Source organism: Ranitomeya imitator, chromosome 4 (assembly GCF_032444005.1).
Source record: "Ranitomeya imitator isolate aRanImi1 chromosome 4, aRanImi1.pri, whole genome shotgun sequence".
In the NCBI taxonomy this organism is placed as follows: domain Eukaryota; kingdom Metazoa; phylum Chordata; class Amphibia; order Anura; family Dendrobatidae; genus Ranitomeya; species Ranitomeya imitator.
Genome location: NC_091285.1, coordinates 158,184,464 through 158,256,552, shown reverse-complemented (window position 1 = coordinate 158,256,552; position 72,089 = coordinate 158,184,464).

Genomic DNA, 72,089 nt, shown 5'->3' with positions numbered 1-72,089 from the left:
CGCACAGCATCACCAGGTCTGTAAGAGACCTAGAGCCACCCGGCTCAGTGCATTCAGCTCCAGAATCAGACAGTGTAGGAAGAGCTGCTGCAAGGATAGGGTCATATTTGGGGATTTACTTGTTAGTGTGGGTCTATCATTGCTGAGTCCACATATCCAGCTAAACCAACAGTCCTTCTAAGGACTAATTATGGGGTCTGTAGATTGCAGTGCTATGTAAGCAAGGGAGTGTGTGGTTTTTTTGCTCCTTAAACATCATCAGCTTGTTGACAATGCAGACTATGGCCAGATCATTTTAATACAACAGTGTGAAAATCCAGCAATTTTAAACGGATTTGCCCGTCCCAGGCATCACATCTGAGTGCGCAGAAAATTGAGGCATTTTTTGTGGTACTGTAGTATTCTTTTGAGTGTCTTATAAGATTTTTTACAGCATTTTGCTGACCCAAAAAATATTTAGCTGCTCAAAAAAAATTTAGCTGCCCCTCGCTGAGAATAAACGTCTCAGCGAGGAAAGGCAAGTTTAGGACCTGGTATAAGAGAGATGCCGTAAAGTGGCTACCAGGTACACAAAAAATTGGCCAATTTTATGCGCTAAACGCTCTTATTTTTCATAATTCTAGTGCAGTAATGCAGTTCAGTTTTCATGTTTCATGTTTGCATGTTTTAGCGCTGCAGTGTGCTGCCTTATTTACTTGGCTATATATGAGTTGGCGACTCTAGGTTCAGTACCTGTTCACACTTAGTCTATGTTTGGATGTGACGGTCAGTCTTTTGAAATGTATTCTTTAGCCTTTTGACTGAGCACTCCGCCTCCTAGTCACAGGTGTTTTAATTACAGCAAGTTTAGGACCTGGTATAAGAGAGATGCCGTAAAGTGGCTACCAGGTACACATAAAATTGGCAATTTTTATGCGCTAAACACTCTAATTTTTCATATTTCTAGTGCAGTAATGCAGTTCAGTTTTCGTGTTTCATGTTTGCATGTTTTAGCGCTGCAGTGTGCTGCCTTATTTACTTGGCTATATATGAGTTGGCGACTCTAGGTTCAGCACCTGTTCACACTTAGTCTATGTTTGGATGTGACGGTCAGTCTTTTGAAATGTATTCTTTAGCCTTTTCACTGAGCACTCCGCCTCCTAGTCACAGGTGTTTTAATTACAGCAGGTCCATTACGCCTCCATAGAGAGAGAGAATTTTATTCTAAGAAGAGGTTTCACAGGTACCCATTCAGATGGAGACGTTTATTCTCAGCGAGGAAAGGCAAGTTTAGGACCTGGTATAAGAGAGATGCCGTAAAGTGTCTACCAGGTACACATAAAATTGGCCATTTTTATGCGCTAAACGCTCTCATTTTTCATATTTCTAGTGCAGTAATGCAGTTCAGTTTTTGCGTGTTTCATGTTTGCATGTTTTAGCGCTGCAGTGTGCTGCCTTATTTACTTTGTGATGAAATTATCACCTGTGCAATACTAAGGAAATCCTGAACACATGACCTGTTGTGGGGTCTTGAGGACTGGAGTTGAGAAACACTGCCCTAGTTCAATAGACTACTTTGGGGTAAAAAATTAAAAATATAGGCCAAATATTAAACAGTCTGGTATCTCCGTCAAACGCCAAATCATTCTGTGAGCTACAAATTGTGTCATTTCAGGGCTGCATTGCCCTTTTTTTTGCTTTGTCTTACCCTAGTTCAATAGACTACTTTCGGGTAAAAAAATTTCAAAATACAGGCCACGTATTGAACAGTCTAGTATCTTCGTCAGACGTCTGATGTGCTACAAATTGTGGCATTTCAGGGCTACATTGCCCCTCATTTGTTGTGTCTTACCTAGTTATTACCAACATTTTGAACAAATTTTACCTACGTTCCAGAGAATTAAAACTCTGTAGTTTGCTCCAAATTCAGCCATTTGTAGTGAACGGGGAAAAGGATGGGGAAGTGGACATGATGCTGATGGTGCATGCAGAGGCCGAGGCCATGGGCAAGCTGAAAGTGGGCCACAACAAACACCCACATTGTCTTGCTCGACCTTCCTGTCCCAATTACTAGGGGACCGCAGCACACCACTATTGAACCCAGAGCAGTGTCAAAAAGGTTGTTGGTTGGATAGCAAAAAATGATTCCAGTTACTTTGCCACCACAACCCACCATGTTTTGCACACGGTCAAGTCTGAGCAGCCGTGAGTCTGGTCCGCATATTACTCCCCCTGATCCTCCTTCCTCCCACCGTGCCGAGTGCCCGGAAACAACAGACCCCACACTTGGACACTCCGATGAGCTGTTCACTTTTCCATTTACAGATTTAGGACTCTCGGCTGGTTAACTTGAAGCATGGAAAGATTAGAGTCACATGCAGCTCAAATATTTGAGCAGCCATGGTCACACGAAGGCAAAGGTGGGAAAGTGTAACAAGAGGTGGACAATGATGAGACACAATTGCCAGAAAGTCCGGAAGAGGACCAGGGTGCAGATGTGGAAGATTAGGTGGTGGATGATAGAGTGACTGACCCAACCTGGCAGGAGGACATGCAGATCGAGGACAGCAGCACACATGGGGAAGGTGGCATAGCACCTCAACAGGCAGGTAGAAGCAGTGTGGTGGCCAGAGACAGAAGGCATGCATCCGTTTCCCCTAACACCAATATGACGGATGTTGCCATTCAAACTGTTTGGTCTTCCAAATTATGGTTGTTTTTTATAGACTCTGCTGGTAACCCCAAACAGGCCATTCGCCTGCATCAGCAGGGGTAGCAAAACTACCAGCCCGACCACCACCAGCATGATCAGGCACATGGCAGCAAAGCACTCGAATTTGTGAGCCGAACCCCAGGCTCCAGGAACAGTGTCTGCGGGTGACATCAATGCTTCTTCCACTGTTTTGCGTATAAGCCAATCCCCTGTACATGGTGCATGAGAAGACGCTTCGTGCCCCGCACCTGTCATTGTCCATAGTCAACTAGCACCATCATCAAGCACATCCTTGTCCCAGCGCAGCCTTCAGTTATCCCAACCACAGTCATTAGAATTCAAGAGGAAATACGCAGAAAATGCCCCACAGGCCACAGTACTAAATTTAAAAATTTCTCATCCACTTGCGGTCGAAATGTTGTCTTTTAAGCTCATGGAGATGGAATCTTTATGCAAACTGATGGCATCCAAGGGTACTCGGTCCCAGGCCGCCACTATTTCTCCCGGTGTGCCATACCAGCATTACATCAGCACGTGAGGCACAACATTACCCGTGCCCTCAACAATGCTGTTACTGGGAATGTCCACCTAACCACGGAGACGTGGACAAGTGCTTGTGGGCAGGGATGGTACATCTCACTGATGGCACACTGGGTTAACATTGTAGAAGCCAGGACCCAGTTGGACTTTGGGATGGAACACATCCTCCCGACGCTGAGGATTGCGAGCCCTATGTCAGTCAGGGTTGTCCCCACAGTGTACAGCTCCTGCACCGTCTCCTCCTCCTCTTCAGCCTCCTGAAGAGTTGTGAACAGCTCTGAAACAGCAGTCAGATTTGTGGCTTATACAGCTAAACCTACAGCCAGGCATGGTCATGTGTGACAATGGCCGGAACCTGGTGGTGGCTCTGAGGCGAGGTGAGCTCACACACATACCATGCCTGGCCCATGTGCTTAACCTCGTCCTTCAACGGTTTCTCAAATGCTACCTGGAGCTGTCGGATCTGCTTGTGAAAGTACGCTGCCTGTGTGCCCATTTTAGAAAGTCAGCTACAGCTTTAGCCGCCCTTGCCATGCTTGAGCAGCATTTTCAGCTTCCGGCTCACCGACTGGTGTGTGATGTCCCCACATGTTGGAACTCTACACTGCATATGTTGGAAAGTATTTGTGAGCAGAAGAGGGCAGTATTTGGCTACCAGCATCAAAAAGGACATCGTTATTCAGTTCAGACTCCACACATAAGACCTCAGGAGTGAACATTGATGTCAGACATGTGTACCATCCAACAAAAGTTTGAGGACTCCACCAAGATGGTGAGCGATGGTGAGCATCACCATCCCACTTCTCTGCATTCTGAAAAGTTCTCTGCTCACAATGAAGGAGGATGCATTGCAGGAGGAGTACGAGGACATGGAGCAAGGAACCACACAGGGTGATTGCACACAGCCCAGCCTCATGTCGTCCCAAGGTGGATTGGTAGACAATGAGGAAGAGGAGGAGGAGGAAGAACAGGAGCTACTTTCATGCACTATAGATGGTATTACCTGCACAACTGCCATACCATCTGTTCAGCGTGGATGGCCTGAGGACACGGAGGAGGAGGAGGAGGGCAGCATTGCCAGTCATCCTGTTGGTGATGACACAGAAGTCTTGCCTGTTAGAAGTCTGGCACGCATGGCTGACTTTATGATGCGCTGCCTTTCCCGTGACCCTCGCATTATGTACATTTTCATTGACAAGGATAACTTTCAGTCTCTTCTTCCAGAGGAAGACAGGTCTACTAAAATAGTGCAGTACCAGATGGCCCTTGTTGCGGAATTAAAAAAATTCCCATCTGAGAACACTGGCGGCAAACGTCATAGTTCGTTGGACAACCAAGAAGTATAGGTGAGAGAGACACAACTCCAATCCAGCAGAGGCAGGGGAATACTGGCAAAGTTCTGAGAGCGTTTTCTTAGACCCTCTTATTGCCCTGGCACTGAGGCAAGGGGCACTGCCACAAGGAGTGCAATGTTTTGGAAGATGTGGAAGATGCTGAGGGAGTACCTTGCTGACTGTGCCAATGTCCTCCATGATTCCTCTGTGCCTTTAAATTATTGGGTATCCAAGCTGAAAACATGGAATGAACTGGCTCTCTATGCCTTGGAGGTTCTGGCCTGCCCTGCCACTAGCGTTTTGTCAGAGCGGGTTTTCAGTGCCGCTGGTGGAATTATAACTAATAAGCGCATCCGCCAGTCAACGGAAAATGCTGACAGGTTGACTCTTATAAAAAGGAACAAGGGCTGGATTGGGCCAGACTTTTCTACACCACAGAATGAAAACAGCGAAACATAACCTCCAATACAGCGTCTTTTTTGGGGAGGTGTATTCTCATCATGCACCACACATGGGTATACGCTTCTTGATTTTGGCTATTTAGCATTATCCTCCTCCTCCTCATCATCATCATCCACCACCACTATAACATCAGGGTCAACATGTTCTGAGATGCTACAGCCACTCTATTTTTTGCAAGGGTGTTTATGATGCACGTAAATAATGAAATAAAAAAAAAATGTGTAACCTTGGGGGGAAATGTTTGTCAGACCATACATTTAGTCTATGGGCATTCCAAATATAGGAGATCCACTCCATTAAATTGGGAATAGATTCTTTGGAGGACATCCTCCACGTCTCTTCAGACACCATCACTAGAACACGAGGGTGAACGTATTCCGTGATGCAACAGTCACTCTAATTTTTGGCAAGGATGTTTCTGATGCCCACATCTAATTAAATAAAAAAAGGGTACCCCCAGGTGGAAATGTTTGTCAGCCCTTGCACTTAGTGTATGGGCATTACAGGTATAGGAGACCCGCTCATTTATAAAAGGAGCATTTTTTTATTAGGCCCTCCTCCACATCTCTTTCACGGAGCATTGGAGTGCCTCCTAATTTTTTGCAGGCCTTGCATTCACTGCAAGGTAAGCACTATGAGAGACCCACTTCCTATTAATGGAGAACATTGTTTTCAGGAGTTCCACCTCTACGTCTCTTGCAAGGCTTATTGGGGTGCGTGTTACTTGGGTGCCGGGCAGGTCTTGCATGCAATGCATAGGTTAACAGTATGGCAGTACCGAACGAAAAAAATGGTAACTTTGGTTTCAAGTGGCCATCCAGTACATGGGCTCAAAGGCTTATTGGGGCGCGTGTAACTTTGGTGCAGGCAGGCTTTGCATTCAATGCATAAGCAAACAGTATGGCAGTAGCAAACTCATAATAATGGGAACTTTGGTTTCATGTGGCTATCCAGGATGTCTGTTCAATGGGGTGTTAGTGTGCGTGTATCTTTGGTGCAGGGCAGGCCCTGCATTCAATGCATAAGCAAACAGTATCTCAGTATCAAATTCATAATAATGAGAACTTTGGTTTCATGTAGCCATCCAGTACGTGGGCGCAAAGGCTTATTGGGGTGCATGTTACTTTGGTGCAGAGCAGGCCTTGCATTCAATGCATACGCTAATGGTATGGCAGTGCCAAAAGAAAAAAAATGGGAGCCTTGGTTTCATGTGGCCATCCAGTACATGGGTTCAAAGGCTTATTGGGGTGCGTTTAACTTTGGTGCAGGGCAGGCCTTGCATTCAAAGCATAGGCAAACAGATGAGCCCTGCTTTGTGTAGCACAGGTGATCAGATGATTGCAGCTTCAGGTCTCCCATGGAGACTTCTGAAGCAGGTAAAAAGTTAAACAAAAGTTTTTAAAAATATATCACAAATTAAAAAAATATAAAAGTTTAAATCACTACCCATTCATCCCATTCAAACTAAAACAATAAAAAAAGCTTCACATGTTTGGGATCGCCGTGTTCATAATCGACCAACCTATTAATATTTAAAAAGAATTATTCTGATCGGTAAACAGCATAATGCGAAAAAAATAAAAACACTAGAATTACGGGTTTTTTTGGTCGCTGTAACATTGCATTAAAATGCAATGAAGGGCCATCAAAACATCGTATCTACCAACAAATTGTGTCAACAAAAATGTCCGCTCTGCACGCAAAAAATAAGCCATAACCCAGATTCTGAAAAATGGAAACATTACAGTTCTTGGAAAATGGCAACTTTCGTTTTTTTATAGAATTTAGATTTTTTTTTTACTAATTAAATAAAAAAAGAACCTATACATATATATACAAACTCAAAAAATAATTCCCGCTAGGGTATATTTTAGAAAAAAAAACATACAGAAAAACCCTTTAAAAATTGCTTTATTAGTTGAAAAAAATTGAAAAATTCAAGAATTTTTTTTTTTATAAAAACCACCTCTCAATCCTTAGGACAGAGGCTAGTATAAATAAATAAATAAATTATATATATATTATATAGTATTCCTGCCGTGTCCCTACTTGGACCCTAATATTCTGGTAGCCTTCCTGACCGCGGAGGTTGGCACCCTAAAGTTCGACATGGCTCCCCCACTCCACATCGTTTATCCCTTAAGTCGCTGTAAGCCCCTGGTCTAGGAAAGTAAATCCAACATGCATACCAAACAAAATGTCTATGGCACTTGCTATGTTAAATACAGTCTATATTGCCTGAGATGTCACCCAAGCTATATTTATGTGGATCTCTATTTGTCTTCTCGTTCAGAGTTCATATAGTGGATTTTAATTATGAAATGATGCAGATAGTGCCTGTATATTGTCTCAATTAAACCACAGGGATAAAAAATGAGTATATAAGCATCGGTATCCACAATTACTACATGCCTGCATATTGAGTCATGTAAATCAGCAGACTTCAGCAGACTTAAACTAGAAGCACACTGTAATTCAGCAGTATGCAGACAATAGAGCTATAATATCACAATTGTAAAATCATATGGTGTTAGGGCTAGCGGAACGCACCAAATAATTAAATAGATATAATAAGGTGCGTTCGCAGCCCGGGGTCCACCGTGCAGAGATGGAACCTGCTGCTAAGTAATGACGGACTATATAGTGATACAATGAGGATATACACATTGGTTAACTTCACCCTGTATGAAGAAAGCGATCCCTGTTAAGTCACAGGGTCGCGGTACCGCACAGAGAGCGCAAGCAAGGAACCACAGAGCTCTATCCCAGGACACAGGATTAGAGCTAGTGTAGACCTCTTGCGATCGACACCACAATTGGGGTATCAGAGGTAACTAATATGCACAGAAGTGCATGCTCTGCCACACTAGCGGACGCCACTAACCACCCAGACTTGGATAAGGTAAGCGCTCTAATAGCGCACGGCGCTGCACTGGCGGTCACAGCAGTTAGACGCTGTTTCCAGTGTTAAAGCTGTGAGTTCAGCCGGGCGCTAGATTGCAGCCATACACCTTACGCGAACAGTCATACACAAGGGATGGGTTTTTGAAGGAACGACTTGCACTCATCAACACACACACAATAACAATTGTATACTAGTGCATGGCCATGCGGCCATGCAAACCTTTTATAGCTGCAGCAAGTACAAGACCTTCCGAGAAGGACCAATGGGAGTCTGCCACAGAAGAAGAACACCTTTATGACCTTCCTAGAGGACCAATGGGATTACCTGCAGTATCTAAGCATGTGACCCCCGACCTCCAATGGGAGGTCATCCCGTGGGCATGCTCAGAAAGGGAAAATCTGGACTTAGTCCCAGAAAGACCTGCTCTCTGTTGAACATTGCTGGCTACAAGAACAGAGCCTGGAAGGGCAGTAGTAACCAGTCGTCCAGTATTAGCCTGAGCTAGACGCTGGGACCGACGTCTCCGCTGAGGAGACTCCACTGCGGCTGGAGAAGAATGGGAGACCACAGCAGAGATGGTTCGAGATTCCCCCTGTGCAGAGGCGGGAACTCGACACCTAACATATGGTCAATTAAGTAGACCAGCAGTTAGGATTGGCATCTATTCATAGACAAAACAAACAGCCCCATTTTGCAATAGATACAGTATATGAGATCACAGTGGATCACTTAGCTTAACTGTAGTGATAGTCCCATGTTCCTACGCGTTTCGCCCCCTCCTTATGTCAGGACTCGTCAGAGGACCAAGTAAAGGAGTATGCCACAGTGGGGAGACAAAAGAAAATGGGTGGGGATGGGCTGAACAACTTATTTAAATCCGCGGGACCGAAAGTACCTTAGCCAAAAGCATTCATGGTACATTCGCTCTCCCTTCATTCTCATGCTTGCCGCGCTGGATACTGCATCTGGTATTCGGATGTACTTCCGGTTGGTGGAACGCAGATGCGTGTCAGCCTGGTCTCTTGTGGCTAGGTGAACTTCCAGGATTTGAACCGCAAAGTGCGCTCCACTCAAAGAAACATGCGCACTACATTTATTTCCTTACAATTCTAAATATCTTTTTTATACACCATAGTATAGATCTAATTTCCAATTAGACAATAAGGATTGATCCACTAACATGCGCATTATGCTCATTATCATGACATTTTTAAATACTTCTTTTTAGAGCATTCATCACATATATATTATTAAAACTTAGAGGCTAAACATAATGCATACATTTGTCTTATTTTGTTATATTATGCACAGCCCAAAAATGGGTCATACATATCGGAGCCGAAAACAATTATGTGGCCCAGAACTTGGGTTATTTATAAAACCCCTCCCATATAAATATACTAGAAAGATTAGTTTGGGTGCTTCCACTGCTATAATGCTCAATTCAACATTGGCACACATACACCAAGAATTGGTTCATTTTGCTTATTGGGTTCATTTATCAGAAAATGTATTTTCTCCAAAACGACAAACACTCATATGAAGCTTGCAAAGCTAATCTACTCATTTAGACCCATGGGCTCAAACTATCCAGCCAGAGTATCGTATCCACCTACTTTTCCTTTGCAGAATTTTATTGTCCCAATTACCCTGTCTAGTAGGTGAACTAACCACTTCAATAGCTCAGAATTTAATGCTCTCAATATCACCTCCATGCTGGGAGTTCACATGTCTCGCTATTGGGGTATCTCTCTTGTTCCTGATATCTCCCAGATGTTCCCCTATTCTGACACGTAATTGTCTCTTGGTTTTACCCAGATAATCTTTAAGACAGGAACAAGTGCATAAATAAATGACCCCCTCAGTCTTACAGTTTGTAAAGCATTTATTTTTGTAAGTTCTTTCAGTATCCGAGCTCTGGAATGTATTAGATGGTGTAATACATCTGCAAAAGCTACAGTGTCCACATCTAAAGGTCCCAACTACGGTTGAGCGACCTTGACCTTTTTAGAGTCGAGTCGTGTTTCGCGAAACCCGACTATCTTAGAAGTCGAGTCGAGTGGAATCGGCCGATTATGGCAAAAAGTCGGGTATCGCCCGAAACACGAAACCCAATGCAAGTCAATGGGGGAGCATAGTCGGCAGTGAGTGGAGGCCAGGAAAACACCTACACTGCCCATTTTAATTGCAAAAACATCCATTCTTGTTACAGAAGCTTGTCAATCGTAATTTAGCTTATAATAATTGGAAGGCATTTTAAATTGGGGGTCATTTGGCTAAAGTTGTGGGGGGTAGGGCTGGTTCAAGTAATTAGTGGGCCCAGTAAATCTGAACCACGTCATGGCAGTGGAGCAGGGAGAGGTAAGTATTTCAACTTTGCAAGTGCTGTGATCCTGAGCAAGCAGGGGGGGCCCACTCGTTGGCATTGGCACTGGCACAGGGCCCCTCAAAGTACAGCGGTGTGTTTGCACGGCGGGGGCGCCTCCCACCAGCAGCAACACTTTTGCGTACTATGAAAGGCCCTGTGCCAGTGACGTCGCCAACTAGTATTCCTCCCCCCACCTGATGAAGGAACCTGCACTTTCATCTGCACCTTCCTCTTTGTCCCCGTGTAAGGTGGTATGGTATGCGGGAAGAGGAACCTGACTTTCAGCAGGGTCACAATCTTGCTGTGTAGCGTGCACGGGGAATTCTGCGTTATGGGTCAATGTACCAGCAGACTCATCTATCACTGGCTGGGCAATGGGCAGGATGAGGAGGAAACACAGATATAGGCCCAAAGAATAAAGTGGGCTAAATGCAGTTCAAAATTGGTAACACAGGACTAACCAGGGGGCATTGCAGTGGAGGACAACTGGAATGAGAGGCTGACACAGAGAGTAGGCCCAAATCAGTAAGTAGTCGAAATGCAGTTCAAAATTGGCAACCGTAGTAAACAGGCGGCACAGCTTTGTTCAGTGGAGGAGAACAGCAAGGAGTGGCAGACACCGATAGTAGGCCCCAACCCAACTAGTAGGCCAAATGCAGTCTAACATTAACAACTACTTAACGAGAGCCTGAAAATGGAATTTCAGGACAGGAAACCAGGAGAACAGCAAGGAGTGGCAGACACCAATAGTAGGCCCCAAACCAACTAGTACGCCAAATGCAGTTGTTCCATTTAACCACAATTTAATGAGAGCCTGAAGATAGAAGTTCAGGAAAGGCAACCTGGAGAACACCTTGGAGTGTAACACACCATCTCTCTACACCCCATACCCAATTTGTAGGCCTAATGCAGTGTAGTTTTCTACAACTACTAAACGAGAGTCAGAAGACCGAAGCAATGTGGACGAAACCTGGGGAACACCTTGGAGTGGAACACACCATCTCTCTACACCCCATACCCAATTTGTAGGCCTAATGCAGTGTAGTTTTCAACAACTACTAAACGAGAGTCGGAAGATCGAAGCAATGTGGACGAAACCTGGGGAACACCTTGGAGTGTAACACACCGTCTCTCTACACCCCATACCCAATTTGTAGGCCTAATGCAGTGTAGTTTCCAACAACTACTAAACGAGAGCATTAAGATCGCAGCAATGGCGAGGAAACCTGAAGAACACCTTGGAGTGAAACACACCATCTCTCTACACCCCATACCCAATTTGTAGGCCAAATGCAGTGTAGTTTCCAACAACTACTAAACGAGAGCCGGATGATCGAAGCTCAGGAAAGGCAACCTGGAGAACACCTTGGAGTGGAACACACCATCTCTCTACACCCCATACCCAATTTGTAGGCCTAATGCAGTGTAGTTTCCAACAACTACTAAACGTGAGCATGAAGATCGAAGCAATGGAGAGGAAACCTGGGGAACACCTTGGAGTGGATCGCACCATCTCTCTACACCCCATACCCAATTTGTAGGCCTAATGCAGTGTAGTTTCCAACAACTACTAAATGAGAGCCGGAAGATTGAAGCTCAGGAAAGGCAACCTGGAGAACACCTTGGAGTGGAACACACCATCTCTCTACACCCCATACTCAATTTTTAGGCCTAATGCAGTGTAGTTTCCAACAACTACTAAACGAGAGCATGAAGATCGAAGCAATGGAGAGGAAACCTGGGGAACACCTTGGAGTGGAACACACCATCTCTCTACACCCCATACCCAATTTGTAGGCCTAATGCAGTGTAGTTTCCAACAACTACTAAACGAGAGCCGGAAGATCGAAGCTCAGGAAAGGCAACCTGGAGAACACCTTGGAGTGGAACACACCATCTCTCTACACCCCATACCCAATTTGTAGGCCTAATGCAGTGTAGTTTCCAACAACTACTAAACGAGAGCATGAAGATCGAAGCAATGGAGAGGAAACCTGGGGAACACCTTGGAGTGGAACACACCATCTCTCTACACCCCATACCCAATTTGTAGGCCTAATGCAGTGTAGTTTCCAACAACTACTAAACGAGAGCATTAAGATCGAAGCAATGGCGAGGAAACCTGGGGCACACCTTGGGGAGGCAGACACCGTTAGTAGGCCCTACCAAAGTTGTACCCCCAATGCAGTTTTAAAATTCCTAGAGGCTGAAAACAAGACTATTGACGCTTAGCTTTTTTCAAAGGAACACAGCTGAATTGAGTGGCGCAGACAGACACAGGTAGTAGGACTTAAACCAAAAATGTGGCTCACTGCAGCTTAAAAAAGTTACAGGGGTACACAAGCAGCAGTGCTCTGGGCAGTGGAGGACAATTTCAATAGTGGACCGCAGACAGACTTTGTACGCCTACTATTAAAAGAAGGATGCTCTATGCAATTTAAAATAGGTTCCAGGGGTCCACGGGCAGCAGTGGTGTGGTCAGTGGATGAGTATTGGAAGGAGGGACCGCAGACAGGCGTAGTAGGCCTAACATAACAAAATTAGGCTGTAGACACTGTAAAATTGGTTCCAGGGGTACACGGGCAGCAGTGGTGTGGTCAGCGGAGGAAAATTGGAATTAGGGACTGCAGACAGACTTTGTAGGCTGTCCCCTGTGGACCATGCATCCAACATATTAACCCAGTGCGCCATAATGGACACGTAACTTTTTGTGGACATGCCTACTGGTCCATGCGTCTCTTGTCAGGTGCACCTTTCTACTGTTTGATTGCCTGAGTGCTATGACAATGCAGACTTTTTCATGCCGGTGGAGGGCTGGGATGGCTTTTCTCGCAAAAGAAATGTCGACTGGGTAGCTTGAACCGTTGCACAGCGTAGTTCATCTGGGCTTTCTAAATATAAAACAAAGAAAAAAAGGAGGCTACATGCACTTTCAGCTGGATTCCAGGGGTACACGGCCAGCATTGGTCTGGTCAGTGGAGAACTATTGGAAGGAAGGACCGCAGACAGGCATCGAAGGCCTAACATAATAACAGATGGCTGTAGGCAATTTTAAATTGGTTCCAGGGGTACACGGGCAGCAGTGGTGTGGTCAGTGGAGGCCTAGTGGAAGGAGTGACCGCAGACAGGCATCGAAGGCCTAACATAATAACACATGGCTGTTGGCAATTTTAATTTGGTTCCAGGGGAACACGGGCAGCAGTGGCCTGGTCAGTGTAGTAGTAGTAGAAAGAACGGACCGCAGACAGGCATCGAAGGCCTAAAATAAATTAAATTGGGCTGGCTGTAGGCAATTTTAAATTGGTTCCAGGGGAACACGGGCAGCAGTGGTGTGGTCAGTGGAGGCCTAGTGGAAGGAGTGACCGCAGACAGGCATCGAAGGCCTAACATAATAACACATGGCTGTTGGCAATTTTAAATTGGTTCCAGGGGAACACGGGCAGCAGTGGCCTGGTCAGTGTAGTAGTAGTAGAAAGAACGGACCGCAGACAGGCATCGAAGGCCTAAAATAAAAAAATTGGGCTGGCTGTAGGCAATTTTAAATTGGTTCCAGGGGTACACGGGCAGCAGTGGTGTGGTCAGTGGAGGCCTAGTGGAAGGAGTGACCGCAGACAGGCATCGAAGGCCTAACATAATAACACATGGCTGTAGGCAATTTTAAATTGGTTCCGTGGGTACACGGGCAGCAGTGGTGTGGTCAGTGGAGGCCTAGTGGAAGGAGTGACCGCAAACAGGCATCGAAGGCCTAACATAATAACACATGGCTGTAGGCAATTTTAAATTGGTTCCGTGGGTACACGGGCAGCAGTGGTGTGGTCAGTGGAGGCCTAGTGGAAGGAGTGACCGCAAACAGGCATCGAACGCCTAAACTAAAAAAATTGGGCTGGCTGTAGGCAATTTTAAATTGGTTCCAGGGGTACACGGGCAGCAGTGGTGTGGTCAGTGGAGGCCTAGTGGAAGGAGTGACCGCAGACAGGCATCGAAGGCCTAACATAATAACACATGGCTGTAGGCAATTTTAAATTGGTTCCGTGGGTACACGGGCAGCAGTGGTGTGGTCAGTGGAGGCCTAGTGGAAGGAGGGACCGCAGACAGGCTTCGAAGGCCTAACATAAAAAAATAGGGCTGTTAGCAATTTAAAATTGGTTCCAGTGGTACAAGGGCAGCAGTACAATGGTCAGTGGAGGCCTAGTGGAAGGAGGGACCACAGACAGGCTTCGAAGGCCCAACATAAAAAAATAGGGCTGTTGGCAATTTAAAATTGGTTCCAGGGGTACACGGGCAGCAGTACAATGGTCAGTGGAGGCCTAGTGGAAGGAGGGACCGCAGACAGGCTTCGAAGGCCTAACATAACAAAAATGTCAATACAATGGTATTGTCAGTGCCAGGCATTGAAGGATGTCAGCGCATAGACTAAACATTGGTGGAGCTGTGAGAGATAATTTTGCAAGTGGTAGAGCACTGTTTGAGCTGGGGGGGGGGGACTGTCTTGTGGCCGGCGGTACAGGCCCAGGGCCCCTCATATTACAATTGTGTGTCTGACGTTGGGTGCGCACCACCACCGCCAGAGACGCTTTATTGTACTATGAGGGACCCAGTGGCAGTGCCGTCGACCAAAAGCGGACACACCCACCTCTTCAGACAAACAGCACTCTCTCGGGTGCTGGCGCCAAGTGGCGATACCACGGACCCGTGTGGGGAGTTTGGCCATTTAGTGAGGTGTAAACATGTCATATGCTGGACAATCAGGTGCAGAAAATTACGAGATTGAAAAAGGCATTCAGAATAGTCCACAGGCAAGACCTTTTCATAGGAAAGCTAGGTGTCAGCCGGGCAAGGTGGGCCAAAAGATTTCGAAATCCAGTTGTGGTTCATTTTAATGAAGGTTAGATCATCTACATTTTGAGTAGCCAGACGAGTCCTTTTTTCTGTTAGTATTGAACCTGCAGCACTGAATACTCTTTCTGATAGGACACTAGCTGCCGGGCAAGCAAGCTCCTGCAATGCATATTCTGCCAATTCTGGCCAGGTGTCTAATTTGGATGCCCAGTAATCAAATGGGAATGACGGTTGAGGGAGAACGTCGATAAGGGATGAAAAATAGTTTGTAACCATACTGGACAAATGTTGTCTCCTGTCACTTTGAATTGATGCTGCAGTACCTGTCCTGTCTGCGGTCATAGCAAAATCACTCCACAACCTGGTCAGAAAACCCCTCTGGCCAACGCCACTTCTGATTTCTGCCCCTCTAACACCTCTGGTCTGCTGGCCCCTGCAGCTCGTGTGAGAACGATCACGGGCGCTGTGTGCAGGGAATGCCAGAAGCAAACGGTCAACAAGAGTTGATTGTTTGGTTGCTAATATTAGTTCCAAGTTCTCATGTGGCATTATATTTTGCAATTTGCCTTTATAGCGAGGATCAAGGAGGCAGGCCAACGAGTAATCGTCATCGTTCATCATTTTAGTAATGCGTGTGTCCCTTTTGAGGATACATAAGGCATAATTCGCCATGTGGGCCAAAGTTCCAGTTCTCAAATCTGCGGTTGTGCTTGGTTGAGGGGCAGTTTCAGGCAAATCCACGTCACTTGTGTCCATCAAAATACCAGAACCCGGCATTGCCGCGCCAACAATTTCCAGTGGCCCCGGAAAAGCTTCATCATTAAAAATATAATCATCCCCATCATCCTCCTCGTCCTCCTCCTCCTCTTCGCCCGCTACCTCGTCCTGTACACTGCCCTGGCCAGACAATGGCTGACCGTCATCAAGGCTTTCCTCTTCCTCAGCTGCAGACGCCTGATCCTTTATGTGCGTCAAACTTTGCATCAGCAGACGCATTAGGGGGATGCTCATGCTTATTATGGCGTTGTCTGCACTAACCAGCCGTGTGCATTCCTCAAAACACTGAAGGACTTGACACGTCTTGAATCTTCAACCACTGCACACCTGACAACTCCATGTCTGCCATCCTACTGCCTGCCCGTGTATGTGTATCCTCCCACAAAAACATAACAGCCCGCCTCTGTTCGCACAGTCTCTGAAGCATGTGCAGTGTTGAGTTCCACCTTGTTGCAACGTCTATGATTAGGCGATGCTGGGGAAGGTTCAAAGAACGCTGATAGGTCTGCATACGGCTGGAGTGTACGGGCGAACGGCGGATATGTGAGCAAAGTCCACGCACTTTGAGGAGCAGGTCGGATAACCCCGGATAACTTTTCAGGAAGCACTGCACCACCAGGTTTAAGGTGTGAGCCAGGCAAGGAATGTGTTTCAGTTGGGAAAGGGAGATGGCAGCCATGAAATTCCTTCCGTTATCACTCACTACCTTGCCTGCCTCAAGATCTACAGTGCCCAGCCACGACTGCGTTTCTTTCTGCAAGAACTCGGACAGAACTTCCGCGGTGTGTCTGTTGTCGCCCAAACACTTCATAGCCAATAGAGCCTGCTGACGTTTGCCAGTAGCTGCCCCATAATGGGAGACCTGGTGTGCAACAGTGGCAGCTGCGGATGGAGTAGTTGTGCGACTGCGGTCTGTGGACGAGCTCTCGCTTCTGCAGGAGGACGAGGAGGAGGGGGTGCAAACGGCTACAGCCAACTGTTTCCTAGACCGTGGGCTAGGCAGAACTGTCCCAAACTTGCTGTCCCCTGTGGACCCTGCATCCACAACATTCACCCAGTGTGCCGTGATGGACACGTAACGTCCCTGGCCGTGCCTACTGGTCCATGCATCTGTTGTCAGGTGCACCTTTGTGCTCACAGATTGCTTGAGTGCATGGACGATGCGCTCTTTAACATGCTGGTGGAGGGCTGGGATGGCTTTTCTGGAAAAAAAGTGTCGACTGGGTAGCTCGTAGCGTGGTACAGCGTAGTCCATCAGGGCTTTGAAAGCTTCGCTTTCAACTAACCGGTAGGGCATCATCTCTAACGAGATTAGTCTAGCTATGTGGGCGTTCAAACCCTGTGTACGCGGATGCGAGGCTAAGTACTTCCTTTTTCTAACCATAGTCTCATGTAGGGTGAGCTGGACTGGAGAGCTGGAGATCGTGGAACTAGCGGGGGTGCCGGTGGACATGGCAGACTGAGAGACGGTGGGAGATGGTATTGTTGCCGCCGGTGCCCTAGATGCAGTGTTTCCTACTACGAAACTGGTGATTCCCTGACCCTGACTGCTTTGGCCTGGCAAAGAAACCTGCACAGATACTGCAGGTGGTGCGGAAAATGGTGGCCCTACACTGCCGGAAGGGATGTTGCGTTGATGACTAGCTTCATTGGCCGAGGGTGCTACAACCTTAAGGGACGTTTGGTAGTTAGTCCAAGCTTGCAAATGCATGGTGGTTAAATGTCTATGCATGCAACTTGTATTGAGACTTTTCAGATTCTGCCCTCTGCTTAAGGTAGTTGAACATTTTTGACAGATGACTTTGCGCTGATCAATTGGATGTTGTTTAAAAAAATGCCAGACTGCACTCTTTCTAGCATCGGATACCTTTTCAGGCATTGCAGACTGAGCTTTAACCGGATGGCCACGCTGTCCTCCAACAGGTTTTGGCTTTGCCACGCGTTTTGGACAAGATACGGGCCCGGCAGATGGAACCTGTTGCGATGTTGATGCCTGCTGCGGCCCCTCCTCCTCCGCTTCAGAACTGCAGCCGCCTGCACCCTGTTCCCCCAATGGCTGCCAATCGGGGTCAAGAACTGGGTCATCTATTACCTCTTCTTGTAGCTCGTGTGCAACTTCGTCTGTGTCACCGTGTCGGGCGGTGGTATAGCGTTCGTGATGGGGCAACATAGTCTCATCAGGGTCTGATTCTTGATCATTACCCTGCGAGGGCAATGTTGTGATCTGAGTCAAAGGACCAGCATAGTAGTCTGGCTGTGGCTGTGCATCAGTGCACTCCATGTCAGATTCAACTTGTAATGGGCATGGACTGTTAACTGCTTCACTTTCTAAGCCAGGGACGGTATGTGTAAAGAGCTCCCTGGAGTAACCCGTTGTATCGCCTGCTGCATTCTTCTCTGTTGTTGTTTTTGCTGAAGAGGACAAGGAAGCGACTTGTCCCTGACTGTGAACATCCACTAACGACGCGCTGCTTTTATATTTACCAGTTTCACGAGAGGAGGCAAAAGAGCTAGAGGCTGAGTCAACAAGATAAGCCAAAACTTGCTCTTGCTGCTCCGGCTTTAAAAGCGGTTTTCCTACTCCCAGAAAAGGGAGCGTTCGAGGCCTTGTGTAGCCAGACGACGAACCTGGCTCCACAGCTCCAGACTTAGGTGCAATATTTTTTTTCCCACGACCACCTGATGCTCCACCACTACCACTACCCTCATTACCAGCTGACAATGAACGCCCCCGGCCACGACCTCTTCCACCAGACTTCCTCATTGTTTTAAAAACGTAACCAAACTAACGGTATTTGTTGCTGTCACACAACTTACACGGTGAGCTATAACTTCAGTATGATTTAGCTACCCCTTTACAGGTGGGTGAGACCGCAAGGAAAATCAGGCACAATGTTACACACTCTGTTTTTGGTGGCAACAAATGAGAGAGATGCCACACACGCAGGACTGTCACTGAAGCACAAATGTAAATATTAATCTCCCACTGATTTGATTTTTTTTTTTTTTTTCAGGGAGACTTTAGAAAAAAAAATAATAGAATAAAATGATTTTTTAAGGAAGAATTTAGAAACCAAATAAAATAAAATGATTTCTTCAGGGAGAATTTAGAAAACAAATAAAATCAAAAATAGGCTTTCTATGGCCCACTGAGTGAGAGATGACGCACACAGGAGTCAGGAGTGGCACACAAGCCCAGAGGCCAATATTGTTCTCCCAATGATTGATGTAGTGATTTTTTCAGGTAGATTTTGGAACCCAAATCAAGCAAAAAAAATAATAGGCTTTCTATGGCCCACAATTGGAGAGAGAGAGAGAGACGGCACACCCAGGAGTCAAGACTGGCACACAAGCAGAAAGGGCAATATTAATCTCCCACTGATTTTATTTATTTTATTTTTTTTCAGGGAGACTTTAGAAAAAAAAATAATAAAAAAAAATGATTTTTTCAGGAAGAATTTAGAAACCAAATAAAATAAAATGATTTTTTCAGGGAGAATTTAGAAAACAAATAAAACAAAAAATAGGCTTTCTATGGCCCACTGAGTGAGAGATGACGCACACAGGAGTCAGGAGTGGCACAGAAGCCCAGAGGCCAATATTGTTCTCCCAATGATTGATGTAGTGATTTTTTCAGGTAGATTTTGGAACCCAAATCAAGCTAAAAAAATAATAGGCTTTCTATGGCCCACAATTGGAGAGGGAGAGAGAGAGAGAGATGGCACACCCAGGAGTCAAGACTGGCACACAAGCAGAAAGGGCAATATTAATCTCCCACTGATTTGATTTTTTTTTTTTTTCAGGGAGACTTTAGAAAAAAAAAATAATAAAAAAAAATGATTTTTTCAGGAAGAATTTAGAAACCAGATAAAATAAAATGATTTTTTCAGGGAGAATTTAGAAAACAAATAAAACAAAAAATAGGCATTCTATGGCCCACTGAGTGAGAGATGATGCACACAGGAGTCAGGAGTGGCACACAAGCCCAGAGGCCAATATTTATCTCCCACTGATTGATTTATTGATTTTTTCAGGTAGAATTTAGAACCCAAATCAATCAAAAAAATAAATAGGCTTTCTATGGCCCACTATTTGTGAGAGAGATGGCACGCTCAGGACTGGCACACAAGCCCAGAGGCCAATATTAATCTCCCACTTTTTTTTTTTTCAGGGAAAATTTATAAACCCAATAAAAAAAATAATAAATAGGCTTTCTATGGCCCACTATCTGAGAGAGAGAGATGGCACGCTTAGGACTGGCACACAAGCCCAAAGGCCAATATTAATCTCCCTTTTTTTTTTCCAGGGAGAATTTATAAAACCAAAAACAAAAAAAAATAAATAGGCTTTCTATGGCCCACTATTTGTGAGAGAGATGGCACGCTCAGGACTGGCACACAAGCCCAGAGGCCAATATTAATCTCCCACTTTTTTTTTTTTTTTTTTTCAGGGAAAATTTATAAACCCAATAAAAAAAATAATAAATAGGCTTTCTATGGCCCACTATCTGAGAGAGAGAGAGATGGCACGCTTAGGACTGGCACACAAGCCCAAAGGCCAATATTAATCTCCCACTGATTGATTTATTGATTTTTTCAGGTAGAATTTAGAACCCAAATAAAGCAAAAAAAAAAAATAAGCTTTCTATGGCCCACTGAGTGAGTGATGATGCACACAGGAGTCAGGAGTGGCACACAAGCCCTGAGGCCAATATTTTTCTCCCACTGATTGATGTAGTGATTTTTTCAGGTAGATTTTGGAACCCAAATCAAGCAAAAAAATAAATAGGCTTTCTATGGCCCACTGACTGAGAGATGGCACACACAGGAGTCAGGAGTGGCACACAAGCCCTGAGGCCAATATTTTTCTCCCACTGATTGATGTAGTGATTTTTTCAGGTAGATTTTAGAACCCAAATCAAGCAAAAAAATAAATAGGCTTTCTATGGCCCACTGAGTGAGAGATGGCACTCTAGCAGAAATGCCAATCTTAATCTCCCACAAAAAAAAAAAAAAAAAATATTAAGGAACTGTCCTTCAATTACTATCTCCCTGCAGTAATCTCAGCCAGGTATGGCAGGCAGCAATAAGGAGTGGACTGATGCACAAATTAAATAAAAAGTGTGGACAAACAAACAAGATAGCTGTGCAGAAAGGAAGGAACAAGAGGATTTGTGCTTTGAAAAAAGCAGTTGGTTTGCACAGCGGCGTACACACAGCAATGCAGCTATCAGGGAGCCTTCTAGGGCAGCCCAATGAGCTACAGCGCTGAGGAAAAAAAAAATGTAGCTTCCACTGTCCCTGCACATCGAAGGTGGTGTTGGACAGTGCAAATCGCTACAGTACAAGCGGTTTGGTGGTTAATGGACCCTGCCTAACGCTATCCCTGCTTCTGACGAAGCGGCAGCAACCTCTCCCTAAGCTCAGATCAGCAGCAGTAACATGGCGGTCGGCGGGAACGCCCCTTTATAGCCCCTGTGACGCCGCAGACAGCAAGCCAATCACTGCAATGCCCTTCTCTAAGATGGTGGGGACCAGGACCTATGTCATCACGCTGCCCACACTCTGCGTTTACCTTCATTGGCTGAGAAATGGCGCTTTTCGCGTCATTGAAACGCGACTTTGGCGCGAAAGTCGCGTACCGCATGGCCGACCCCGCACAGGGGTCGGATCGGGTTTCATGAAACCCGACTTTGCCAAAAGTCGGCGACTTTTGAAAATGAACGACCCGTTTCGCTCAACCCTAGTCCCAACAGATCTCTGATCCAACCATGTACCTTCTTTTTTGGGGGGGATGTAATGGCTACTGACAACTTGATCTTTTATTGATCTCCCTCTTCTGTATGTCACTGATAGATACGGGGAGATCCATTTAGCCAAATCGGGGTCAGTTTTTAAAATTTCCCAATATTTTCTTAATGTTTCCATTACTTCTGGCTGTTGGTCATCATATGAGCCTATAAGTCTGGTTATGGAATCCTCATTATTCGGTTTACATGGATTAAGCAAAGTGGGTCTATCAGTAGTCCTAGCGTCATAGCATGCTTGATCTATCAGAGCCCTAGGATATCCACGATCACAAAATCTCTTTTTTAACTCCTTAGACTTGTTGTGATAGTCAGTGTCGGTGGAAGAGTTCATCCTGAGTCTGAGGAACTGCCGCTGAGCTCAAAGTGTGGCACCCAAGAAAAAATGAACTTTGTCTCTCTGGAAGCTGCAGTAATGCAGGCATGCACAGAGCAAATTACAGACACTGCTCATCACTGAGAGCGGTTGATGTAAGTAGAGATGAGAGAATATTTCAATGTTCAGTTCAGATTACGACCACCGAATTTGCAATATTCGACAATTAATTCAGCAATTATTCGCCAAACATAACCAAACGCCATTCTTGTCTATGGGAGACAAAAAAAGCATGCACAACAAATCATAATTGCCCCAAATGCTGCCAAAACACATCAAATGAGGTACAGTCACCAGGAAAGTGGAGTCAATTCACTCACAGTACAAATTGTAGCATGGCACTGCTGCAAAAAGCCAGGTATTTGCAGCTTTCAATTGAACGTCACAGTAATATCAGATGGGTGAGGAATCGGAGAAGGCCTCTTTTTCTGGGAGCCCTGTCACCACATGCCACAACTTTACCTGCTTTCATGCTGAGCCACACTCAGGTGGCACAAATATCAGTTTCGTAGACTACCATTGTCAGAAAAATGTATTTATAGTAACATAGGTAGTGGAGTCCAAGGAAGTGGAGGCCTGAATGTCTCGGCGGCCTACTGCTACAGGCAACACACATGAAGGAAACCCAACCAGGACTGTTCACATTTCCAAAAAATTTTGGCAGACATAACCAAAGTGGCATCAATTTCACCACAGTAGAAATAGTATAATAGGGACCAACAGGTCTTCCGCTACGCCCAATCCAGCAGATGGACATCCAACTAGGAGGGTTCACATTTAAACAAATTAGGGCCGTACACCACAGAAGTGGCATCATTTTCACGAGAGTTGAAATAGTATAATAGGGACAGACAGGTCTTCCACTATGCCAAATCCAGCACATGAAATAGCAAAAAAGGCAGATCCAGCACATGGACACTCAACCATGAGTGTTCAAATTTTCAAAAAAAATTTGGCAGACAATACCAAAGTGGCATCAATTTCACCACAGTAGAAATAGTTTAATAGAGACCAACAGGTGTTCCACTATACCCAATCCAGGAGATGGACACCCAACCTGGAGTTTGTCATTTTAAAAAACGAGGGCTTGACACCACTGAAGTGGATTAAATGTCACAATAATAGAAAGAGTATAATAGGGACCAACACGTCTTCCACTACAGCCAACCAAGCAGACCAACCATCGCTGTTCACATTTCCACAAATTTGTGTTAACATCAGCAGTAGCAGCAGCAGCCACAGCAGGCACAGAAGCCACACTCAAGTATCACAAAATGTAGTTATGTGATATTAATATATCACACTAAAAATGCAATTTCACCTAGTCTGTACAGTCTGCGATCGGGGTGAAAAGTCCTTGAAGATCCATGACTTCTTCATCTTGATGAAAGTTAGGTGGTCTACACTTTCAGTGGATAGCCATCTGCGCTTATCCTTCAGGACACCACCAGCAGCACTGAAGACACGTTCTGACAGAACACTGGCTGCTGGGCTCGATAAAACCTCCAAGGCGTGTGAGGCGAATTCGGGCCACTCATTCATTTTGGAAGACCAAAATGTGAAAGGGTCCAAAACCTCCCTGATGATATTAATATTAATTTCTAGATACTCCTGCACCATCCTCTCCATTCTTTAACCACATGTAAGACTTGGACTCTGTAATGTTGGTGCATGCCCTGGTCTAAAAAAAGTGTCAAACGACTAACAGAAATTGCTTCTTCCACTTAAAATACTACTGCTGCTGCTACTGCTAATGTTTTGGCATTGACAAATTGACATGTCGGAGGCTGGAAGTCTAGAGCTGCAATGCAAACTGTGTGCTTCACTGCTGTCTTGGGAAAAAAAAACTCTCTTAATGTTGTGTAAAAGCCTGTTTCAGTAATCCAGGATTCGAAGGTCCCTTTTCAGGGTGGGAACCATATGACAAAATTTGGTTTTACAATGTGGATCTAAAAGAGTGGCAACCCAGTAGTCAGTAGTATTCCTGTATGATGTCTAGCAACAGAAAAAAAGTTTTGGTTATGTGCGTGAGATCTGCAGACAGCTAAATTTCAACCCAACAAAATGACAAAGTGTGATATGGCGGGATGTCTAACCTTTTTCAAGTGAAAAATTATAATTTTTTTTAATGTGCGTTAGGTCTGCAGTTTTATATCACCACAGCACTAAATGACAAGGTTTGATACAGAAGGCTGTTTCACATTTAGCTAGTGAAAAAATATTATTTAGAATGCTATACAACCACCTAGCTAACTAGCTAAAATCTTGCTTCTAACAGTGTCAGTGTCAGGAGCAGCCTCTCTGCGCTGTTACGGTGTCAACATGGCGCTAAAACAAAATGTCCACTTTTTATATGGAGAGGGACATGTGCTTTCAGCAGCCAATGACACAAGCCGTGGTGTCAGAACATTGTGGATGTTTCCTGCATAAAGTTAGGAAAAAAGAAAAACAAACAAACAAAAAAAAAGGTTTACAAGAACACCATGCCTCTGAACTCGGAAAACCCAGTCCCCTCATCAAACACATGCACAATGCTCATGACTCACCACCATTATCGTTGCAAAAGTGCTAAATATACTTTTGTGGCAACCATTTTCCCCACACTTTTTACCGAATGTTACCGATTTTTACCGATTTTATAAAATGTTGCTCTTGTTTCCTATCATGAATCTGAATGTACCATATTCGTGCCGAATTTATGTTTGATGATCGTTTTCCAAACAGAAGTGCTCATCACTAGCAGCAAGCATGCCGTGGCATTGAGCGACAGCACACTCTGTGCTGATGCCCTGCAGAGCCAGCTGTCAGTCAGCGCTTACAACTGCTGCCCTTATTGCATTTACGCTCTATTTCTATTTATGCTTCTGAATAGAACAAACAGAATTTACAAAAATGTGTATATATCCATGGTTTAATTACATTAGTTTTGTTCTAACTCTTTCCCACAAAATTATGCATACTATGCATACATCAAGATTACAGATAATTTACTGCAATATGATGTGCAGATATGATGTTACATCAGTTACATTTACTTCAGTTACAACAGAGATTTTGTCAGGGATGTTATCAAAAATACATTAAGCAGTCCAGTAAGTGACTCATTTCTGGAATAAGGGTCTCTGCCTTTACAGTACAGACCAAAAGTTTGGATACACCTACTCCTTTAAAGATTTTTCTGTATTTTCATGACTATGAAAATTGTACATTCACACTGAAGGCATCAAAACTATGAATTAACACATGTGGAATTATATACTTAACAAAAAAGTGTGAAACAACTGAAAATATGTCTTATATTCTAGGTTCTTCAAAGTAGCCACCTTTTGCTTTGATGACTGTGTTAACCCCTTCTTGGGAACCTGTGGTTCTGCTGTGGAACAAGTTCAGAGCATTCTTGAGAGCTGAGTGATTGTGGAGCTCTATGGAGTTCTTTCTGTGGGGAGCTGAAAAGCAAGAGAAAGCATTCTAAGAATCAAATGGTTTGCTCTCATGTGAATTTGTGAGTGACTGCTGGAAGAGAGACGGTATCCTGTACTTTGTGTTGAGAGGGACCTGGACAAACCCCGTTGAAGTGCTCTCCCATGCCGTATCATGAGGCTACCAAACTGTAAGTCCCTGGTGTGTGGGCTTGGCATCGGCCAACAAGATTCGGAGCTTTGTTTTTCTATAGCTGTTTTGGTGCCAAAAATCTTGGGACTAGCTGCAGCCGATGCAAGTGATATGCCTGAGTAACATAGTAACATAGTAACATAACATAGTAACATAGTTAGTAAGGCCAAAAAAAGACATTTGTCCATCCAGTTCAGCCTATATTCCATCATAATAAATCCCCAGATCTACGTCCTTCTACAGAACCTAATTGTATGATACAATATTGTTCTGCTCCAGGAAGACATCCAGGCCTCTCTTGAACCCCTCGACTGAGTTCGCCATCACCACCTCCTCAGGCAAGCAATTCCAGATTCTCACTGCCCTAACAGTAAAGAATCCTCTTCTATGTTGGTGGAAAAACCTTCTCTCCTCCAGACGCAAAGAATGCCCCCTTGTGCCCGTCACCTTCCTTGGTATAAACAGATCCTCAGCGAGATATTTGTATTGTCCCCTTATATACTTATACATGGTTATTAGATCGCCCCTCAGTCGTCTTTTTTCTAGACTAAATAATCCTAATTTCGCTAATCTATCTGGGTATTGTAGTTCTCCCATCCCCTTTATTAATTTTGTTGCCCTCCTTTGTACTCTCTCTAGTTCCATTATATCCTTCCTGAGCACCGGTGCCCAAAACTGGACACAGTACTCCATGTGCGGTCTAACTAGGGATTTGTACAGAGGCAGTATAATGCTCTCATCATGTGTATCCAGACCTCTTTTAATGCACCCCATGATCCTGTTTGCCTTGGCAGCTGCTGCCTGGCACTGGCTGCTCCAGGTAAGTTTATCATTAACTAGGATCCCCAAGTCCTTCTCCCTGTCAGATTTACCCAGTGGTTTCCCATTCAGTGTGTAATGGTGACATTGATTCCTTCTTCCCATGTGTATAACCTTACATTTATCATTGTTAAACCTCATCTGCCACCTATCAGCCCAAGTTTCCAACTTATCCAGATCCATCTGTAGCAGAATACTATCTTCTCTTGTATTAACTGCTTTACATAGTTTTGTATCATCTGCAAATATCGATATTTTACTGTGTAAACCTTCTACCAGATCATTAATGAATATGTTGAAGGGAACAGGTCCCAATACTGACCCCTGCGGTACCCCACTGGTGACAGCGACCCAGTTAGAGACTATACCATTTATAACCACCCTCTGCTTTCTATCACTAAGCCAGTTACTAACCCATTTACACACATTTTCCCCCAGACCAAGCATTCTCATTTTGTGTACCAACCTCTTGTGCGGCACGGTATCAAACGCTTTGGAAAAATCGAGATATACCACGTCCAATGACTCACCGTGGTCCAGCCTATAGCTTACCTCTTCATAAAAACTGATTAGATTGGTTTGACAGGAGCGATTTCTCATAAACCCATGCTGATATGGAGTTAAACAGTTATTCTCATTGAGATAATCCAGAATAACATCCCTCAGAAACCCTTCAAATATTTTACCAACAATAGAGGTTAGACTTACTGGCCTATAATTTCCAGGTTCACTTTTAGAGCCCTTTTTGAATATTGGCACCACATTTGCTATGCGCCAATCCTGCGGAACAGACCCTGTCGCTATAGAGTCCCTAAAAATAAGAAATAATGGTTTATCTATTACATTACTTAGTTCTCTTAGTACTCGAGTCGTGGGTGTATGCCATCCGGACCCGGAGATTTATCTATTTTAATCTTATTTAGCCGATTTCGCACCTCTTCTTGGGTTAGATTGGTGACCCTTAATATAGGGTTTTCATTGTTTCTTGGGATTTCACCTAGCATTTCATTTTCCACCGTGAATACCGTGGAGAAGAAGGTGTTTAATATGTTAGCTTTTTCCTCGTCATCTACAACCATTCTTTCCTCACTATTTTTTAAGGGGCCTACATTTTCAGTTTTTATTCTTTTACTATTGATATAGTTGAAGAACAGTTTGGGATTAGTTTTACTCTCCTTAGCAATGTGCTTCTCTGTTTCCTTTTTGGCAGCTTTAATTAGTTTTTTAGATAAAGTATTTTTCTCCCTATAGTTTTTTAGAGCTTCAATGGTGCCATCCTGCTTTAGTAGTGCAAATGCTTTCTTTTTACTGTTAATTGCCTGTCTTACTTCTTTGTTTAGCCACATTGGGTTTTTCCTATTTCTAGTCCTTTTATTCCCACAAGGTATAAACCGCTTACACTGCCTATTTAGGATGTTCTTAAACATTTCCCATTTATTATCTGTATTCTTATTTCTGAGGATATTGTCCCAGTCTACCAGATTAAGGGCATCTCTAAGCTGGTCAAACTTTGCCTTCCTAAAGTTCAGTGTTTTTGTGACTCCCTGCCAAGTCCCCCTAGTGAAAGACAGGTGAAACTGTACAATATTGTGGTCGCTATTTCCTAGATGCCCGACCACCTGCAGATTTGTTATTCTGTCAGGTCTATTAGATAGTATTAGATCTAAAAGTGCTGCTCCTCTGGTTGGATTCTGCACCAATTGTGAAAGATAATTTTTCTTGGTTATTAGCAGAAACCTGTTGCCTTTATGGGTTTCACAGGTTTCTGTTTCCCAGTTAATATCCGGGTAGTTAAAGTCCCCCATAACCAGGACCTCATTATGGGTTGCAGCTTCATCTATCTGCTTTAGAAGTAGACTTTCCATGGTTTCTGTTATATTTGGGGGTTTGTAACAGACCCCAATGAGAATTTTGTTACCATTTTTCCCTCCATGAATTTCGACCCATATGGACTCGACATCCTCATTTCCTTCGCTAATATCCTCCCTTAAAGTGGACTTTAGACAAGACTTTACATAGAGACAAACCCCTCCTCCTTTCCGATTTTTACGATCCTTTCTAAACAGACTGTAACCCTGTAAGTTAACTGCCCAGTCATAGCTTTCATCTAACCATGTCTCGGTTATTCCCACTATGTCAAAGTTACCTGTAGATATTTCTGCTTCTAGTTCTTCCATCTTGTTTGTCAGGCTTCTGGCGTTTGCGAGCATGCAGTTTAGAGGATTTTGTTTTGTTCCAATATCCTCGCTGTGGATTGTTTTAGAAATGTTCTTACCTCCCTTCTGAGTATGTTTTCCTGGATCTTCTTTGTTCAAGTCTAATGTTTTTCTTCCCGTCCCCTCTTCTTCTAGTTTAACGCCCTCCTGATGAGTGTAGCGAGTCTTCTGGCGAATGTGTGTTTCCCAGGTTTGTTGAGGTGTAGTCCGTCTCTGGCGAGGAGTCCATCGTACAAGTAATTCACACCGTGGTCCAGGAATCCGAATCCTTGTTGTCTGCACCATCGTCTTAGCCAGTTGTTTGCATCAAGGATCATGTTCCATCTCCTGGTGCCATGCCCGTCTACTGGAAGGATAGAAGAAAAAACTACCTGTGCATCCAGTTCCTTTACTTTCTTCCCCAACTCTTCAAAGTCTTTGCAGATTGTCGGTAGGTCCTTCCTTGCCGTTTCATTGGTGCCAACATGTATCAGAAGAAATGGGTGGACGTCCTTGGAGTTGAAAAGCTTTGGTATCCTATCGGTCACATCCTTGATCATCGCACCTGGAAGGCAGCATACTTCTCTTGCAGTTATGTCCGGTCTGCAGATGGCTGCTTCTGTGCCTCTCAGTAGTGAGTCTCCCACCACCACCACTCTTCGTTGCTTCTTGTCTGTACTTTTTGCTGTCACTTGTTGCTGTGTGCCCTTTTCTTTTTTGCTTGCTGGTATTGCTTCATCCTTAGGTGTGCCATCTTCATCCTCTACAAAGATTTGATATAGGTTCTTCAGTTGTGTGGTTGGTGATTTCTCCATGGTCTTCTTGCTTCTTTTGGTCACATGCTTCCACTCATCTGCTTTTGGAGGTTCTCTGACACTTTTTTCACCTTCTGTGACCAGTAGAGATGCTTCTGTTCTGTCTAGAAAGTCTTCATTCTCTTTGATGAGTTTCAAAGTTGCTATTCTTTCTTCCAGACCCCGCACCTTTTCTTCTAAAAGGGCCACTAGTCTACACTTCTGACAGGTGAAATTTAATTCTTCTTCTGGTCGATCTGTGAACATGTAGCACATGCTGCAGCTCACCATGTAGATTGTCACATCTGCCATGTTGCTCCTAGATCCTGCTGACTTGCTGTGTGTTTTCCTTCTTGTGTAATCTACTCAGCCAAGCTTTCTTCCATTAATGTCCTACAGGCAAAAATTTGCGCGAGTAGAGGCTTCCCTCGGGTTAATGGTACTATAATATTAGATACCCAGATATCCTTAGATTAATTGTTTTAGAGTTCCTGTTATACCTACCGTATATATATATTGTATTGTGGGTTTTGATATATTTATACTCAGTGTGCCATCCCAGGGGGTCCCATAATACCACCTCAGCCAATTTATATCTGTTTTCTTAGTACCTGACTTGATCTGTTGTACAGGTACATTTATTCTATATCCCAGTGTAACACACTCAAATAGGGAACCTTGGGATTGGCACATATATTTTAGCTCCGGCTGAGTGAGTGTACTCAACAAGGGAATTTCAGTCTGTTTCTTTCAAATACTAAATCTCACCCCTACTGTTATCTTAGTAAAGACAATATGGAGATTTCTGCCTCAGTCTCGGTTTGTGACCGACTGGATTTATTAGGACCTCTGGTTGTTACAGAGCTATAGCAGTCGGCTTACTTCCTCTCTGGTGCTTTAGCAGGATGTTTGGTGTTATCTCTCAGGAGACTGCTAAAGCTAAGTTGCTTCGCCCTTGTTTATCTCCCTTCTTATCTTTAGTGTTCAGTGGGGACTGACCAGTGCTTATCTCACCATTCCCTATTCAGGGCCTAGCTCTAGGGATATACAGGGCTTACGTTCCTACTCAGCGATTGGTGTGGAACCAATTTAGCGATGGTGGGGGAGGCAGGGTGGTATTAGATCTGCCTAGGGGTCTCCACTCCCCCTTTCCCTAGTATTTGAGCTTCTTTACCCTCTTGCTCTCATGCTGCAATTAGTCTTCCCACACAGTGCATGACACAAAGGGGTTCAAATACATGACTGATGAAAGTGATTCAGAGACTGTTATCAGTCCAAAGATTAAAGGTACCGTCACACATAGCGACGCTGCAGCGATACCGACAACGATCCGGATCGCTGCAGCGTCGCTGTTTGGTCGCTGGAGAGCTGTCACACAGACAGCTCTCCAGCGACCAACGATCCCGAGGTCCCCGGTAACCAGGGTAAACATCGGGTAACTAAGCGCAGGGCCGCGCTTAGTAACCCGATGTTTACCCTGGTTACCATCCTAAAAAGTAAAAAAACAAACGCTACATACTTACCTTCCGCTGTCTGTCCTCGGCGCACTGCTTCTCTGGTCTGGCTGTGAGCGCCGGGCAGCCAGAAAGCAGAGCGATGACGTCACCGCTCTGCTTTCCGGCTGACCGACGCTCACAGCCAGAGCAGGAGGAGAGCAGAGCACAGCGCTGGAGGACAGACAGCGGTAGGTAAGTATGTAGTGTTTGTTTTTTTACTTTTAGGATGGTAACCAGGGTAAACATCGGGTTACTAAGCGCGGCCCTGCGCTTAGTTACCCGATGTTTACCCTGGTTACCAGCGAAGACATCGCTGAATCGGTGTCACACACGCCGATTCAGCGATGTCTACGGGGAGTCCAGCGACGAAATAAAGTTCTGGACTTTCTTCCCCGACCAACTATCTCCCAGCAGGGGCCTGATCGCTGCTGCCTGTCACACTGGACGATATCGCTAGCGAGGACGCTGTAACGTCACGGATCGCTAGCGATATCGTCTAGTGTGACAGTACCTTTAGAGGTACAACTAATTAAATTACACGTCCAAGGAGTATAATGCCATTAATGCAGTATGATCTAAGCAAATATTAAACAAACAAGTGATGCTGAAAGTTTGGTAAAGGCATCCGAAGGCTGGAAAAAAGGCACTAACTCTTAATCACTCATCATCATCAAATATGAGGATTGAGGACTATGACATCACACAAAACATGGAATCTTTTTAACATTGTCATTCAATGAATACCAAGTGCTCTTGCAAGTATAAGCCTCCAAGAAATATGCAGTGAGGACAATGCTAGCTGACAATGTATCAACAGAAAACATGGGTTGCGCAAATGTTATTTCTTGCTTGTGTAAATGCCATTTAACATGTCAGCACAGATGAAAGTTTCTGGATGAAAATGGTGACTAACAATTTTAACATCTGGCATATTCTGACTGACTTCAGAAACACTGAAATAAAGCGAGCAAAGAACACCTCCTACATCTATCCCACAAGGACCATGCAATGTCACAATATGAGCAGCAATGTCTACACGCCATAAATGATCATCCAGGACGTTCCGTTGGGAACTGTCTCACCCATCTGGCCAATTCACTTCCTTTTGTTCATGTCATTTCACATTAATTTTACTCTAATTCCCTGCGATGGTAAAGACCACTTCATTCCCGTTAACTACGGTCAACATGCAATGGCTTTAGTAAAGATTTGCTAGACGAATAACCAAAATGCAATATGTAGAGATCTAACAGCTCAGGAAAATGGGGTGGTAGCTTTTCTCCAGTGCAATGTTCATGTTTACTAATTGAACATGAAAGATCTTATACTTTAATACGTATATTATCAAGGGACATGCAAATTACTGCGATTATCTTGGCAGACCTTTCTGGATAAAATTATGTAGAAATATGGAATGTAAAGATAACGCTTAGTTCAGCCATAAATGTAAAAGATCTTACATGTGACATGAGCTCTATTCTTCCTTACCTGAATGATGATATTATTAAAACTGTTATCTACAATATGAATCATGATTGTATCTGAAATAAAAAAAACTGGCGTTTACATTTTGGAATAGAATAAACAACATTATGAAGATAGTCAAAGGGTTCTTTTCATTAGCTGTATGTTGTTGCAGTAGTCATGGTTTTATTCATTAGCCTAAGGGACACTGATGGTATGTATCACACATATATACCCACCCTTTCGCCACGGGCAATTTTCTTTTTTTTTTTCTTTTTTTTTTCTTTTTCCTCCCCTTCTTCCATCAATAGAGTTGTTTGAGGGCTTGATTTTTGCGGAACGAGTCGTACTTTTGATTTACTCTATTCGTTCTACCGCACAGTGTACTGGAAGAAACAAAAATTCCAAATGTGCTGAAACTGCAAATATAGTGCAATTCAACTTTTTTTTACCATGTTCACTCTATGGTAAAAATGACCAAGGAATATGATTCTCCAGATCAATATGAGTACACAGATACCAAACATGTATGTTTTTTTTATGTAAGTGGGGAAAAATATTCAGAACTTTGTAAGAATAACATTTTTTGCTTCTGTCCCCATTTTTTGATACCTGTAATGTTTCATTTTTGGGGGGATATGGGTCTGTTTGAGGACTTATTTTTTGCACCCTGAGCTAACATTTTTATTGATAGCATTTTGTGGTAGATATGATGTTTTGATTATATCTGATTGCATATTATTGCAACCATTGAGAAGGACAAAAAACATAATTCTGGTGTTTGATTTTTTTTCTGTTAAGTCATTTAATGATTGGATTAATTTATCCTATATCTTGATAGATCAGATATTTCTGAATGCAGAAATACCAACTATGAGTATTTTTAATTTTTTTTATTGTTTTATTTTCAGTGTGGCAAATGGCGGGTGATTTGAACATTTTTTCATATTTTTTTTAATTTTATTTTTACTTTTCATTGTATTTAATTGTCCCTTCAGTCCCTTCAGGGGTCTTGAAGCTGCAATCATCTAATCGCTTATGCTTAACATATATACATTCAAATTACTAATACTGACCTACAAAGCCATCCATATCCTGTCTCCTCCATATATCTCTGAACTAATCTCCCGATATCTTCCCTCACGTAATCTCCGGTCCCCCCAAGACCTCCTACTCTCCTTCACACTTATTTGTCCCTCACCCACCTGCATCCAAGACTTCTCCCGAATATCCCCCAACCTCTGGAATTCTTTGCCCCAACATGTCTGACTATCAACCGCATTTGGATTCTTCAGATGGAACCTGAAAACCCACCTCTTCAGGAAAGCCTACAGCCTGCACTGACCCTGCTGCCTCCTCACCTCTACCAGAGCTCATGCAACCCTCAACCTACTGTCTCCTTCCCCACCATCCTGTAGAATGTAAGCCCACAAGGGCAGGGTCCTCGCCCCTCTGTATCAGTCTGTATTTGCTAGTTTGCTTACTGTAAGTGATATCTGTAATTTGTGTGTAACCCCTTCTCATGTACAGCACCATGGAATCAAAGGTGCTATATAAATAAATAATAATATATATGCTATATAAGACAGAAATTGCAATCTTTTATTTACACCAGCCACAGGTCACCGTTCACCTGAGGATCATAATGACCATCACGGGAGTCATCACCTGTCCCCTAGTTGTCATGACAACCAATCATTGCCCCCGATCATGTCATGGGAGCACCGATGGAATTGTAGATTGATGTGCTTCACACTAGCGCGTGGTAAATCCTGCTGTCAGAGGTTGACAGCTGGCTTTAACAGGTTAACGGCCACGAGTGGAGCAGCACTTCTCATGAGACTATTAAAACAAATGATGACTAATTAAATCAGCCATCATTTGCCGGGAAAGATGTGGGCTCGATGTCCAAGCCCGCATCAACGGTAGGTACATGCTATGTGATGTAAATGTATGCCATATGTCATCCATTTGGGACCTTTATAGCATATCAACAAAATGTCTAAAACTATGGAAGATTTGCTATAATCATTTATTTGGCTGTCCACAATTCCTCTTAGACTATATTGACACAGAAGAGTATTTTTCTTTTGAGTGGGCGTAAGACAGTCTATTGGCCCCCATTTTATTCAGAATCTCTTCATATGGAACTCCCTTATGTTTTTCTAACAATTGACAATTAATTGGCATCTATAAAGTTAATCTGCTCTCTGCTGCAGATTAATAGAAAATACAAAACTACTTGGAAATTGAGATTGCAGATTAACTGACCGGGCAGCTGTACAGGTTGCAACAATGGCATGTCCACTGCTTTTGGAGCAACTTTTCGTCAGCTTTTGGGTCAGTAGAAGTGTACATCTTGTACATACTGTTCAAACTGAAATTTTTCTGCATGTTGCCATTATACCTTGCCACTAGGGTTGAGCGACTTTTATTTTTATAGGGTCGAGTCGGGTTTCACGAAACCCGACTTTCTCAAAAGTCGGGTCGAGTGAAATCGGCCGATCTTATAGAAAAGTCGGGGTCGGGGTCGGCGGAAACATGAAACCCAATGCAGTGCAATGGGATACTAATGGTTCCCAGGGTCTGAAGGAAACGAAACTCTCCTTCAGGCCCTGGGATCTATATTAATGTCTAAAATAAAGAATAAAAATAAAAAATAAGGATATACTCACCCTCGGACGCGCCCTGGTTCTAACCGGCAGCCTTCCTTCCTAAGAATTAGCAAGTGAAGGACCTTTAATGACGTCGCGGCTTGTGATTGGTCGCGTGACCGCTCATGTGACCGCTTACGTGACCAATCACAAGCTGCGACGTCACCGCAGGTCCTTCATTCGCTCATTCTTAGGAGGGGAGACTGCCGGTTAGAACCAGGGCGCGTCCGAGGGTGAGTATATCAATATTTTTTATTTTTATTCTTTATTTTACACATAAATATGGATCCTGATACCGATTCCCGATATCGCAAAAATATCGGAACTCGGTATCGGTATTCCGATACCCGATAAGAAGATCGCCGACCTCATGGCCGACCCCACACAGGGATCGGGTCGGGTTTCATGAAACCCGACTTTGCCAAAAGTCGGCGACTTCTGAAAATGACCAATCCATTTCACTCAACCCTACTTGCCACAGATATTTTGCAGTCACTCAAGGATATTCTTCCGCCTGCCTTTACAGATATCTGATGGCAGCTAATGTTAGATTCCTCTTTCTGTCGTTTTTCCAGGTCAAGGTAGTGTAGGTATTGCTTCTTTAACTTTCATTTTGCACACTATGCTTCCAACGACGTCTTTTTGATCACTTAATGCCTTTGTATCTTTTTGTATCCCTTTCCTTGTTTATGCAAGGTAATGGCTTGTCTTCTTAGCTTCTCTGACTCTAATTAATACTCAAGAATATAAATGAAATGGAAACAATTGAATGTGAACATTAGGTGAAGATTCCTCAATAAAAATCTATCACATTTGCAGTATGTAATAATAGCCAAAAGGTGCTTGATTAGGTGCATGCAAAATTTGTAATTTTTTTTAATGGCCATCGGCTCGATCTCAAGCGATGGCAACTTGATGGTTGAGCAATCTGTAGGATGATTGATCTTGTCTAAGCCACCAGGGTCTTCTCTACCATTATCTTTATAGTATTAAGCCATTAGCTTTCTAGTTTTCCTCTTTGCTTTGTTACTTCTATTTTTTAACCATAATGTCCTTCTCCATTGATTGCTAACTTTTTGTTTGATATATCCAAAGTAGGCGTAGATTGGTGATTCTCGTTTCGAGTGATACGTCTCAAATGATTGGTTAAGGGTTTGAATAATTCTGAGACAGCAAAGAGGCATTTTGTGTTCAATTTGAATAAGCACTAATTTTATCTATTGTGCTTTGTGTGAGAAAAATACAAATGTGGCACTCACCAAGTAGAAAAAAACTTTTTTTTTATTAAGGCATATACAGAATGGGTGATAAAAACAAACAGTCCACAATCTACAATAGTTTCATTTTATCCATGATGATTTCTCGCTGCCTGATGAGTATTGGCAAAAACCGTCATTTTTAACCCATATGGTACACATTTATACAATGCAAAATAAATTTTTTTGCACCTGACTACATTAAGAAAACATTTAAAAATCACTGAAACAAGAAAGATTTATTTTAAAAATACCAAAAAATTGTTCCTTTCATTCAGATTCATGGGTCCTAATTAGACATGAGCGAATATTTCAATATTAGGTTCGGCTGGCGATTGAAAAATTTGCACTACCTGCCGATTTAATAGTCGATTTAATTGCTGAATATAGCCGAACATACACAGCACAAAAGCTGGTGTTTCTCACGCTGTGTGATCTCTCGCAGTTTTTATTTAAATTATTAATTTAAATAATTAAAAAATACGGCAAGGGGTCCCCTTCTATTTTTGATAACCAAACTTGCTAAAGCAGACAGCTGAGAGTTGCGGTTTTAGGAAGTTTTACCCCCAGCAGGTCGTCCCCAGGTACACTTCTCCCACAGGTACACTTTGCCCCCGAACATTTCACCCCCAGCATTTCGCCCTCAGGTTTTTTCGCTCCTGCACATTTCGCACCGCACATTTCGCCCCCAGCAGTTCGCCCCCGGATGTTTCACACCCAGCAGTTCGCCCCCGGATGTTTCGCCCCCAGCAGTTCGCCACTGGATGTTTCGCACCCAGCAGTTCGCCCCTGGATGCTTCGCACCCGGATGTTTCACCCCCAGCAGTTTGCCCCCCGATGTTTCGCCCCCGGATGTTTCGCACCCGGATGTTTCGCCCCCAGCAGTTCGCCCTCGGATGTTTCGCCCCCAGCAGTTCGCCCCCAGCAGTTCGTCCCCAGATTTTTTGCCCCCAGCAGTTCGCCCCAGATGTTTCGCCCCCAGCAGTTCATCCCTGGATGTTTTGCCTCTAACAATTTGCTCCTGGATCTTTCGCATCCGGGAAAGACCTGCCTGAACTGAACATTGGCAGGTTCGCTTATCACTAATAATACACCATATGAGTCTAAGATATAGAATTCTGATCAGATTAGTTTTTTTATTCTAAAACTTTGTTTTCTAGATGAGTAATTTTACAAACAGACAGGAAAATAGTAGGATTTTATTGGTTACTAAGGAGGTCGTGCCCCCTTGGTAGCAGAACGGATCCTGGCTCCCTATGATACATTCAGGGCTGCTTGTTCACAGCCCTCTGCAAAGCTCTTCTTCACCCTACACTCATGTGCTCTGTCCTGGACAAGAGGAGAGCTCCCCCCTGCCTGTGTAAAGCCGTTACAGGATGGAACACATGGGGGAGGCTTTGCAGAGGGCTGTAAACCAGCAGCCCTTTATACATCATAGGGAATATATTGTTAGTTGCATGCTCCTGTGCAGCCACACCCTCTAGAATCCATCCACAAGTACTGCTACTAAGGAGAAACAACCTCCTTAGCAACCACTGAAATCCTGCAGCACATGGAGCTTTAACTTGGATGAGACTTTTCACACAGAAGTGAAGCTGCTGGAAGGTCTCCTTTGGAAATGAATATCGTGGGCACAGGTACTATAACATAACTTTTTTTTGTAGAGTTATGCTTTAACTGTATATTTTAAAACTGTTTTAACAAGAAACATAAAAAGGTATAGAAGGGAAGGATTAGAGAAAAAGAGAAAATACAAATTACAGGTTATAATGCTTGAATTATTTTACAGCTAAAAACACTGCTGTCAAAACATACAAAATGTGACCATGAACTAAAATTCAAAGCTGTAGGCAATGCCTCTCAGATAATCCATCAAGCTTCTATTATTGAAATATTGCACGATACGTTTAACCCTTGCTGAAATTGTAGCATACTTTTTGAATCTTGCAGCGATGGGATTTCCTGCTATTATCTGAATAAATTCAAAACTATGGAGCTCTTGCTGATGTTTCAGACAGTTAATGAACCGGTATATATTTTGGAAAAGAGTGCCACATGTTTCGCTGTTGATCATTCAATGTTCATTCATACGCATTCCAGAATTGAACTGGAAACAAAGGTGCTTGACGTCCTCTGCGATTCATTCGACCGATATAACTGTCTTCAAAATAGTTGGCAATAGGTATTGCTTCTTGTGGAAAGTCAGGATCTTCTACCAATTCTTCAAATGATTGCACAACATTCTGTGGTGGTAGAAAGGCCAGGGCAGGTATCATGCGTATCCAAAGGGCAAATTCATGGTCACCTTGGTATTGCATCTTGAGTCCTTCATTTTGAACTTTACGCCAAACCGACTGTGATAGGTGGAAAAAGCAACCAGTCTTCACAAGGTTGTGGAATTCACTTTCAAATGCCTGTATTGCAGCTAGTTCAAAATCCAGCATCAGGTTGTCTGGCTGCAGTCCAGGCTGCAAGTTCTTCAGCTCTTGCAGCAACCTCTGGTGTGTAGAACGGCTCTTGTCTGTCAGCAGGGTGTACACCAGCGGAACAACAAGGCGGCTATGGACTACATGGATTGTGTAAAGTTGCTTAAACAAGGCTGGTATAGTGAAAAACACGCCATCAGCAAGCCACTCTTTACTTTGTGCCAGTAGATGGAGATTGTCTCTTGTTAAAATATCAACATACGGCTGTGTCCATTTCCTAATTTAAAACGAAAGAATTAGTAGAGGAAATAACAGAAAAAGTGTAACAAGCAGCAGGCAGAGAATTTTGGGATAAATTCACAAAAAAATAATATATCCTAATCAGAAGACTGTGTTCATATCTCACATTAAAAACTCACATTTTGCTCCAGATTTTCTGATTTCATAACAAAAACACTGAAGCAAAATCTAGTGTGAAAGGGCCAACCAATAGTTTTTTACAACACATATTGTCCCAGTGGAAAATGATATATTTTTGTTTAAAATTAAAATTACTTCCAAACTTGAAATAGGTCACATATTTAGGGTACCTTTAGACCCTTCAACTAGACGGCCGTTCAGCACGGCCCATCGCCGCCATGCTGAACGGCCGTCTAGATGACAGCCGCATCCAGACGTGGCGTGCGGCTGGATGTCTGAATGAATGACTGGGCGGGCCTCCCGCCTGAATGGGGCGTTCCATTCAGGTGGATGGGCATGCTAGTCGTTGGGTGGGCAGCGTGGACGTTCATGACGTCATGACGTTCATGCCTATGTTATGGGGGACTTCAACTACCCTGAAATAGATTGGGGAACAGAAACCTGCAGTTCCAGCAAAGGTAATCGGTTTTTGACAACTATGAGAGACAATTACCTTTCTCAACTGGTTCAGGACCCAACAAGAAGGGGGGCACTGCTAGACCTAATATTCACCAACAGGCCAGACCGCATAGAAAATATAAGGGTTGGGGGTCACTTGGGAAATAGCGATCACAAAATAATAAGTTTTCATGTATCCTTTAAAAAGATGTGTAGTAGAGGGGTTACAAGGACACTAAACTTCAGGAGGGCAAATTTCCAACTGGTGAGAGATGATCTTGGTGCAATTAACTGGGACGATATCCTGAGACACAAAAATACACAAAGAAAATGGGAGACATTTATTAGCATCCTGGACAGGACCGGTGCACAGTATATACCGTATGGGAATAAACATACTAGGAATAGGAGGAAACCAATATGGCTAAATAGAGCTGTAAGGGGCACAATAAGTGACAAAAAGAAAGCATTTAGAGAATTAAAGGAAGTAGGTAGTGAGGAGGCATTAAATAAATACAAAAAATTAAATAAATTCTGTAAAAAGCAAATCAAGGCAGCAAAGATTGAGACAGAGAGACTCATTGCCAGAGAGAGTAAAAATAATCCTAAAATATTCTTTAACTACATAAATAGTAAGAAACTAAAAAATGATAGTGTTGGCCCCCTTAAAAATAGTCTGGGTGAAATGGTGGATGAGGATGAGGAAAAAGCCAATATGCTCAATGACTTTTTTTCATCAGTATTTACACAAGAGAATCCCATGGCAGGCAAAATGACTAGTGATAAAAATTCCCAATTAAATGTCACCTGCTTAATCCAGCAGGAAGTGCGGCGGCGTCTAAAAATCACTAAAATTGACAAATCTCCGGGCCCGGATGGGATACACCCTCGAGTACTGCAGGAATTAAGTACAGTCATTGATAGACCATTATTTTTAATCTTTAAAGACTCCATAATAACAGGGTCTGTACCACAGGACTGGCATATAGCAAATGTGGTGCCAATATTCAAAAAGGGGACAAAAACTGAACTCGGAAATTATAGGCCAGTAAGCTTAACCTCTACTGTGGGTAAAATCCTGGAGGGCATTCTAAGGGATGCTATACTGGAGTATCTGAAGAGGAATAACCTCATGACCCAGTATCAGCATGGGTTTACTAGGGGCCGTTCATGTCAGACTTATTTGATCAGTTTCTATGAAGAGGAAAGTTCCGGATTGGACCAAGGGAACTCAGTGGATGTAGTGTATATGGACTTTTCAAAAGCTTTTGATACGGTGCCACACAAAAGGTTGATACATAAAATGAGAATAATGGGGATAGGGGAAAATATGTGTAAGTGGGTTGAGAGCTGCCTCAGGGATAGGAAACAAAGGGTGGTTATTAATGGAGCACACTCGGACTGGGTAGCGGTTAGCAGTGGGGTACCACAGGGGTCAGTATTGGTCACTCTTCTTTTTAACATATTTATTAATGACCTTGGAGGGGGCATACAGAGCAGAATTTCAATATTTGCAGATGACACTAAACTCTGCAGGGTAAGCAATACAGAGGAGGACAATTTTATATTACAGGATGATTTATGTAAACTAGAAGCTTGGGCTGATAAATGGCAAATGAGCTTTAATAGGGATAAATGTAAGGTCATGCACTTGGGTAGAAGTAATACGATGTATAATTATGTGCTTAATTCTAAAACTCTGGGCAAAACCGTCAATGAAAAAGACCTGGGTGTATGGGTGGATGAAAAACTCATATTCAGTGGCCAGTGTCAGGCAGCTGCTACAAAGGCAAATAAAATAATGGGATGCATTAAAAGAGGCATAGATGCTCATGAGGAGAACATAATTTTACCTCTATACAAGTCACTAGTTCGACCACACTTAGAATACTGTGCACAGTTCTGGTCTCCGGTGTATAAGAAAGACATAGATGAATTAGAGCGGGTGCAGAGAAGAGCGACCAAGGTTATTAGAGGACTGGGGGGTCTGCAATACCAAGATAGGTTATTTCACTTAAGGCTATTTAGTTTGGAAAAACGAAGACTAAGGAGTGATCTTATTTTAATGTATAAATATATGAGGGGACAGTACAAAGACCTTTCTGATAATCTTTTTAATCATAGACCTGAAACAGGGACAAGGGGGCATCCTCTACGTTTGGAGGAAAGAAGGTTTAAGCATAATAACAGACGCGGATTCTTTACTGTAAGAGCAGTGAGACTATGGAACTCTCTGCCGTATGATGTTGTAATGAGTGATTCATTACTTAAATTTAAGAGGGGACTGGATACCTTTCTGGAAAAGTATAATGTTACAGGGTATATACACTAGATTCCTTGATAGGGCGTTGATCCAGGGAACTAGTCTGATTGCCGCATGTGGAGTCGGGAAGGAATTTTTTTCCCCAATGTGGAGCTTACTCTTTGCCACATGGGTTTTTTTTGCCTTCCTCTGGATCAACATGTTAGGGCATGTTAGGTTAGGCTATGGGTTGAACTAGATGGACTTAAAGTCTTCCTTCAACCTTAATAACTATGTAACTATGTAACTATGTTGTCTCATTGAGAGGATTGTGCAGGACGCAAAAAACGCCAGTAAGGCTTTTGGCCTAAGGCATAACTGAATGGTCCATTAGGCTGGGGTCATATGCAGCATTAATGTGTAAATCCCATCCACATGCTGATGAAAAAATTTTGTTTACAAAAAAAAGCATGCAGTGCAGCATGTCAATGTATGCTGCCATTATACAAAGAAAATTCCAGCCATTCAGACAAGGGGCTGAAATCCTGCACTAAAACCTGCACCTAAATCCATAGAGTTAAGTGAAGATTTTGATACAGAATTAGGGTACCACAATAGTGGTCACAATTGCAGGCACAAATAGATTCCTGTGGGATCTGCAATTCCAACCGCAATTACAGCCGCTGCGGAGATGCCGCTCTGCAATCCCCTTCCGTCAGTGGGCACGAGGCCTCAGGCTTTATCCAGACAAGCTGGATTTACAGGCATATTCCGTGCTGTGTTTCCTGCCTGAAACCCGCCCTTTCATGTCTATGGTGCGGGTTACGGGCGGATTCCGGCTGGGGCCGGAAAACGCCCCACCGGAAAATAGCTTCAAAGCTATTTTCCGGCGGATCCCGTGCTTAAGTCGCCCATTCAAGGGAATGGGCAAGAGGGAAACCTCCCAAAAATGCCTGGAAATCACGGGAAATACGCTCGGTTTAGCCAATGGCAGGGCATGGCCACACCCATAGCAGAGCTTGGCCATGTCCCCTATTTGCAGAAGCGTTTTGCCAAAGCGCTTGCAAAATGCTTAAAAAGTGCTTGCAAGCAGCAGGCAAAACGCCTCTGAAAATCCTAGTGTATCTCACCTGAGCTCCGGAGTTCAGCCCGACCTGTCCACGGATCTGCAGGACTGAACTACAAGAGCCGAGGAATCAGCCGGTGATGGCAGTTCAGCCCATGCATGCCGAAGACAGGCGAGGCTGAACTCCAGGACAGGTATGGCCAGTACAATGCTGCATATTTGGAATTAGTGTTGGCCGATCCGATCACTGAAGATCGTAATTTATTAAGATTTTCAGGCTGATCGTCTTTTTAAATTACGATCCGATTTGTAGCCAGATCATGATGATGATCTGAATTAGAAATCGGAATCCTCCGTAATCTGAAAACACTGTCCAGGCATACACGCCTGAACAGTGTGCGTATATATACACACACACACACTGTACAAGTGTACAGCGTGTGTGCATATTTAGCTTTAGTAAATGGCTTCAGGCTGTTAAAAAATAAACAAACCCAGTTACTCACCTCTTGATCCAGTGTCCAGTACTGGCTCCGGCTCCTAGCCCAGCTGTTCAGGGAATCCCAAAATTCAGGCGGCGCATCACCGCCTTTGTGCCTGCCGTACTATAACTACAATGGAGAGTGATCCCAGGACCGCTCACTAGACGGTCCTGGGAAAGCACCATATCACGTCACAGAACAGCCTGGCACATGTGCAGAGGTGGTGATGCACAACCCAGAATGCATAGCGTTGGGATTTCAGAATTCGCTGCACCACCGGAGACAGCGCTGGACACCGGAGAGAGAGTTGAATAACTGGGTTTGTTTATTTTTTAACAGCGCAGCTTGGGGCCATTATATATATGCAAGAAAGCTGTAAGAAGAGTGGCTCAACTGAGATTGTTGCTGAGGACTCAGTGTGCTGCTAGAGCAGGGGTTGGCTTCCACCAGTACTTAACATGCATCCATGAAGATAGACCTCCGCGCTGCTGAAGTCCTATACAAATCCTTTATTGCATTACAAAGTTCCAAAAGTGCCAGACCACCATCACCCACCCACATATATACATATATGTACACACACACTGTTCGGGCGTACAGTGTGCATATATATTTATATATACCGTATATATATATATATATATATATATATATATATATATATATATATATACTGTGTATATATATATATATATATATATATATATATATATATATATATATATATATATAGCTCTGGAGATTGGATCGGAATTAATTCCAATCTTTCGGTATGATCAGCCCGATCTGATCCTATCTTTCCAGTGATCTGCCAACACTAGTTGGAATCAGTAGGCCTCAATATATTATATTACCCTCAAAGTTTCCCTTGAAGGCAAAAATCATATAGTATTTTATATCAGCACCTTATAGTCTAGCATTTTTCACATTTGTGCAAAATAAACTTTGCAAAAATTATGCATGATAGAATTGTTTTAATTCAATGTTAAATGGTTAAGTAGCTTACCAGTCATGCAGAAGGAACTGCTGTTGGACACCATCAATTCTGATCTCCTGGAACTCCAGGGGGATAACAAGTTGATCAAGGGTTTGAGGTAACCTTGGGATATTGCCAAGTTGCCTTGCTAATCGTATTGTCCTCTTCAGTGATGCTTTCCTTGGGAGAAGTGCTGCAACATTAGAATGGGCTCCTGAAACGACGTCTGTGAGAATCTGTTGTGGTGTCTCCTGTGTTGTCCTTGCCCTGGTGACTGCCTCATTAACAAGTCGGATTGCTTCAGGTCTTGCAGCTTGTGCTGCATGACTGTGAAGACTGACTACTTTCACAACTTCGCCAGATTCTTCATTGGTCCAAACACGTCCCTTGCATGTCGACTGTTTTTCACATACCCAGATCCCAATTCCGATCTTTGAATGTGATCGGAAACTGGAAATCGGAAGTGCGTATTTTTTTTTTTGCGCAATGCTTGTGATCGACACATGAACCACCCAATGAAGAGCCTGTGAAGTGTGGTCACTTCCTGAAACGCTAGTAGGTATTTTAACTACTGGCATGACTGTGATTGGCTGTGATCAGCCACTATAAAAGGCTGGCGCCGCCATTTTGTGCTCACTCTACTGTGAATTCAGTTAGGGAGAGCTTGTCTCTGTCGTTAGAGAGAGAAAGAGAGAAAATATTGTGTCTCTATTAGTGTTTTTGTCCTATCTATTTTAACACCTCCTGTGTTAAAGTACCTTCACTGACTGTGCTTCACTACCCTGTGCTTTTTTCCTTAAGGCCTGCACAGAGTTCTGTGGAGCCAGCAGCGTCACTGTGCAGCATATACTGGTCTGCTTACTGCATTCTCTGCAGATTGCAGCGCCTGTCTTTTTGCTGGTTCAGCACACCATCCACCAATCTTTTATTTTGTTCGGACTGCAGCCATTGAGAATTGGATAGATAGATAGAGGGAACAAAAGTTGGGTGATCCTATACCTCTTAGTGAAGACTGGGGAGGGGAGAGGTGTGGAAATTGGGAAATATTCTTACCTAGGGTTGAGCGACTTCTCCTTTTTTCAGGTCGAGTCGGGTTTCACGAAACCCGACTTTCTCAAAAGTTGGGTCGAGTGAAATCGGCCGATCCAATTGAAAAGTCGGGGTCGGGGTCGGGGATCGGCCGAAACTCGAAACCCAATGCAAGTCTATGGGTTTTTTTATTTTTTTTATTTACTTCAGGGTGATATAGCAGAAAAGCCGGTAATTCAATTACAGGCTTTTCATTTCTCCTGCCAAAACCCGACATGATATGAGACATGGTTTACATAGAGTAAACCATGTCATATCCCCCTTTTTTTGCATATTCCACACTACTAATGTTAGTAGTGTGTATATGCAAAATTTCGACGCTCTAGCTCTTAAATTTAAGGGTTAAATCACGGAAACAATTGGCGTGGGCTCCCGCGCAATTTTCTCCGCCAGAGTAGTAAAGCCAGTGACTGAGGGCAGTTATTAATAACCAAGTGCCAGAATAGGCATATCTTCCAGATGTGCCTATTTTTGGGGTGGCTGGGGGCAGATGTTTTTAGCCAGGGGGGCCCAAAAACCGTGGACCCTCTCTAGGCTATTAATATCTGCCCTCAGTCACTAGCTTTACTACTCTGGTGGAGAAAATTGCACGGGAGCCCACGCCAATTTTTTCAGCGATTTATCCCTTAAATTGCCTTTAACCCTTAAATTTGCATCTGGAAGATGCGCCTATTCTGGCACTTGGCCACTCTCTTCCCATTCCCGTGTAGCGGTGGGATATGGGGTAATGAAGGGTTAATGTCACCTTGCTATTGTAAGGTGACATTAAGCCAGATTAATAATGGAGAGGTGTCAATTCTGACACCTATCCATTATAAAACCCTTTGCATTAAATGGTTAAAAAAACACACACATTATTAAAAAGTATTTTAATGAAATAAAAACACAGGTTGTTTTAATATTTTATTGTACGCTCAATCCACCTGAAGACCCTCGCTCTGTAACAAATTACAAATAATAAACCAATTATGTCCCACGCTCCAGGGACATCCAGCAGGGGGCGCATCACCGCGAATGAAGGTAACTACAGGTCATTGACCTACATTACCTTCATTTGCTGGGGTTTACAGCCACGAGCACAGCTGCATTAGCAGAGTTCCTGGCTGTAAAATATTTTAACCCCTTCAGATGGATTTACAACGTGGGACGTTTATTATTTTTTATTTGTTACAGAACGAGGGTCTTCAGGTGGATTACCTGTATAATAAAATATTAAAACAAACGGTGTGTTTATTTCATTAAAATACTTAATAATGTGTGTGTTTTTTTAACTCTTTCATACAATTGGATTAATAATCGATAGGTGTCAGAATTGACGCCTCTCCATTATTAATCTGCCTTAATGTCACCTTACTATAGCAAGGTGGCATTAACCCTTCATTACCCCATATCCCACCCCTACACGGGAATGGGAAGAGAGTGGCCAAGTGCCAGAATAGGCACATCTTACAGATGTGCCTTTTCTGGGGTGGCTGGGGGCAGATGTTTTTAGCCAGGGGGGCCAATAACCGTGGACCCTCTCCAGGCTATTAATATCTGCCCTCAGTCACTGGCTTTACTACTCTGGTGGAGAAAATTGCGCGGGAGCCCACCCCAATTTTTTCCGCAATTTAACCCTTAAAGGGAAACTGTCACCTGAATTTGGAGGGAACAATCTTCAGCCACGGAGGCGGGGTTTTGGGGTCTTTGATTCACCCTTTCCTTACCCGCTGGCTGCATGCTGGCTGCAATATTGGATTGAAGTTCATTCTCTCCCCTCCGTAGTACATGCCTGCACAAGGCAATCTTGCCTTGCGCAGGCGTGTACTATGGAGGGCAGAGAATGAACTTCAATCCAATATTGCAGCCAGCATGCAGCCAGCGGGTAAGGAAATGGTGAATCAAAAACCTCGCCTCCTTGGCTGAAGATTGTTCCCTCCAAATTCAGGTGACAGTGTCCCTTTAAATTTAAGAGCTAGAGCGCCGAAATTTTGCATATACACACTACTAACATTAGTAGTGTGGAATATGCAAAAAAAAGGGGGATATGACATGGTTTACTGTATGTAAACTATGTCTCATATCATGTCGGGTTTTGGCAGGAGAAATGAAAAACCGGTAATTGAATTACCGGCTTTTCTGCTATATCGCCCTGAAGTAAATATAAATATATATATATATATACATATATATACATATATATATATATGTGTTTCTATGATATATATATATATATATATATAAACGAAACCCAACTTTGGACTATAGATCGCCGACCTCCGTCCCGATTCCAGAGTGGGATCGGGTCTGGTTTCACGAAACCCGACTTTGCTAAAAGTCGGCGACTTTTGAAAAGTGCCGATCTGTTTCGCTCAACCCTATTCTTACCTACTATTAGCAGAATATTTGTAACTTCCACTTTTGCACCGTAAATTACGCCCCCACAGTGCAACTGCTAGAAAAATTCCTAATACTACCACCTGCATTTTGTGTGTGATTGTACTCTAATTGGAATCACCACAATACTTCCAATTAGTGTTGGTTTACACCTCTGTGCAGCAGTCGAGGTGTAATCACACTATCGTATTTTTGTTGTGGGATTGTGCCGCCTTGCACATTCTCACCTAGTATTCACAGAATATTTGTAGATTCCACTTTTGTACTGTAGATTACGCCCCCACGGTGCAACTGCTACAAAAACTCTGTGATACTTTCAGATTTTGATAAATACAGTTCACACAACACCAGTTCATATTCTTTTAGGCGACACCAGTTTCTATTAAATAGCATTATCATTAAAAAAAAATTTATGCTTTTTCCCTTGCATTATCTTCATTCAAAATATATGAGGTACATTTGTACCTATGCAGCTTGTTATGGATGCAAAAAGATCTCGACCCCTTATCTCGGAAGCGGGTGGAGATATTTTATTGAAATTTGGCCAATATATTCTGGACCAAAAATGTAGAGATGTCACGAAATTTCAGCCCTCTACGTCTTTTCAAAAAAAAGTTATTGCAATTTTAAAACGGAATAGTTACAATTGTACCTATTCAGCCGGATAAGGGTTAAAGTTTACGCCAGACTAGATCCAATTAGTGTTTCTTACACCTGTCTGCAGCTTTACAGGTTTAGGCACACTAAATAGGAGAACTCTTCTGCCCTTCCGCCCATCTAAGTCTAGAAAGATGAGGAAGGCAGGGAGTAAGGGACGTGGTCACGGCCACAGTCACAGAAGTGTTGCAGGGAGAGGATATGGAGAATCTTTGCCTGCTGCGGGCACAAGTGACTCAGCCACTAGCTATTCCCGGGAACAGTCCTTCATGTGCAGCTTTGTTGGAGGTCATGGTATCCCATTGCTAGGGGAGGAACAAATTAAAACCGTTGTTGGATAGATGACAGCTGCGGCATCAACTTCAATTTGTTCCTCATCCTCCCAGATACAGAGCACAGAGTCCGCTCATGTCAGTGTAGAGCACCGCTCTGCTTCTTCACCACCACCTGCCAAATAACCCAGGCAGTTAGAGGGACAAGTACAGGAGCCATCTTTACTTCTGTTTGAAGAATCTGTTGGCTGTGGATCAGGAGACCAGTCAGGCAGTATTTGACAACAGGAAGAAGAGCTTTTAAGCAGTGATGCCCAACTTTTATTTCTCTCAGAAGAAGAAGAGGCGGGTAGCCCTGTGCACACAGTCAGCCGACCACAGTACGCATCAGATGATGGTGAAACTCAGGTGGCATTAGCTGGTGCGTCCTGCAGTATACAAACAACCTGGGAGGAGTAATCGTCTGAGGTTTTGGAAGAGGGTCCAACAGATGATGAGGTCCTTGATCCATCATGGTGTGAGTGACAGCAAAGTGGTGGTGGTAGCAGCTCAGAGGAAGAGATTCCCACAACAGTAATAATATAATAATAATATTCTTTATTTTTATATAGCGCTAGCATATTCCGCAGCACTTTACATTTTTGCACACATTATCATCACTGTCCCCGATGGGGCTCACAATCTAAATTACTTATCAGTATGTATTTGGAATGTGGGAGGAAACCGGAGTGCCCGGAGGAAACCCACGCAAATACGGAGAGAACATACAAACTCATTGCAGATGTTGCCCTTGGTGGGGTTGGATTCCAGGACTCCAGCGCTGCAAGGCTGCAGTGCTAACCACTGCGCCACCGTGCCACCTGGTAGTACAGCAGCAGAGGGCCAAAAAAGAAAGTAGAGTGAGGGGCCAGAGTTGGTTGCCTGTAGCCTCCACTTCGGCACCCGGAAGGAGCAGGACCCATGCAAAAACTGTGTGGTGCCTGGGCCTTTTTTGATCAAGTTGCCGATGACATTACAACAGTCAGATGCAATCTGTGTCATCTAACTCTGAAGCGAGGGAAAAACATCCACAACCTCAATACCACCAATATGTTGAGGCATTTGAGGAACAAGCACATTGCGGAGTGGACAAGTCACATAAAAAATCTTGCCCAACCTGCAGCTCCATGTGTCACCTCTTCCACTTACGTTGTAGCTTGTTCCTCCCAGAAGAGAGAGGGAACGTCCTCCTGCAGTAGTGTACAGACAGCCATCGTGACTGTCACACTGCCACCAACCTCACAATCCCGGTTATCCTCACAGTCCCAGTCTATCCTGCAACCATCCATCCCACAGTTATGGGCTCAAAAAAGGAAATTCCCAGCAAGCCAACCCAAGCACAGGCCCTCAATGCTAGCATTTCAAAACTGCTGGCCCTTGAAATGCTATAATTCAGGCTGGTGGACACGGATGCCTTTCACAACCTCATGGCATTGGCAGTCCCACAATACTATGTTCCTAGCCGCCACTATTTTAGTTGAAAAGCCGTCCCTGCCCTGCAACAGCACATGGAGAAAAATATTAAGCGTGCGCTACTTAACGCCATCAGCAGCAAGGTCCACCTGACTACGAATGCGTGGACCAGTAAGCACGGTCAGGAACGCTACATTTCCCTCACTGCCCATTGGGTAAATGTGGTGGAGCCGGGTACAGAAGTGGATAGTGGCACTGCGCAGGTCCTTCCAACGCCAAGGATTGCAGGACTTTCGTCTGTTCGCATTGCCTCTTCCTCCTACGCCCCTTCCTAGTTACATAGTAACATAGTAACATAGTTAGTAAGGCCGAAAAAAGACATTTGTCCATCCAGTTCAGCCTATATTCCATCATAATAAATCCCCAGATTTACGTCCTTCTACAGAACCTAATAATTGTACGATACAATATTGTTCTGCTCCAGGAAGACATCCAGGCCTCTCTTGAACCCCTCGACTGAGTTCGCCATCACCACCTCCTCAGGCAAGCAATTCCAGATTATCACTGCCCTAACAGTAAAGAATCCTCTTCTATGTTGGTGGAAAAACCTTTTCTCCTCCAGACGCAAAGAATGCCCCCTTGTGCCCGTCACCTTCCTTGGTATAAACAAATCCTCAGCGAGATATTTGTATTGTCCCCTTATATACTTATTCATGGTTATTAGATCGCCCCTCAGTCGTCTTTTTTCTAGACTAAATAATCCTAATTTCGCTAATCTATCTAGGTATTGTAGTTCTCCCATCCCCTTTATTAATTTTGTTGCCCTCCTTTGTACTCTCTCTAGTTCCATTATATCCTTCCTGAGCACCGGTGCCCAAAACTGGACACAGTACTCCATGTGCGGTCTAACTAGGGATTTGTACAGAGGCAGTATAATGCTCTCATCATGTGTATCCAGACCTCTTTTAATGCACCCCATGATCCTGTTTGCCTTGGCAGCTGCTGCCTGGCACTGGCTGCTCCAGGTAAGTTTATCATTAACTAGGATCCCCAAGTCCTTCTCCCTGTCAGATTTACCCAGTGGTTTCCCGTTCAGTGTGTAATGGTGATATTGATTCCTTCTTCCCATGTGTATAACCTTACATTTATCATTGTTAAACCTCATCTGCCACCTTTCAGCCCAAGTTTCCAACCTATCCAGATCCATCTGTAGCAGAATACTATCTTCTCTTGTATTAACTGCTTTACATAGTTTTGTATCATCTGCAAATATCGATATTTTACTGTGTAAACCTTCTACCAGATCATTAATGAATATGTTGAAGAGAACAGGTCCCAATACCGACCCCTGCGGTACCCCACTGGTCACAGCGACCCTGTTAGAGACTATACCATTTATAACCATCCTCTGCTTTCTATCACTAAGCCAGTTACTAACCCATTTACACACATTTTCCCCCAGGCCAAGCATTCTCATTTTGTGTACCAACCTCTTGTGCAGCACGGTATCAAACGCTTTGGAAAAATCGAGATATACCACGTCCAATGACTCACCGTTGTCCAGCCTATAGCTTACCTCTTCATAAAAACTGATTAGATTGGTTTGACAGGAGCGATTTCTCATAAACCCATGCTGATATGGAGTTAAACAGTTATTCTCATTGAGATAATCCAGAATAACATCCTTCAGAAACCCTTCAAATATTTTACCAACAATAGAGGTTAGACTTACTGGCCTATAATTTCCAGGTTCACTTTTAGAGCCCTTTTTGAATATTGGCACCACATTTGCTATGCGCCAGTCCTGCGGAACAGACCCCGTCGCTATAGAGTCCCTAAAAATAAGAAATAATGGTTTATCTATTACATTACTTAGTTCTCTTAGTACTCGTGGGTGTATGCCATCCGGACCCGGAGATTTATCTATTTTGATCTTATTTAGCCGGTTTCGCACCTCTTCTTGGGTTAGATTGGTGACCCTTAATATAGGGTTTTCATTGTTTCTTGGGATTTCACCTAGCATTTCATTTTCATTCCTCAGATTCCTCCACACAGCAGTTGGCACCATCTACATCCACAAGGATTGGTGAACCGTCCACTGACACGACCAAGTTGAGCACTGCCGTGGCCAAACATCAACAGGCCATGTTGAAATTAATTAGTTTGGGGGATACAAGCCACACTGCAGAGCAGCTGTGGAATGCCATCAAGCAGAAGAGCGACCAGTGGTTTGGGCCGCTCAACCTCCAGCCAGGTATGGTGGTGTGTGACAATGGGCGAAACCTGGTGGCAGCTCTGGGTCTAGCTAATATGACTCACATCCCATGCCTGGCACATGTGTTAAATTTGGTCGTGCAGAGCTTTCTTAAAAGCTGTCCGGATCTTGAAGATCTTCTACACAAGGTCCGTGGTTAGTACGCTCACTTGCGCCGTTCGAGCGTACACAATATGCGCATTGCAGCTCTGCAGCGAAGATTTAACCTGCCTGAATACCGCCTCATATGTGATGTCCGCACTAGGTGGAATTCCATGTTGCATATGCTGGAGAGGTTGTGTGAGCAGCAGCAGGCAGTAATGGAATTCCAGCTGCATCAGGCACAAACGAGTCGCACAGCTCGCAGCCCACACTTCACATGTGCCGAGTGGGCTTACATGAAGGACATCTGCTGTGTTTTGCGGCCCTTTCATGATTCCACTCTCATGTCGAGCGCAGATGATTAAATAGTCAGCATAACTGTACCCCTCATATGCCTCCTTGAAAAAACTATGCTAAGGATCAGGGATGCAGTTTTAGACGAGGAGGAGGAGGAGGAACAAATGCTGACAATGCTTTCTGTATCGGGACAGTCTACCCACAGCTCTACGAGTGGGTTGTTAGCCAGGCAACACAGCAACTCACAAAGGTCCAGACAGGGGACACTTTTTGATGAAGTGGAGGGGGAAGAATTGGAGGAGGAAGTAGTATGGCCAGAGGAGGTTGGTACACCACACACTTGTAGTCATCATTTACAGCAAGGATGGGGGGATGCAGAGGGGACAGAGAACATGCCTCAAGCAGGGGACAGTGGGGCGTGGCCAGTTGGCAGTCTGCAACACATGAGTGATTTCATGCTGCTGTGTCTTCGAAACGACCACCATATCGCTCGCATTCTCAACACTGATGATTACTGGGTGGCCAGCCTCCTGGATCCTAGCTACCGGGACAACCTACAAACCCTGATAACACCGTGGAACCGGGATCGTAAAATGCAAGAGTTCCAAGACACACTGGTAGATTAGATGATGTCCTCATTTCCACCTGAGAGGACTACTTTGAGTGTTTCACATGGCAGCTCAGTGCCTCCAGGATGGAAAGGAAGCCATCCACAGAGCAGGAGCAGCACCTCTGCAGAAGGCCAGTTCATTCTTGCCAAAATGTGGCAAAATTTTGTGTGCCCGCAACCACGTCATGCACCATCCCATACGGTTCCATTCAGCAGGACGCAGCATTACAGTCAGATGGTGGCAGACTACATGTCCAGCCATGTCAGTGTGTCTCAGGATGGTTCTGCGCCCTTTAAGTTTTGGGTCTGCAAGCTTAATATATGGCCAGAGCTTAGTCAGTATGCCTTGGAGGTGCTGGCCTGCCCCGCTGCCAGTGTGTTATCAGAGCGTGTCTTTAGCGCCGCTCGTGTAGTCCTAACAGACCAATGCACGTGCCTATTCACCGATAACGTTGACCGCCTAGCTTTTATAAAGATGAACCAGGCCTCGGATATTGCCAGACTTTGCAAGCCCTGCACCAGATGAGACTGAATAAACACGTCTGGCAACAGTCTCCAGGTCCAGACTTGGCCCTCTGGCACCACTAGATGGATCAGCCCACCTGGGCTTCAGCACCGTCAGCTGTTGCTCGGAAGTGTCAGTCGCACAATGAACAACCGCTGCTTTGTTTACGAGGTTCAGCACCACAAGCTTTACTCTGGCTGTGCCACTGGCAAATCAGATACTCCAGTCCACCTACAAATACTCCAGTCCACCTGGGCTTCAGCACCTTTAGCTGTTGCTCGGAATTGTCAGTAGTACAGTGTCGGGGTTCAGCAACGCAAGCTGGACTCTGGCTGTTCTACTGGCAATTCAAATTCTCCTGTCCACTTACAATGAATCCTGTCTGCCTGGGCCTCAGCACCGCTAGCTGTTGCTCGGAAGTGCACATAGCAGAGTGAACACCCGCTGCCGTGTTGTTGGGGTTCAGCAACGCAAGCTGGACTCTGGCTGTGCTACCGGCAATTCAAATTCTGCTGTCCACTTACAATGAATCCTGTACCACTGGGCCTCAGCACCACCCGCTGTTGCCCTGCACTGTTTCCTCTGTTAGCTGGTTCTCAAGAGTGCCGGCAGGACAGTTGCCTCCTAGCTTGGCTCCAGGTTCCGGTAGCATAGACTGGTAATTGGGTAGATGCACAACTTGCTTCTGCTCCGTGCCCCAGTAGAGTTAGCTGGGTCTCCAGAGTGCAGGTAGTCCAGGCGGCTCATGCTGTGGCTCCAGGTTCCAGTAACAGAAGCTGTCCTTTATTTTGGGGGTTAGTAACACATGTTAACCCTGCAGTCCAATACGAGTTCCAGAACTGCCAGATGGTTCTCGATAGTGCCATTGGCACTTATACCTTCTGCTTAGTAACAGGGTTCCAGCAGCACTAGAAGGTTCTCGCTAGTGCCAATGGCACTTATACCTTCTGCTTAGTAACAGGGTTCCAGCAGCACCAGATGGTTCTTGCTAGTGCCAATGGCACTTATACCTTCTGCTTAGTAAGAGGGTTCAAGCAGCATCAGATGGTTCTCGCTAGTACCAATGGCACTTATACCTTCTGCTTAATAACAGAATCCCAGCACCACCAGCTGGTTCTCGATAATGTCTTCGTCACAGGTTCCTTCTACTGTGTATACGGGTTCCATTAACATCAGCTGGTCCACGAATGTGCTTTCGGACACTGATACTTCTTGCTGTTCCTCCATGAACCTGAATTACATGCTTCACAAATTACAATTATAAATATAAGTACCAAAAGAAGAAGAACTAGAAGAACCAGACGAAGGACAACGGGAAGAAGAAGAACAGGAACCAGAGGAAGAAGAACCAGAGGAAGAAGAACCAGAGGAAGAAGAACCAGAGGAAGAAGAAGCCGAAGAAGAACCCGTACAAGAGGAAGAAGACCCAGAAGAAGAAGAAGAACCAGAGGAAGAAGACGATGAAGCAAAGGATTAGGAAATGGAAGAACCAGAACCACCAGTACCCAAATCACCAGAACCAGAAGAACCAGATACCATAAGACCAGGAAAAAAAGGAATAAGCAGAATAAGAATAAGCAGAATGATAAAATGCAGAAGAAGAAAAAAAATAAGTCTAAGCAGAAGAAGACAAAACAGTGTATGGGGGTGAGTCCATTCCTCCTCGTGGTACCCCTGGAGACTCCCTGCTGCTGCGGGGCAAGCTGAACGCAGACCCCTCCCGGTGAGAGTCCCCTGAGACAGGCCTCCCAGAAGGTGTATTTTTCAAATGTCACTAAACCATGCAAAGTTCTTATATTTAAACATACTTCAACAGAGGAATAGGGCAAGCAAAATTATTATTATTTTTTTTTTAACAATAAACACATTTTCTTAAAAAAGCTATCAGAATGAGCTATTTAAAAAAGAAGGATGAAAAAATTAAATTGATAGTGAGTAGAACTCGGTACCATTTATTGTACCCAGGGCAAGGAACAGCACACATGACATCAATGCTGCTGCCGCGGAATGATGTGCAGACAAAAATGTAGGCAGGACTCATGCTACAGCGCACTCTATTTTGGATTGTGGTGCGCAGCTTTAGATCTCGTCAACATTTTTATTGACTGTGGCGACTGGGCGTTAGCTGTAGACTAGAGCCTTCCAGCATCTTGTCATGTGCGACATGGGTCAGAAAGATATTGGTGTGATTTCGGGTCATCAGTATCTATAGTGAATTTTGTGGTTTTCCCCGCTGGTTCCAGTGTATGGCCTCCCTTCATCTCAGGCGTAGATTGCAGAGGAAGTGACAGACAATCATTTAAGAACCATTTTTGCCCTTGATCTTAGCGGAAAAAAGAGCGAAGCAGGCACCTCGGCCTGGGAGATCCACGGGCGTGATAGTGGTATCTACAACGCCGTAGCCACCATTGAAGAATAAAATGAAATGAATGAAGAAAAAGTAAATTCCAAAGAGTTTGCCAAGCATTACGTTATTATTTTGACCCATAGACCAAATGTGCCCTATTATAACCGCTGTTCATACTAAAAACAGTACTTGTGCCCATTATTATTTGATTTCTCTGGCTCTGCCTCCTCTGATTACCAATTCTACATGTTATTTTGCTGTTTTTAATCATTTAGAAAACACCACAATGTAAAATAGGTGTTTTAGGAATTCCAATTTTTTATCCCCACTGACTTCAACGAGGATCGGAAATCGGAATTTCCGATCAACAATTTTCAAGTGTGATCGGACCGATCCTTTCTGATCCAATTTTTCGGGTGATTGATCAACCCTACTGTTAACCCCTTTCTGACTTTGGATGGGATATTACATCCGAGGTCAGATCCCCTGCTTTGATGCGTGCTCCGGCGGTGAGCCCGCATCAAAGCCGAGACATGTGAGCTGTTTTGAACAGCTGACATGTGCCCACAATTGTGGTGGGTGGAATCATGATTCACCTGCCGCTATTAACTAGTTAAATGCCGCTGTCAAACACTGACAGCAGCATTTAACTTGCCCTTCCGGCCATCCGGCCCGAAATGCACGCATCGCTGACCCCGTCACGTGATCGGGGGTCAGCGATGAGTCGGCATGACAACCAGAGGTCTATTGAAGACCTCTATGGTTGTTGATGCCAGATTGTTGTGATCGCCACCCTGTGGTGGGCGCTCATAGCAATTCAAGAATTCTACTACATAGAAGCGATCTGAGCTTCGCTCCTATGTAGCAGAGGCGATCAAGTTGTGCCAGCTTCTAGCCTCCCATGGAGGCTATTGAAGCATGGCAAAAGTAAAAAAAATGTTTTAACAAATATGAAGAAAAATATATAAACGTATAAAAGTTTAAATCACCCCCCTTTCGCCCCATTCAAAATAAAACAATTAAAAAATCATATATACACATATTTGGTATCGCCGTGTTATTGCCCGATCGATCATTAAAAAAAAGGATTAACATGATCGCTAAACGGCATAGCGGGAAAAAAAATTCAAAACACCAGAATTACAACATTGCATTAAAATGCAATAACGGGCGATCAAAAGAAGGTATCTGCACCAAAATGGTATCATTAAAAATGTTAGCTCGGCGCACAGAAAATAAGCCCTCACCCGACATCAGATCACGTGTTTGGTGTCTATGAACTCATAATGACCTGGAGAATCAAAATGACAGGTCAGTTTTAGCATTTAGTGAACCTAGCAATAAAGCTAAACAAAAAACCAGTGTGAGATTGCACTTTTTTTGGCAATTTCAACGTAATTACGTATTTTTTTCCCATTTTCTAATACATGACATGCTAAAACCAAGGATGTTGTTCAAAAGTACAGCTTGTCCTGCAAAAAATAAGCCCTCACAAGGCCATATTGACTGAAAAATAAAAAAGTTATGGCTCTGAGAAGGAGGGGATCGAAAGACGAAAACGAAAAAGTGAAAATATCCGTGGTCATGAAGGGGTTAAATATGGGTCTTAGATTTTTTGGGGCCCACCAAAATTGCATCAATAAGTAGACTATGACGTTAAAAAAAAAAAGTTGTAGTACTAAAATTGTACAATATTTAGTGAAATTATATGCTATGCGTGTGGTGTACAAAACACATCAATACATATAAAAACTGTAGCTATATATTTTTTTGCCAGATAAAGATTTTTTGGTCAGCAAAACGATGTCCAAAAATGTTGTAAGACACTCCAAAAAATACTACAGTACCAAAAAAAGGCCAGAATTTTCTGCGCACTCACATCTGAAAAACAGTTTTAAATTGCCAGATTTTCATGCTGTTGTATTAAAATGACCTTGCTGTATTCTACAGTGTGACCAAGCAAATAAAGGAAGAAAAGAAAAGGCCTCTGGATTGCTTTTTGTAATAAAATTTGCAGGATTCAGATGCCAAAAAAATGAATCCTAGCCACAGATACCTGCAGCTAGGTATATATAAAATAGGCATCAGCAGACAGTAATGGACTCTCTTGATGTATGCAGTGAGATCTATATACTCACATACAGTGTCTGCATGCCTTCCACTTATGTGGATATGTGCACATAGACTCCCCTGCCTACCTAGCACTGCATTCAATATACCCTCTAATTAGCCCTAAAAAGGACTGTTGGTTTCTCAGGATTTGTGGATTGAACACTAGCAGACCCACACTAACTATTAAAAGAATGAATCTAACCCTATCTCACAGCAGCTCTCCGTACACTCGCTAAGTCCGGAGCAAAATGCGGCGAGCAGGGCGGTGCCAGGTCTCTAGTAGACCTGATGACGCTGTGCGGCCAGCCAATTAATATAATACCACAACAAAGATGGCTGCGGCATTACAGTGCATGCCAGACAATCCCTGCATGTTCATTGGCACTCTAAAGAGCGCCAAAATTGAAGAGCGGAGACTCGAGCTCCCACCGAATAATCCAAGAAATGCTCGGTGCTCACCGAGTACACCGAGTACTGTGAAACTCGGGCGAGTAACGAGTAATGGCGAGCAAGTTTGCTCATTACTACTGTTAACCCTTTTAACTTCCTAACAACTAAAAAATTATGTTTAAAAACTTGTGCTGATGTAAATTAGACATGTGGAAATATTATTTATTAACTATTTTCTATGACATAACTCTCTGATTTAAGGGTATAAAAATAAAAAAATTGGAAATTGCAAAATTTTCTAAATTTTCCAGTTTTGTTCAGAAATAATCGCACGTCATATCAACGAAATTTTAGCACTACCATAAGGTACAAGATACAAGAAAACTTTCTGAAAATCACCAGATTCTGTTGAAGAATTCCAGAGTTATTACCTCAAAAAGTGACAGTGGTCAGAATTGCAAAAATTTGCCTAGTTAGTAAGATGAAAACAGGCTTTTGGGTGAGCGGATTAAAGGCATAATTATTTTTTTAAGCACAGTCACAATTTGTACAGATAAAGTGGTAGAGTAGAATTTTTTTTTAGACAAAGTACTCATTAAAAAATGGCTGCAACTTAGGGGCTCTCCCAATGGGTTATGACATTATGACATCCGCAAACCATAACAGTAAAATCTGCACTATAGTATTTCGTTCATTCCCTTCTGAGTTTTGCACTGTGCTTGAAAAATATTCCTCATTTACATGTAGGGTATTGGTGCACTCAAGAAAAAAATGGGCCTCAGTTTGTTGTAAAAAAAAATGTCCTATTAATCTATAGAAAAATTAAAAACTTGGGGCTAAAACAAGATTTTAGTGGTAAAAATGTAATTTATTCTTTCTTCACTGCTCAACAGTATAAAATTCTGTGAGGCACATGTGATGTCAATATGATTACTGCACCCCTAACTATATTAAAAACCATAAATCTCCATGTTCATCTTAGCTAACATCATTATTCACCTCACTCTTTTAGCATGCTGCTATAGCTATTTATACACTGACAGCTCTTGATTCTGGTTTCTATCTTAATTCAATATATACACTATTCACTACCAAACAATGCCACTTATTTACTATTACAGCACCTTGCTGCTGTTCCAATTAGTCTTCCTGGACTCCATCCATACTTACTAATGGAACTGAGGTTATTTTATACATCTATTCTGAGGAGAACCTCAGCTCTTTTAGAACCTTTAGTTGACTAGAGTTTATCCAAGATTGCTGCTAGCCACAACATGGCTGTTCAATATCTTATGACTGACCATTCTCTTACAAACAACACTTTTAGAACTAAGGGTACCGTCACACAGTGCAATTTTGATCGCTACGACGGCACGATTCGTGACGTTCGAGCGATATAGTTACGATATCGCAGTGTCTGACACGCTCCTGCGATCAGGGACCCCGCTGAGAATCGTACGTCGTAGCAGATCGTTTGAAACTTTCTTTCGTCGTTTAGTGTCCCGCTGTGGCAGCATGATCGCATGGTGTAACATATATCGTATACGATGTGCGCATAGTAACCAACGGCTTCTACATCGCACATACGTCATGAAATTATCGCTCCAGCGTCGTAGATTGCAAAGTGTGACAGCAGTCTACGACGCTGGAGCGATATTGTTACGATGCTGGAGCGTCACGGATCGTACCGTTGTAGCGATGAAAATTGCACTGTGTGACGGTACCCTAACTGTATTTAAGAGCAAATGAGGCCTCCTAATTCCTCACTGCAACACAGTTTTATCCCAAATGACTTGGATTAGCAAATAAGGCCTCCTGGCTGAACCTCAATATTAGAACTAATGATTTTTAAAATCAAATTAGGCCTCCTGATTTCGCACTGCAACACAATTTTATCCCAAACAATTTGGATTAGCAAATAAGGCCTCCTGGCTGAACCCCAATTTTAGGACTAACAATTTTTAATAACAAATGGGGCCTCCTGATTCCTCACTGCAACATAGTTTTATCCCAAATGATTTAGATTAGCAAATAGGGCCTACTGGCTGAACTCCAATATTGAGACTAACGATTTATAAGAGCAAATGGGGCCTCCTGATTCCTCAATACCAAACAGTTTTATCACAAATGATTTGGATTAGCAAATACGGTCTTCTGGCTAATCCCCTCCTTATTCCTCACTGCAACACAGTTCTATCACAAACGATTTGGATTAGTAACCAACCCCTATATTAGGCCTAACGGTTTTTAAGAGCAAATGGGGCCTCCTGATTCCTCACTGTATCACAGTTTTTGCTCAAATGATTTAGATTAGCTAATGGTGCCTCCTGATTGCAACACAGTTTTTACACAGTTAGGGTACCGTCACACAGTGCAATTTTGATCGCTACGACGGCACGATTCGTGACGTTCGAGCGATATAGTTACGATATCGCAGTGTCTGACACGCTCCTGCGATCAGGGACCCCGCTGAGAATCGTACGTCGTAGCAGATCGTTTGAAACTTTCTTTCGTCGTCTAGTGTCCCGCTGTGGCGGCATGATCGCATGGTGTAACATATATCGTATACGATGTGCGCATAGTAACCAACGGCTTCTACATCGCACATACGTCATGAAATTATCGCTCCAGCGTCGTAGATTGCAAAGTGTGACAGCAGTCTACGACGCTGGAGCGATATTGTTACGATGCTGGAGCGTCACGGATCGTACCGTTGTAGCGATGAAAATTGCACTGTGTGACGGTACCCTTAGATGTTGGAAGATCGGTTTTACACAGGACAGGATCCTATCTAACTAACTGAGTAACTGACAAGTTTACTTGCAGCAGCAGGATTGGCCTCTCTACGCTGTTACACTGAGAAAATTGTGCCACTAAAACAAGATGTCCACTTTTTATATCGACACGGACATGGGAATTTGAGATTGGAGAACGTTTTCCCCCAAAAATCGCTCATTTCTAGACATTTTATCCCATGCTCTACACTGCCACTTATGTAGAAGTTTCTGTGGAAAACTCCCAAATCTGTGATTTTTAACAGAACCATTCATTATAATGAGGCAGGCAGAGTAAGGGTACCGTCACACTGAAACGACGCTGCAGCGATACGACAACGATGTTGATCGCTGCAGCGTCGCTGTTTGGTCGCTGGAGAGCTGTCACACAGACAGCTCTCCAGCGACCAACGATCCCGAAGTCCCCTGGTAACCAGGGTAAACATCGGGTTACTAAGCGCAGGGCCGTAAACGTAAAAAAAAAACCCATTACATACTTACATTCCGTGTCTGTCCTCCGGCGCTCTGCTTTCCTCTGCACTGTCAGCGCCGGTCAGCCGGAAAGCAGAGCGGTGACGTCACCGCTGTGCTTTCCGGCTGGCCGGCGCTGACACAGGATGCAGGAGGAGTGCAGAGAAGCAGAGCGCCGGGGACAGACAGCTGAAGTTAAGTATATCGTGTTTGTTTTTTTTACGTTTACGCTGGTAACCAGGGTAAACATCGGGTTACTAAGCGCGGCCCTGTGCTCAGTAACCCGATGTTTACCCTGGTTACCAGTGAAGACATCGCTGAATCGGCGTCACACACGCCGATTCAGTGATATCAGTGGGAGATCCAGCGACGAAATAAAGTTTCAGACGATCTGCTACGACGTACGATTCTCAGCGGGGTCCCTGATCGCAGTAGCGTGTCAGACACAGCGAGATTGTAACGATATCGCTGGAACGTCACGGATCGTGCTGTCCTAGCGATCAAAGTGCCACTGTGTGACGGTACCCTTACTCTTGATTCTGTCTGGTCTCTTTTTCTGTGGTGCATGTCTTTATGGAAGTGCACACAAATGTAGTCAATTGTGCTTTTGTGCATGCCTAAAAAGATGGAACACTGCTGAAACAGAAGCCTTATAGAGTCTAAAGTGAGTAAAGAGTAACATCTGCTTTATTCAGTGTAATAGCTTTGTGAGGGGTTTTGTCTGAATCCTATTTTTCTTAGATTAACCCCTATTAATTCTGACCATTGTCACTTTATGCGGTAATAACTATGGAACGATTCAATGTATTCCAGTAATTCTGAGACTGTTTTTCGTGACATATTGCACTTCGTGATAGTGGTAAAATTTGTTCAATGCGACTTGCGTTTATTTGCAAAAATATTGGAAATGTAGCTAAAATTTAAAGAAAAAAAATTGCAATTCTCTAACTTTTAATCTTTTCATTCTTAAACCAGTTACTCATGCTGTGCAAAATAATTAATAAATAACATTTCCCATATGTATACTTTACATCTGCATCATTTTAAAAGTGTAATTGTATTTTGTTAGGATGATAGAGAGGTGAAAAGCTTAACAGCAATTTCTTGTTTTTTCAACAAATTTACAAAACCAGTTTCTTTATGGACCTATTAAGATTTCAATGGACTTTGAAGGGCCATTTTCTTGGAAACTCCCTTAAAGTGATAATATTTTAAAAACTGCACCCCTCAAATACTTTAAAACTATTGTCAGGGGAAAAAAATTACCTCTAAAGTGTTGCTTTAGCAAACAAGGTAACAGCAAAAATTGGACCCCACAATTTTTTACCCACTTTCCTACGAGCGCGGTGATACCCCACATGTAGTCATAGTAACATAGTAACATAGTAACATAGTTAGTAAGGCCGAAAAAAGACATTTGTCCATCCAGTTCAGCCTATATTCCATCATAATAAATACCCAGATCTACGTCCTTCTACAGAACCTAATCTATCTGGGTATTGTAGTTCTCCCATCCCCTTTATTAATTTTGTTGCCCTCCTTTGTACTCTCTCTAGTTCCATTATATCCTTCCTGAGCACCGGTGCCCAAAACTGGACACAGTACTCCATGTGCGGTCTAACTAGGGATTTGTACAGAGGCAGTATAATGCTCTCATCATGTGTATCCAGACCTCTTTTAATGCACCCCATGATCCTGTTTGCCTTGGCAGCTGCTGCCTGGCACTGGCTGCTCCAGGTAAGTTTATCATTAACTAGGATCCCCAAGTCCTTCTCCCTGTCAGATTTACCCAGTGGTTTCCCGTTCAGTGTGTAATGGTGATATTGATTCCCTCTTCCCATGTGTATAACCTTACATTTATCATTGTTAAACCTGATCTGCCACCTTTCAGCCCAAGTTTCCAACTTATCCAGATCCATCTGTAGCAGAATACTATCTTCTCTTGTATTAACTGCTTTACATAGTTTTGTATCATCTGCAAATATCGATATTTTACTGTGTAAACCTTCTACCAGATCATTAATGAATATGTTGAAGAGAACAGGTCCCAATACTGACCCCTGCGGTACCCCACTGGTCACAGCAACCCAGTTAGAGACTATACCATTTATAACCACCCTCTGCTTTCTATCACTAAGCCAGTTACTAACCCATTTACACACATTTTCCCCCAGACCAAGCATTCTCATTTTGTGTACCAACCTCTTGTGCGGCACGGTATCAAACGCTTTGGAAAAATCGAGATATACCACGTCCAATGACTCACCGTGGTCCAGTCTATAGCTTACCTCTTCATAATAACTGATTAGATTGGTTTGACAGGAGCGATTTCTCATAAACCCATGCTGATATGGAGTTAAACAGTTATTCTTATTGAGATAATCCAGAATAACATCCCTCAGAAACCCTTCAAATATTTTACCAACAATAGAGGTTAGACCTACTGGCCTATAATTTCCAGGCTCACTTTTAGAGCCCTTTTTGAATATTGGCACCACATTTGCTATGCGCCAGTCCTGCGGAACAGACCCTGTCGCTATAGAGTCACTAAAAATAAGAAATAATGGTTTATCTATTACATTACTTAGTTCTCTTAGTACTCGTGGGTGTATGCCGTACGGACCCGGAGATTTATCTATTTTAATCTTATTTAGCCGGTTTCGCACCTCTTCTTGGGTTAGATTGGTGACCCTTAATATAGGGTTTTCATTGTTTCTTGGGATTTCACCTAGCATTTCATTTTCCACCGTGAATACCGTGGAGAAGAAGGTGTTTAATATGTTAGCTTTTTCCTCGTCATCTACAACCATTCTTTCCTCACTATTTTTTAAGGGGCCTACATTTTCAGTTTTTATTCTTTTACTATTGATATAGTTGAAGAACAGTTTGGGATTAGTTTTACTCTCCTTAGCAATGTGCTTCTCTGTTTCCTTTTTGGCAGCTTTAATTAGTTTTTTAGATAAAGTATTTTTCTCCCTATAGTTTTTTAGAGCTTCAATGGTGCCATCCTGCTTTAGTAGTGCAAATGCTTTCTTTTTACTGTTAATTGCCTGTCTTACTTCTTTGTTTAGCCACATTGGGTTTTTCCTATTTCTAGTCCTTTTATTCCCACAAGGTATAAACCGCTTGCACTGCCTATTTAGGATGTTCTTAAACATTTCCCATTTATTATCTGTATTCTCATTTCTGAGGATATTGTCCCAGTCTACCAGATTAAGGGCATCTCTAAGCTGTTCAAACTTTGCCTTCCTAAAGTTCAATGTTTTTGTGACTCCCTGACAAGTCCCCCTAGTGAAAGACAGGTGAAACTGCACAATATTGTGGTCGCTATTTCCTAAATGCCCAACCACCTGCAGATTTGTTATTCTGTCAGGCCTATTAGATAGTATTAGGTCTAAAAGTGCTGCTCCTCTGGTTGGATTCTGCACCAATTGTGAAAGATAATTTTTCTTGGTTATTAGCAGAAACCTGTTGCCTTTATGGGTTTCACAGGTTTCTGTTTCCCAGTTAATATCCGGGTAGTTAAAGTCCCCCATAACCAGGACCTCATTATGGGTTGCAGCTTCATCTATCTGCTTTAGAAGTAGACTTTCCATGCTTTCTGTTATATTTGGGGGTTTGTAACAGACCCCAATGAGAATTTTGTTACCATTTTTCCCTCCATGAATTTCAACCCATATGGACTCGACATCCTCATTCCCTTCGCTAATATCCTCCCTTAAAGTGGACTTTAGACAAGACTTTACATAGAGACAAACCCCTCCTCCTCTCCGATTTTTACGATCCTTTCTAAACAGACTATAACCCTGTAAGTTAACTGCCCAGTCATAGCTTTCATCTAACCATGTCTCGGTTATTCCCACTATGTCAAAGTTACCTGTAGATATTTCTGCTTCTAGTTCTTCCATCTTGTTTGTCAGGCTTCTGGCGTTTGCGAGCATGCAGTTTAGAGGATTTTGGTTTGTTCCAATCTCCTCACTGTGGATTGTTTTAGAAATGTTCTTACCTCCCTTCTGAGTATGTTTTCCTGGGTCGTCTTTGTTCGAGTCTAATGTTTTTCTTCCCGTCCCCTCTTCTTCTAGTTTAACGCCCTCCTGATGAGTGTAGCGAGTCTTCTGGCGAATGTGTGTTTCCCAGGTTTGTTGAGGTGTAGTCCGTCTCTGGCGAGGAGTCCATCATACCAGTAATTCACACCTTGGTCCAGGAATCCAAATCCTTGTTGTCTGCACCATCGTCTTAGCCAGTTGTTTGCATCAAGGATCCTGTTCCATCTCCTGGTGCCATGCCCGTCTACTGGAAGGATAGAAGAAAAAACTACCTGTGCATCCAGTTCCTTTACTTTCTTCCCCAACTCTTCAAAGTCCTTGCAGATTGTCGGTAGGTCCTTCCTTGCCGTGTCATTGGTGCCAACATGTATCAGAAGAAATGGGTGGACGTCCTTGGAGCTGAAGAGCTTTGGTATCCTATCGGTCACATCCTTGATCATCGCACCTGGAAGGCAGCATACTTCACTTGCAGTTATGTCCGGTCTGCAGATGGCTGCTTCGGTGCCTCTCAGTAGTGAGTCTCCCACCACCACCACTCTTCGTTGCTTCTTGGCTGTACTTTTTGCTGTCACTTGTTGCTGTGTGCCCTTTTCTTTTTTGCTTGCTGGTATTGCTTCATTCTTAGGTGTGCCATCTTCATCCTCTACAAAGATTTGATATCGGTTCTTCAGTTGTGTGGTTGGTGATTTCTCCATGGTCTTCTTGCTTCTTTTGGTCACATGCTTCCACTCATCTGCTTTTGGAGGTTCTCTGACACTTTTTGCACCTTCTGTGACCAGTAGAGATGCTTCTGTTCTGTCTAGAAAGTCTTCATTCTCTTTGATGAGTTTCAAAGTTGCTATTCTTTCTTCCAGACCCCGCACCTTTTCTTCTAAAAGGGCCACTAGTCTACACTTCTGACAGGTGAAATTGGATTCTTCTTCTGGTCGATCTGTGAACATGTAGCACATGCTGCAGCTCACCATGTAGGTTGTCACATCTGCCATGTTGCTCCTAGATCCTGCTGACTTGCTGTGTGTTTTCCTTCTTGTGTAATCTACTCAGCCAAGCTCTCTTGCAATAATGTCCTACAGGCAAAAGAAGCTTGAATCCCTGGTTTGGTGATGCTTTCGAAGCAGCTGGTCCCGGCTGTACCCAACGATCTTCTAGCTTAGGGAGACTTCGCTTCTCCCAGAAGGCACCTGGAATATGCAAATTAGCCTCCTGAAGCTTGAATCCCTGGTTTGGTGATGCTTTCGAAGCAGCTGGTCCCGGCTGTACCCAACGATCTTCTAGCTTAGGGAGACTTCGCTTCTCCCAGAAGGCACCTGGAATATGCAAATTAGCCTCCTGAAGCTTGAATCCCTGGTTTGGTGATGCTTTCGAAGCAGCTGGTCCCGGCTGTACCCAACGATCTTCTAGCTTAGGGAGACTTCGCTTCTCCCAGAAGGCACCTGGAATATGCAAATTAGCCTCCTGAAGCTTGAATCCCTGGTTTGGTGATGCTTTCGAAGCAGCTGGTCCCGGCTGTACCCAACGATCTTCTAGCTTAGGGAGACTTCGCTTCTCCCAGAAGGCACCTGGAATATGCAAATTAGCCTCCTGAAGCTTGAATCCCTGGTTTGGTGATGCTTTCGAAGCAGCTGGTCCCGGCTGTACCCAACGATCTTCTAGCTTAGGGAGACTTCGCTTCTCCCAGAAGGCACCTGGAATATGCAAATTAGCCTCCTGAAGCTTGAATCCCTGGTTTGGTGATGCTTTCGAAGCAGCTGGTCCCGGCTGTACCCAACGATCTTCTAGCTTAGGGAGACTTCGCTTCTCCCAGAAGGCACCTGGAATATGCAAATTAGCCTCCTGAAGCTTGAATCCCTGGTTTGGTGATGCTTTCGAAGCAGCTGGTCCCGGCTGTACCCAACGATCTTCTAGCTTAGGGAGACTTCGCTTCTCCCAGAAGGCACCTGGAATATGCAAATTAGCCTCCTGAAGCTTGAATCCCTGGTTTGGTGATGCTTTCGAAGCAGCTGGTCCCGGCTGTACCCAACGATCTTCTAGCTTAGGGAGACTTCGCTTCTCCCAGAAGGCACCTGGAATATGCAAATTAGCCTCCTGAAGCTTGAATCCCTGGTTTGGTGATGCTTTCGAAGCAGCTGGTCCCGGCTGTACCCAACGATCTTCTAGCTTAGGGAGACTTCGCTTCTCCCAGAAGGCACCTGGAATATGCAAATTAGCCTCCTGAAGCTTGAATCCCTGGTTTGGTGATGCTTTCGAAGCAGCTGGTCCCGGCTGTACCCAACGATCTTCTAGCTTAGGGAGACTTCGCTTCTCCCAGAAGGCACCTGGAATATGCAAATTAGCCTCCTGAAGCTTGAATCCCTGGTTTGGTGATGCTTTCGAAGCAGCTGGTCCCGGCTGTACCCAACGATCTTCTAGCTTAGGGAGACTTCGCTTCTCCCAGAAGGCACCTGGAATATGCAAATTAGCCTCCTGAAGCTTGAATCCCTGGTTTGGTGATGCTTTCGAAGCAGCTGGTCCCGGCTGTACCCAACGATCTTCTAGCTTAGGGAGACTTCGCTTCTCCCAGAAGGCACCTGGAATATGCAAATTAGCCTCCTGAAGCTTGAATCCCTGGTTTGGTGATGCTTTCGAAGCAGCTGGTCCCGGCTGTACCCAACGATCTTCTAGCTTAGGGAGACTTCGCTTCTCCCAGAAGGCACCTGGAATATGCAAATTAGCCTCCTGAAGCTTGAATCCCTGGTTTGGTGATGCTTTCGAAGCAGCTGGTCCCGGCTGTACCCAACGATCTTCTAGCTTAGGGAGACTTCGCTTCTCCCAGAAGGCACCTGGAATATGCAAATTAGCCTCCTGAAGCTTGAATCCCTGGTTTGGTGATGCTTTCGAAGCAGCTGGTCCCGGCTGTACCCAACGATCTTCTAGCTTAGGGAGACTTCGCTTCTCCCAGAAGGCACCTGGAATATGCAAATTAGCCTCCTGAAGCTTGAATCCCTGGTTTGGTGATGCTTTCGAAGCAGCTGGTCCCGGCTGTACCCAACGATCTTCTAGCTTAGGGAGACTTCGCTTCTCCCAGAAGGCACCTGGAATATGCAAATTAGCCTCCTGAAGCTTGAATCCCTGGTTTGGTGATGCTTTCGAAGCAGCTGGTCCCGGCTGTACCCAACGATCTTCTAGCTTAGGGAGACTTCGCTTCTCCCAGAAGGCACCTGGAATATGCAAATTAGCCTCCTGAAGCTTGAATCCCTGGTTTGGTGATGCTTTCGAAGCAGCTGGTCCCGGCTGTACCCAACGATCTTCTAGCTTAGGGAGACTTCGCTTCTCCCAGAAGGCACCTGGAATATGCAAATTAGCCTCCTGAAGCTTGAATCCCTGGTTTGGTGATGCTTTCGAAGCAGCTGGTCCCGGCTGTACCCAACGATCTTCTAGCTTAGGGAGACTTCGCTTCTCCCAGAAGGCACCTGGAATATGCAAATTAGCCTCCTGAAGCTTGAATCCCTGGTTTGGTGATGCTTTCGAAGCAGCTGGTCCCGGCTGTACCCAACGATCTTCTAGCTTAGGGAGACTTCGCTTCTCCCAGAAGGCACCTGGAATATGCAAATTAGCCTCCTGAAGCTTGAATCCCTGGTTTGGTGATGCTTTCGAAGCAGCTGGTCCCGGCTGTACCCAACGATCTTCTAGCTTAGGGAGACTTCGCTTCTCCCAGAAGGCACCTGGAATATGCAAATTAGCCTCCTGAAGCTTGAATCCCTGGTCAAAAAGTTCTGTTTGGACAAACGGCAGGGCTTGGAACAAAAGGAGCAGTATTTGAATTTTGGAACAGAAATTTGACTGAAAGAAATGATAGGCACCATTAGCATTTGGGGGTCCCTAGGGTGTCTAAAGAGCAGAAGCCCCCACGAGTTACCCCATTTTGTAAACTGCACCACTCAAGAATTTTATTCAGGAGTGTAGTGACCCACAGGTACTACACAGAATTTCATAACATTAGGTCATCATTAGTGATGAGCGAATATACTGGTTACTCGAGGCTTCTCGAGCATGCTCGGGTGTCCTCCGAGTATTTTTTTAGAGCTCAGAGATTTAGTTTTTCTTGCCGCAGGTGAATTATTTACATCTGTTAGTCAGCATAAGTACAAGTGGGGGTTGCCTGGTTGATAGGGAATGGAAGGAGCGCCATTTCACTTTTTGAATGTAAAATTTACTGGCATAATTAGAGGACGCCATGTCTTATTTGGAGAGTGAAAAAAAATCACAGATCTTCACTGTCCCATATCATAACATTGTGCTTTCTGATAAAACATCAGATGGCAATTGACCATTTTATACACCAAAGTGAGCGAGACCTTACTCTGATTCTTGTGGTCCTCACTGCTGACATTAGTTCATTAAAAGAATGTACCATTTACAACATCATTGTTTCCTGTTCGTCAAACAGTTTTTTACCACGGTGTCCCCTGTTGTGAATTCTGTGGCTGAATTCACTCCTGTGGTCACAAGTGGTACTGCAGCCTCTGAGCTTCCTCCCTCAGGTGTTCTGGTGAGCTCGTTAACTGCTTCATTACTTAACTCCGCCTGATGCTGCTATCCTTGCTCCTTGTCAATGTTTCAGTGTTGGATCTGAGCTTCTCCTGATTGTTCCTGTGACCTGCTGCTCTGTATAGCTAAGTGCTTTTTGGTTTTTTTTGTTGCTTTATTTCTGTCCAGCTTGTCTTTTGTTTTGCTGGAAGCTCTGAGACGCAAAGGGTGTACCGCCGTGCCGTTAGTTCGGCACGGTGGGTTTTTTTTGCCCCCTTTGCGTGGTTTTGCTTTAGGGTTTTTTGTAGACTGCAAAGTTCGCTTTACTGTCCTCGCTCTGTCCTAGAATATCGGGCCCCACTTTGCTGAATCTATTTCATCCCTACGTTTTGTCTTTTCATCTTACTCACAGTCATTATATGTGGGGGGCTGCCTTTTCCTTTGGGGAATTTCTCTGGGGCAAGTCAGGCCTATTTTTCTATCTTCAGGCTAGCTAGTTTCTTAGGCTGTGCCGAGTTGCCTAGGTAGTTGTTAGGCGCAATCCACAGCCGCTTTTAGTTGTGTTTAGGATAGGATCAGGTGTGCAGTCTACAGAGTTTCCACGTCTCAGAGCTCGTTCTTGTATTTTTGGGTATTTGTCAGATCACTGTGTGCGCTCTGATCGCTAAGCACACTGTGTTTCTGGATTGCCTTCATAACACCTGTCATTAGCAGACATAACAGTACAAGGAGCCCAACTAATGATTCTCAATAGAAGGAAAGAAAAAGTTCTGACATCATTTTTTTTTTTTTTTTTTTTCTGCTCTGTGTTCACTTTTTTTTTTTTCCCCTAGACATTTGGGTGATTCTGGACACAGGTGTGGACATGGATATTCAGGGTCTGTGCTCTTCAATGGATAATCTCGTTATAAATGTACAAAAAATTCAAGATACTATTGATCAGAAATCTATGTTAGAACCAAGAATTCCTATTCCTGATTTGTTTTTTGGAGATAGAACTAAGTTTCTAAGTTTCAAAAATAATTGTAAGCTATTTCTGGCCTTGAAACCTCATTCTTCTGGTAATCCTATTCAACAGGTTTTGATTATTATTTCTTTTTTGCGCGGCGACCCTCAAGACTGGGCATTTTCTCTTGCGCCAGGAGACCCTGCATTGAGTAGTGTCGATGCGTTTTTCCTGGCGCTCGGATTGCTGTATGATGAGCCTAATTCAGTGGATCAGGCTGAGAAAAATTTGCTGGCTTTGTGCCAGGGTCAGGATGATATAGAAGTATATTGTCAGAAATTTAGGAAATGGTCAGTACTCACTCTGTGGAATGAATCTGCGCTGGCAGCTTTGTTCAGAAAGGGTCTCTCTGAGGCTCTTAAGGATGTCATGGTGGGATTTCCT